Below are 72089 nucleotides of genomic sequence, written 5' to 3'. Positions count from 1 at the left end.
TTTAAAAATGAAAATTTTGGTTTAATTTTTAGAGTGTTACAATTTGGTATCAGAGCCTTGGTTTGAGGGATTCGGATGTACTCTCGGGTATGTCTAGACTCAAATTGAGGATTTGAGAAATTTTTTCTAAAAGAAATGATTTTTCTAAAACGATTAAGATTTTTTAAGATAAAACGAGACGGAGTAGTGTGTACAATCAGCATGCCCGAACAGTGATTTCCTAAAATACCATTACTTTTTTATATTAGATATTAGAGTTGCATGCTAGAGGATAGGCTAAGTACTTCAAAAATTAGGGCTAAAGTTTCCTGATTCATGATGCATTACCCTAGGGCATGCTATTGATTGATCTTATCTGCTATATGCTCTGTGTGTGTACTGAGTTGGGAGAAACATAGCAGGAATCTTTTAGAGAGAGTTTTGAGTAATCTAGGAGAGATAACTAGATGAGCATTGAGGAATCTATCGAGATAGTAGTTGATATACATGAGGGATATAGTATTGTGAATTACGATCCTAGGAGGAGGAATTTGGACCACTACAGGTTGGTGTGGAAGGTAGTATTGGTCCTGTACTACTGAATGCACCGAATTTGTATGTGACCCAAGTAAGAATCTTAGGATGCTATGGAGCGTGTAGGGGTGGGTAAATGAGTGTGGGTTTGTATTGAGCTAGTCTCTGATGATTTTATGTTTGTGTTTCAGAGACACTATGGTGATTACCCACAACAACCCCAGGGGCAGTGGTACCAATGACGAGGAGATCTGCAAGATCATTCACGAGGGGGTGGCCGCAACTATCAGAGAATCCATACAAGAGATGTTTGGGTCTATTAAGACCATGTTGATTGAGACATTCGATGTGAGATACGCTGCTATTACGGAGGTTGCTGCTGCTGCAGCCACCACGACCATAGCTGCAGCCAGACAATAGGGAGGTGACTCGTTGTTTCGTGAGTTTAGCAACACGAAGCCACCATAATTTGATGGGACGCAGGATCCGATCACTGCCATGAGATGGATCTCCAACATTGAGGTGTGTTTCTATACATGTTTATATCCAGAGCATCTGAGAGTCCAGTTCGCTTTGCTTGGGTGCGAAGGACGGATGGAAGTTTGTATCGATTGATTTTACTGCTGTAGATCATGCTGTAATGACTTGGGAGAGGTTCACCAAGTTATTCAAAGATGAGTATGTTCTCCAAATGGAGACGGAACATTTGGCACAAGAGTTTCTGTCTCTCAAGCAGAGGACAAAGTCATGGACAAATATTACGAGGATGTTTCATGAGAGGGCGTTGTTCTGCCTTGAGCACGTATCCACTGAGAAGGCATGTGTGAGTTGGTATTTGAGCATCTTGAGGAGAGTTATTTGGGAGTTCCTGGCAAACTCGTCTTATCGGACATTAGCTGAGTTGCAGATCAATGCCAGGAGGAGAGAGATTGAGTTGGAGATTCAGACCAGAGAGGAGGGTGAGCAGTAGGGGAGAGATAGAGAGATAGGAGACCAGTACAGTCGCAGCCGGAGAAAAAGTGAGCTAGGCCCACTGATTCGAGAGCTGGAGGCCAGAAGGTCTACACTTGTAGTAAGTGTGGCAAGAGCCATGAGGGGTCTTGCCGAGCTGGGATTTTCTACAAATATGGCAAGGAGGGGTATATGGTGAGGGACTGCCCCAAGGGATTTTCGGTTTGCTTTCACAGGAACCAGATGGGCCATCAGAAGGCCTAGTGTCCCCAGCTCATTTAGGGATCAGCCCAGGCTGCTGCTCCTGCTGCTTTACGTGTTAATGATTATCGGCTGAGGAAGGCCGAGCCTCTAAGAGCTCATGGGAAGCATTTCAGTCGACTGCGGAGGAGTTCCGTGCAACGTATGATGTTGTTGCTAGTACGTATCTCCTTATTTATGTTATTTTGAAATTTTTTTTATGATTATATTGTGCTTTATATAGGTACTTTTCTTGTGAGTTATGTGCCTGCTTTGGTGTTATTTCACTTGGGTGCGAGTCGATCTTTTTTGTCTTTATCCTTTAGTTGTCACATTATTGTCAGACGCGAGGCTTTGAGTCGATCACTGAGGGTTTCTATAGCCGACTAGCATGCGGTTTTTTCGATTGATGTATTCCGGGGATGTGTATTGGAGAGGACAAGTTCTAACTTCGAAGTGTCGGTAGTGTGTGAGTTCCCGGACATGTTCCCTAAGGAATTGTCGGGTGTACCTCCCGAGAGGCAGGTGGAGTTCCGGATCAATTTGATTATGGTTACGACGCCTATTGCCAAGGTAGCTTATCACCTTGCGCCGCCTGAGATGCAGGAGTTATCCGCGTATCTCTAGGAGCTGCTGGGGAAGGGTTTTATTAGACCGAGTAGCTCACTGTGGAAAGCGTTGATCCTTTTTTTTTAAGAAAAAGGATGGTTCACACTGGATGTGTAATGACTATCGGGATTCGAACAAGCTGACAGTTAAGAACCGTTATCCGCTACCGAGGATCAACAATTTATTCTATTAGTTGCAGGGGGCATCTTGGTTTTCAAGATTAATTTGAGATCTGGGTATCATAAGATAATAGTTTGCGAGGAGGATATCCAGAAGACGACCTTTAGGACTCGTTGTAGGCACTAGGAGTTTGTGGTGATGCCTTTAGGACTCACCAATGAACCAGCATCGTTCATAGATCTCATGAACCGGGTGTGCAGGCCCATGTTGGACAGATCGGTGATCGTGTTCATCGATGACATTTATGTATACTAGAGTCCAGAGAGCAACATGAGGAGCATCTTTGGGAGTTTCTTGAAGTATTGGGGACGGAGACGCTTTATGCCAAATTGTCCAAGTGTGATTTCTGGTTATGAGAGGTCCAGTTCTTAGGACACCTCGTTAACCAAAATGGGATTTTTGTCGACCCAGCCGAGATCGAGGCAGTTATGCGATGGGAGGTGTCAAGTCACCATCCGAGATCAGGAGTTTTCCTCAACGCACCACCATCGAAACTCGAACTCACTTTCTCCTTTCTTGTGGTGTACTGACCACCGCCTCAAGCCGGCTACCGGCTTTACTCTCTGATAACCACACTTAACAACTGAGTACTACCCATGATGCATCACTGCTCCAAATTACAACAATTTCTCGACCCATATGAGCTAGAAATAACCACGAACCACCGGATTCCCGATCCGACTCTATTCATCCCATGCCGAAAAAATGACACATTCTTTAGTCTTAGAGCAACTCCCATGAGTCCTCTTCTCGCAATCGCATGCACAAGCTGCACCAGGTCTAGCACTGTCGGGTTAGGGAAAACCTGTCACACTGACGACACCATCAACATCCCCCATGGTGAACCATCATTACATACTCCATTCCTTGATCAAAATCAAACTGGGAATCCAAGACTCCATCCCTGCATCCCTTCTGAGCCTCTTGGGTCTACACCCTCAGAATTCCTTCCGTGACCTCAGCAGTCGTCCAATCCGGATGTGATTCCATTCCACTGCCACAAACACGCTGCTCAATGACCATACTTGGATTACGCCAATCACAACTGTGTACTGCTGCTTTCACTTCCATGAACTTACACTCCCTCTCGGAGCTACATTCTTCCTTTTCCTTACCAAGGAAAACCACTTGGCTGCCTTGACACTACCACAAGTTCCATGATGCTCGCCCAATGCTACACCACTCCTTCATAGCGTAACCGCTGTCCTTCCAACACACATGCTCTGACTCTTTTCGCAGGGACTCTCAAGCCCATGCACTATCTCCACTAATCAAGACCAATACCCGGGGCCAGACCTTCTAGTGCTAACATATCGGAACATACTCAATCCATTTCCTCGAACTGATCTAAAACACCTGCAGAGTCTTCAGCATGTCTAGACCGCCCTAACAGGCCTTCAGCCAATGTGGACCACTCTCAGAACCTTCAGCCAATCTGGACCGCTCTCAGTGCCTTTAGTCTGGCTGGACCATTCTCTGAGCCTTCGGCCTGACTGGTACGCCTACCGGCCTTCATTCTATCCGGACCGCTCAACTAACATTCATCATTCCAAGCTATCTCTCCGGGAAATCCTCCCATGCATACTGTTCTAGCCCTCTAGAGGTTCCGAATCTATCGCCATCATACATAATCGATCCCGACCTGATCCCAGGCCCTCCACAATCAAATGCCCTAGGTCTGTATCCCGCCCCGCATGCCTGCCACTTATTCATACCAGCCTATGCTCTGGGCTGACAGAACACCGCTGAATCCCAAACAGCTAAGCAACCTCACATGCTCATCGATCTTCCGGAGAATTTTCCAATTCTCCCCCAGTTATAGCACTGATTATCAACCTCCGGTCGCTATCACCGACCTCCCAAAACAACCCTGCACAAAACCAACACTTACACGCAGACTGATTCCCACTAACACTAACAACCTTCACAAAAATCACATTTCCACACTAATTAGCCCGCTCGAAAGAAACTCAATCTGCAATTAACCACTCCTCAGAAAGCAGATGCTACCCGACCTTCAGACCACATGCCAGATTTCCACTAAAAACTCATGAATGATAACCAACAAAATTCCCAACACTAACCCATAACCATACCATAACCCACAAAGAACAACGAATACCACGCCGGAAACCACACAATGAAACTAGCAGATAAAAAAATACTCCACAATACACATAAGATAACATGACATCAAGAAAGAAACATACCCGCAGCTGCATCCGGCACTGCTCTGACCTCCTCTGCTGCAAGCTGAAGGGCACGGCCCTGAGCCCTTGGGGGCTCCGCTCCACCCTGACCTCCACCCGCGATCTTCAAAGTGGCCGATGCTGGAGCCTGCACCGGTCCTGTAGCAAGCTGTGGACAGTTGACCCTCAAATATCCAACCTGATGACAATGATAACAAATCCTCAAATCCCGAACCGGCGCTGACTGTCGACAATCCATCGCATAGTGCCCCTCCTCTCCGCACTTGCGACATGCACCACCGAACCTACAAACTCGGGTGTGACTCCTCCCACACTTCCCACAAGTGTGGCTACTCAGATCTCCCATCCTAGAATCAACGGTCTTGGACCGTTTCGGCGCCGGCTGCGACTGCACCGGAGCCTGCCTCAGCTCACGCAACTGCAACTCAATCTCTAACTCGTGCCTCCTGGCGGCCTCCTGCAACTCCAACAAAGTCTCGCACCTCTACGTAGACACAAACTGCCTGATATCCCTCTTGAGCATGCTCGGATATCGAGACATCTGAGCCTGCTCCGAAGCGAACTCAGGGCAGAACATCGCCCTCTCTGTGAACATCCTGGTGATCTCAGTCACCGACTCTGTACCCTGCTTCAGCTCCAAGAACTCCTAAGCCAATCTCTCTCTCTCTCTCAACCCATGGAACATAACGAGTGTTGAACATCTCTCTAAACTGATCCCATGAAACTGCAGCCCTCTACGCATCCGAATATGACCCTATGGTCAATCTCCACCAATCCTTTGCCCTGAGCCTCAACAGGTTCAGAGCACACCTCACCCTCTGATCAGCAGGGCATGAACACGTGAAGAAACACCCCTCCACGTCCGACAACCATCTCATAGCAACAATCGGGTCCTGAACTCCGTCAAAGGTGGGAGGCTTCGTATTATCGAAGTCCCGATACTGAAAACCCCGACCAGCTCCTCCCCCTGCCGCTGCTACAGCCGTTGTAGCCGCCGCGGCAGCCGTCTCTGTGAGAGCTGCATAGCGCTCATCAAAATACTCAACCATGGCGGTCTTGATCGACCCAAACAGTTCCGGTAACTCAGCCCGGAACAATACGGCAACCTCATCATGCAGGATCTCACGAATCCTCGCATCCAGGTCGCACATGCTCATCTGACCAACAACCTCGGGCGGTACTGACTTGCCCAGAACTCCCTCTCCTGCTCCCGATCCTGACCCGGATCCACTCCCAGCATGCCTCAGAATCTCCATACTGAAAATCACCACAAAAATCTCAGACACTTCCCATTAACCCGAGAACCAACTCTCATCCCAAGCCTAGAGGTCATGGTTTCCCTGATACGCATATGGGTCCTGTGCTTTCAGTAGTACGGGCCCATACTACCTTCCACATCTACCCATATTTGTATGAAGTACTACCACCACGCCCTAGAGAAAACATACAAACAAGCGCTCAACCCTCACCACTAGAGGAACACTGGAAATCTCCCACAAGGAAACCCTAGGCTACAGGCATCACAAATCAGGCAGCATTATCATGAAATCCTGAAGATCCCTAGCCTAGCACTAGCATGCTGTTCTAACAATGCTCAAAACAATTATCATGTATGGTATTTTGGGGTTACTTACTGGCTCCGGCTGATCGTACCTCCGCATCCTCCTTTACTCGTTTTGAAAACCATTTTAAATTCTCTTTTGAAAACCCTCCTCGATTTGACACTGGAGTCACACGAGTGTTCCTCCAATTCACTCTAACCAAGGCTCTGATACCAACTTGTAATGACCGAAAAATTTCAACCAATTCAAACTTTTCAAAAACAACCCGATTTCATTAAATTATCACAAAAAGCTTTTCAATACAATTAAATTAAGTATTCCCAGAATCACGTCACATCATAAACACGATGAGTGGTACGATCATGCCTTCGCCTTGCCACGGTCACCTGAAGAACCTAAAAAACATAAAACCACAACTGTAAGCCTGAAAGCTTAGTGAGATATCCCCAAAATACCAACCACATATAACATACACGCATAATCATGCCATAATATATCCGATCACAGAACAGCCATGCACTTCGGGTCTACTGTGTGACTGGTCCGCTGCACTGGCCAACAGTCCACCTGGTCCACCCTCCGACTCTAGCCATATACATCGAGTCTGCAGTGTGATTGGTCCGCCCGCACCGGGCCTTCAATCCACCTGGTCCATTCTCTGAGTCTACAGTATGACTGGTCCGCCCGCACCGGGCCTTCAATCGGCCTGATCCACTCTCCGAGCCTCGGCACCTCTGGTCCGCCCTCTTGGGGCCAACAGCCTATCCGGACCGCTCGGTGGGCCTTCAGGACAACCGGTCTGCCCTGGGTATCTTGGCCTACAGCACAAAGCAGGACTTGCCTCAACCCAACTCCAGTCCAACCAACCATGTGCACATAAACATACAATCATATAAGCATTCATAGTCAACAAGCCGATCAAACAGATCACATAACATATCATCATCCTAACCAGGATACTGACCTAACCGGTCACTAGCATAGCATCACCCTACATGTCAGGGAACCGACCTTAACCAGGTCTCTAACATATACCATCCTAGCTACCAGGATGCAAACATATCAAAGCAATAACATAACAACAAATACCCGGATCTCAATCCGATAAAGGGCCGGCCTGGGTGCCTTATACCCTGTTGATATAGTGAGGATAACTTACCTCGAAACTGTCGGCTGAAAAAGATAAGATCCCACTGCTCCAAACTCCGACACGAACTCCTCCACTGAACAACACCAAAGCACTGAACTCAATAATTACCAATAATTACCAAAATACCCCTGGAAGACAACAAGTCAACCCTTGGTCAAAGTCAAAGTCAACCCTTGACTGACTCTACTCGCCGAGTCCCTATGCCCAGCATTTCCGTCAATCTGCGACCCAACTCCCCGAGTCACCCCGAGACTCGCCGAGTCCAACAACTCTGAGTCCACTCGCACACAACTCACCGAGTCATCCCTTGACTCACCGATTCTCGGCTCAACCAGAAAAGATTGGGACTCTTCGACAAGACTCGTCGAGTCCAAGAACAGACTCGTCGAGTCTAAGGCTATCTTGAACCTACTCGCCGAGTTGTTCTTCCAACTCGCCGAGTTCCAGGCCATCTTCATCCAACTCGCCAAGTTGTTCTTCCAACTCGCCGAGTTCCAGCTTATCTTCAAACAACTCACCGATTCTACCCATGTGACTCGCCGAGTACCACCGGGTTTGAATCCATACCGAGGCTTTCCAAGCCATGCAGATGATCCAAACCATAGATCTACCCTTCCTAAGGCCATCCATCACGAAAAGTGGCAAACATTACGTGAATCCAAGGAGATCTAGGCATTTTCACTCTAGGGTTTGGGTTTGGGTCAAGATAGCTCCTTCAATCACTCAAAAACAGGGACTTTTATGCATTCTAACCCTTCTCCATTGCAGATTTGAGGTAGCAACCTCAGATCTAACCTCTAAACTCCAATACACCAAAGGATATGATCTCTAACACCTCCAAGAATGATGAATCTAGATAACAGCAGCTCAAACAATGAAATAATACCTCAAAAGGAAGCTCCAAGAGAAGATTAATCTGGATCCTTGCAAAGCCCTTTGATCCAGGTCTCTTCTCCTTCAAGATTTCTTCAACAACCACTTCTCCAAGCTCCAACTGCACTCTAATCCCTCACAATCACGTCTTAGGGCTATTTGGACTTCAACGGAGGGTAAAGAGGCTGGGGAGAGGGTATAATGTTCTTTATATAGGGCTCATCCTCCGGATTTATGGTTTTCTCCACTTAGCGCCTACTCGCCGAGTCCATCCGCTGACTCGCTGAGTCGGCCACTTAACACGCGACCAAAGTCGCAACCCTACTTGCCGAGTCCACCCATGGACTCGCCGAGTTCCCTTTCCCAATTTACTCCTTTAGCCCTTCAACTTTACTCTTGATATTCCGGGATGTTACATGCATAATTGTTGCTACTCATCAGAAATGACACGAAACATTATTTTTTTTTCATTGTTTGTATAAATAAGGTTTTAGATTTTCGTTTAAAAATGAAATTGGTTCTATTAATTCTTTCTTGAATGGTACTTTCTATTTTAAAGCATTGCCTTGTAATGGTATATATGAAACTGTGGTGGCTGTAGACAACTTTGGAAATAATGCGTTGCATATCGATTCGTCCAATGGTTTGGACAAAGCATGCTTATGGCATTGTCGCCTTGGACATGTCAACAAGAAGCACATAACCCAACTCCAAAAGGATGGAGTCTTGGAGTCATTTGACCTTAAGTCCGATGTCTTGGAAAGATCACCAAGTCACCCTTCACTAGTACTTGTGAAAGGGGTGAGTGTTTATTAGATCTCATACATATGGATGTATGTGGGACCTTTAGATCCAACACAAGGGATGTGAACCGCTTGTATGTGACTTTTACCGATGATTATAGCAGATATGAGTATATCTACTTAATCAAGCACAAGTCAGAAACCTTTGAAAAGTTCAAGGAGTTTAAGCAAGAAGTGGAGAATCAGCTGGGCAGGAAGATAAAGATGCTTCGATCCGATCGAGGTGGTGAGTATCTTAGTATCGAGTTCCATGACTATCTTAAGGAATGTGGAATTGTTTAGAAATTGACGCCGCCTAGGACACCGCAGTTAAATGGTGTAGCTGAGAGGCACAATCAAACTTTGTTGGACATGGTTCGTTCCATAATGAGATAAGCTTTGTTACCAATCACATTATGGGGTGCCTTAGAGATTGCCACCCATATCCTTAATCTAGTCTCGACTAAGAAGGTTGCCAAAACACCTCACGAGATATGGACATGGAAGGTTCCCTCGTTGGCATATATCAAGGTTTGGGGTTGTGAAGCTTTCGTAATAGGAGAGACTCACGACAAACTCGAACCTCGTAGTGAGTGATGTATTTTCATCGGCTACCCGCAGAAGTCCTTTGGATATCTTTTCTATAGACCGAGTGACAATGTTGTCTTTGTTGTGAGGAGAGGAGTTTTTCGAGAGAGAGAAATCATATGCCAAGAGGACAGTGGGAGGAAAATTGATCTTAAAGAGCATCATGAATCAAGCGATGAATGAACCTCTAACACTAGAGCTCAACCTGAGGAGGAAACTCATGTTCAACCGATTGACGAGTCCTTACCTCTTATACATTCCATCAGAATTAGTGTTCCACCCGCATTATATGGTTTCCATATAACTACTGATGGTGATATGTTTATTAGTGATAATATGCTAATAAATATGGGTGAGCCTAACAACTACAAGGAAGCCATGGCAGGCCCGGAGTCTGGTAAATGGAAAGAGGCTATGGATAGCGAGATTCAGTCTATATATGACAATCAAGTTAGGAACTTGGTTGACAATGTGTCATGTTGTAAGACAGTCGGGTGCAAATGGTTCTTCAAGAAAAAGACCGACATGGATGGGAAAGTATACACATATGAGGCGCGATTGGTTGCGAAGGGCTTTACTAAGACTCCCAGAGTTAACTATGATGAGACCTTCTCACTGGTAGTAAAGATTAAATCTTTAAGGGTTATGCTAGCCATAGTTGCATTTCATGATTATGAAATATAGCTTATAGCTTTGGATGATTATTGAATGTACACTTAGAGAAAACCTAGATCCAAAGCTTTAGGGTTACATGTGCACCATAGGATTGATGTAATACTCAAATGAGATATGTAACGAAGCTCGACTCATCATGGAATGAACCATGTCCAACAAGGTTCGATTGCGCCTCTCAATCACACCATTCGGCTGCGGTGTCCTAGGCGGTGTCAACTGTGAAACAATTCCACATTCCATAAGATAGTCGTGGAACTCGATACTAAGATACTCAACACCTTGATCGGATCGGAGCATCTTTATCTTCCTGCCCAATTGATTCTCAAAAGAGTACCTATAATCACATGAAAACCCACTTCTTCCATAAACTCTTTGAACTTTTCAAAAGTTTCTGACTTATGCTTGATGAAGTAGATATACCCATATCTGTTATAATCATTGTTAAAAGTCACGTAGAAGCGATTTGCATCCCTTGTGGTGGATCTAAAGAGCCCACCCACATCGATGTGTATGAGATCCAATAATCTTCAGCTCTTTCACAAGTACCAGTGAAGGTGACTTAGTCTTCCTTCCAAACAGACAAGATTCCCACTTGTCATCTGAATTTAGGTCAAAAGACTCCAACACTCCATCCTTTTGGAGTGGGGCTATGCACTTCTTGTTGACATGTCCAAGACGACAACACCACAAGCATGCCTTGTCCAAACCATTGGATGAATCAATATGCAGCACATTATTTCCTAAGTTGTCTACAACCATCATAGTTTCATATATACCATTTCACAACAATGCTTTAAAACAGAATTTACTATTATAGAAAGCATTAATGGAACCAATTTCAATATTAAACAAAAATATAAAACCTTGTTTATATAAACCATGAAAAGAAATAATGTTTCTTGTATATTTCTGATGAGTAGAAACAGTCGTTCAATTAAACCCTAACCCATTACTAAGCAATAATGAATAAACTCCAATTTCCCCATGATCAAGTTCATCTTCCCATGCTCTACATCCCTACTTCTTCTTAGACCCAGTAAAGCAGAACAAATGTGGAAACCATACCCTGTTTCAAGGACTAAGAACTAACATGTGATGATTTATTAGATTGAATAGTGTAAATACATGCGAAGGTGGGCTTTATCTTCCCATCCTTGATATCTTGCAAATACTGCGGGCAACTTTGTTTCCAATGCCCTTTATCGTGATAGTAAAAGCACTCTACATCTTTCGGGTTAGACGTAGTAACAGAAGAACCACCTTTGGTTCCACTTGAAGAAGAACCATCATGAGACTTTCCCTTGTGGGTCTTAGAAGGAGCTTTCCTCTTCTTCCCCTTCCCTCGTCCAATTGCTAAGACAGGGGCAACACCAGTAGAAGTTGATGCGACAACTTTGCCTTTCAAGCCGGTTTTAGCAGTTCTTAACAACCCTTGAAGTTTTTTCAAGGTCGCCTCATCCTTGTTCATATGGTAAGTCATCTTGAACTATTCATAACAAGGAGGTAAAGAGTGTAGGATAATATCAATGGCCAGCTCTTCAATGAAGTTGACATTCAACTTGAACAAACGATCCACATATCTTTGCATTCTTTGCAAGTGGGTTGTGAGTGACTCTCCATCCTTCATTTTGGTTGTTATTAACAAGGAAACTATCTCATAGCTCTCTTGACGTGCATTTTAATGTTACTTTTCCATCAAATCTTGGTGCATGTCATAAGGCCAATAGTGCTCATAGGAAATGACATCCCAACCATGGAAATTAGCTTGGCACTCTCGATGTCATTTACCACCTAATCAATGTGTTGATTAACCACACACTCTCCATTGATCTATGTTAAATCTTGAGCTACCCTTTGGCACAATTATTAGTCTAAGTTAGTGTGTCGGTTAACCACACACGATCGACTAACGACTTGGCAAGCTACAAAGTGCAATTTCATGAAATAGCATCATTTTCATATTTTACCTAAAGTAACTAAGATTGGGAATTTATGAAAACATTTAGTTACTTCATAATAATCATTATACTTATTAATGAGGAGTTATTTGTCCTATCCTACTCGTTTGGTTAACGACCCTCTACTAGTCAAGAGTGCGGTGGGTAAGAGTGGATACACAATGGCAGTCATTTTATAGGCCGCTTCCTTAAACTATATATATATATATATATATATATATATATATATATATATATATATATATATATATATATATATATATATATAAGTATTAATCTATTAATATTATAATAGTATAAGGGTCATATTTTAAAGCTTTAAAACATTAGTGTTTAGAATTTAATATTTCAAAATTAAAACTTTTTAATCAAATTTTAAATTTCAAAACTTGATGGAAAGTTATGAAACTTTTCAAAACTATCTAGATCAAATTTAAAATAATTAAAATAATCAAATAATTTTATCTTTATCAAAAATTTGACCTAATATAATTGTATTTGGTAAGATAATTCAAATCAAATTTTCCAAATAACTAATATATCTCATAATCTTGTAACTATCTTAAAATTTGACAATTATCCTTAAATTAGATGAGGATAGTCATTACCATAATATAAAAATCGAATTTTATCAGTTAAATAGTTTATGTTAATTATCCATATCTAATTTAGGGTTAAATTCAAAAACTTGTGCAGTCAGACGAGTCAACTCGTCGAGTCAGGCTACGGACTCATCGAGTTGCCTCAACTCATCGAGTCTCATAATGAACTTGTTGAGTTCATCTGCCAGATCCCAGATTTTAACTGCTTTCAACTTTGAGTAATTAACCTTGGCAACAAATATAACAGAAAACCACCCTTAGCTCTAGTACGACTGATGGGTTTTGAGCACTACAACATTCCTATGGTGTACATGCAACCCTAATGCTTTGGATCTAAGTTTTTATCAAATTATACATGCAATATTAATCAACCAAAGCATGAACCCTAACTAGCATACAATATTTTTGAAATTTTCAACTAATACAAAGTTAGATGGATACCTTTTCTTGTAGCTTGATTAATCTTGACCTTCAAGAGCTTAGTCCCTCAAACGTTGCACCTCAAATGGTTCACAAACACAATGTAGCAATGGGGGATTATGAGAGAGATGTGAAAGGCTCCTAAAATCGGATAGGGTATTCTCTTGAAAGCATAGGGTCGATGTCTAGTGCCTTGGGGTCCATTTTAGAGTTGAGTTTCTTAAGGTAATGTACTTGGAAACCCTAATTACCTTGCTTAGGCCTTAAGCAACTTATAGATCCTTCCAGAAGGCCCTCATATGGACGAAATCTATGTGGGATATACATAGAAATCATCCACCCCTTCCATAAGGAGCCAAAAGCCCAACTTGCAACTCTTAGATAATTGCAATACCAGTCCCCTTAATTTAATTAAGTCTTTTTGATCACCAAATTAATTCCAAATTAATTTCTGATGAATACTAACTAAATAATATGATTTCTCAATTAATATACTATTCTTATAACATATTAATAAATCATAATTAACCTCTTTCTCCATAATACATCATATTAATTTGTTATGGTGAAGGCAACCCAAAAGGACCATGCTACTATCCGGTCAAATACATACCAATTATAGTTATGGGATTAGAGACCTAAATCAATAATATACTGTTGATCAGAGAGTTGCGGTTACTTCGGAGAAGTTCATGGATATGTTCTGCACCCGTTGCATTCCATGGGTCGAGCGGGAGCGATTAGCTCGGAGTTCTTGGAGTTGAGACAAGATTCTGAGACGATGATGGAGATCACCCATTTGTTCACTGAGAGGGTGACGTTCTGCCTGGAGTTTACTTCCGAGCAGGATTAAATGACACGTTAGCTGAGCATGCTCAAGATTGACATCCATTAGTTTGTTGCTACCCAGTGATGTGATACTTTGATGGAGTTACAAGAGGCCGCTAGGCGGCGGGAGCTTGAGATTGAGTTATAACTGAGAGAGTAGAGGCAGGCCCAGATGCAGTCACAGCCGGCACCAAAGCATTCTAAGATCATTGATTCTAGGTCGAGAGGCCAACATGGCCGCACTTATGGCAAGTGCGGGAAGGGTCACTCTAGGGCTTGTAGATCTGGTAGTGCATGTTGTAAACGCGGAAAGGAGGGGCATTTTGTGAGAGATTGTCACCAACCAGCCCCGGTCAGGATATTGGATCTGCTACCACTACCATCAGGTTGGTCACGTGAAGACCAACTGTCCATAGCTCACTGCCAGGCCGACACAGGTTCCAACGCCTACTACACTGAGGATTACTGATGCGGGTCAGGGTAGAGTAGAGCCTCCGAAGGCTCAAGGACACGCCTTCCAACTTACAGCTGAGGAGGCCAGGATAACACCAGATGTGGTTGTTGGTATGTTTCTAACCTTTATCTTATTGATTATATATGTTTTATGCTTATGTTGTACCTATGATTAGGTATGTTCTTAGCGAACTCCTTAACTGCTTTGGTATTATTTGACTCGGGGATGAGTCGGTCTTTTGCCTCTTAGTCATTCAGTAGGAAGTTCGGTTTTCCAGTAGGAGAGCTAGAGTGTCCGTTGCGAGTCTCTATCACCAACGAACACGGGATTTATGCTTCTTTCGTGTATCGGGGTTGCGTATCGGAGATCTTCGGGGTATCTTTTATGATAGAATTGATTATGATCCACATGGGGGATGTATGTGTGATTGCGGGTATGGATTGGCTTAGTAGCTTCGGTGCCATGATCGACTGCGAGGGTCAGCTGGTGGTAGTTCGAACCCTAAGTAGGGGAGAACTGGTTATCTTCGACGAGGGTACAAGATTGGGATCAGGGTTTTGTTCGGCTGTCAGGGCTTGACAGTACATTTAGGACGAGTGTGTGAGTTAACTAGCGTATGTGATGGATACACGGCTCAAGGATCAGACTACAGTTTTAGAGGTTCTAGTAGTTAAGGAGTTCACTGACGTGTTTCTAGAGGAGTTACCCGGAGTGCCTCCAAAGAGGCAGGTCGAGTTTAGTATCGACCTAGCGCCAAGTGCGGCCCCTATCGCCAAGGCACCATACCGATTGACAACACCAGAGATGCAGAAGTTGTCATCACAACTGCAGGAAGAGTTGGGCAAGCAGTTCATTCTTTCTAGCAGTTCTCCATCGGGAGCGTCGATTCTCTTTGTTAGGAAGAAGGTTGGTTCACACCGAATGTGCATTGACTACCGGTAGTTGAAGAAGTTTATGGTGAAGAACCGTTATCGACTCCCGAGGATAGATGATATTTTCAATCAGTTGCTGGGAGCTTCTTGGTTCTCAAAGATAAACATGAGGTCCAGGTACCATCATCTCAGGGGTAGGGAGGAGGAAGTATAGAAGACCACGTTACAGACTCATTATGGGCGACATGAGTTCGTGTTGATGCCGTTTGGGCTCACCAACGTGTCGTCGGTGTTCATGGACCTGATGAATCCGGTCTACAGACCGATGCTTGATCGCTTGGTCATCATGTTCATAGACAATATATTGGTGTACTCCAAGACCCTGGAGCAGCATGAGGAGCATCTTCGAGAGCTATTGAGAATTTTTAGGCGAGAATGGCTTTATGCCAAGTTCTTGAAGTTAGAGTTTTAGTTAGGAGAGGTTCAGTTCCTTGGAAATCTTGTTAAACAAGAGGGGATGTTGGTCGATCCGACCAAAATCAACGCGGTTATTGTCAAACCCCAAAACTGAGAACGGCGGAAACATTCTGAGGCAGAGGACGTCATGTATATTATCACAACACAGTAATAGTAATTAAGCAAACAAACATCATCCATTGCATTAAATATAAAATATTAATACATGTGTGTTCTGTGTAATGTAATAGACACCAAAATGAATGATAAAAGACGAGTCTTGTCTGTGCTCCGTCTTCTCAAAGACCTATCACCGGTACCTGTCTACTGATGACCTGAAAATACAAGTTATTTTGAAAGCATAGATCAGCTTTTAAGCTGGTGAATTCATAAGTATTTTAATGTCTTTGATTTGTAAAACCGTAAGGAAAAGACTTGTAAATGTTTGATGATACAGTTTGTATAAGTGTCGGAAGTGTCGTACAAGGTGCTAGTTGTCAAGTAAGGACTTGAACACACACAATGATCCTAGTTCTCATATAATAAACATATATGTATCTAACTATTCATTTAATCAACTAATTAATCAAGTTAAGACACCCTAGGACATGGAAACACTTTGATTCAAGTGCTATATGTACCAAAGGATTACATCTAAGGGTTGTATTGCATGACATTGGAGTTTATGGCCCAAGGACCACTCCTTATGGAGTTTAAAGCCCATGACCATTTCCATATGAGTTTATGGCCGTAAAATCATGGTACTAAGTGCCATTTTGTGTTTTAAGGCCTTGTAAGTCATGATTGAGCCTCAAATGGTCAAGTCCAAGCCTTAGGAAAGCATTACGGGCACAATAACGTTACCTTGTAGAGTTTACGGCCTAAGGACCATATCCTTATGTGTTTACGGCCGTAAACTCTTATGGGAACATGTTTTGATTGTTTTTTAAGGTCTTAAACACTTCTAGGAAGAATCATGGCTAACATCCAAGGCTTAGGAAGGGACTAAGGTCCATTTAACCTCATTTAGAGGAGTTTACGGCCCAAGAACATCCCTTGGCCGTAAACTCCATTGATCATATGATTATTGGTAATTTTTAAGTGTAAACAAGTTCATATTAAGCACACAAGAAGCTAGGGCAAGTGTACTTACATGATAGAAGCTTGTTTAGGTGTTTAAGGTCCAAGAACACTAGTGTGTGTTCTTGGTGTTTTGAAGAACACTTGAAGATCTAGTTAAAAGCAATAATGAATGGGTGAAATGATGTATAACAACTATATGTTAGGTTATAACAATAAATCAAGTCGAGAAACACTTACGTTTTCGGAAGATCGGGTGAAGAACGGTATGCTATTTAATAGAGAATGGGGAGTAAACTAGAGGGTGGAAGTGGGAAATGAACCAATTGGGGATTAAACTCATTTCTAAGACATGAGTTCACAGCCAAGCTAGAGTTCATGGCCCAAACTCCCTTTGTTTGGCTGTGAACACCTAACTAAGGTGTTGGTTTTTCATTTGCTATCCCGGTATTCGAGAAATCATTCCCTTTTATCCGTTTGTTTCAAGAATAAACCCTAAAAGCACTCAAACAGACTTTTAAATTGGCTAATAGTAATTAGAAATGCAATTGACTTTTAATTGAAGTGATTGACCTTGGAGTTTGTTGGAATGAAAATTTTGGGTTGTCATAGTTATGCAGTGGGAGGTTTTGAAATCTCCCTCGGATATCAGGAGCTTCTTGGGATTGGCCGGGTACTACTAGAGATTCGTATAGGATTTCTCCAAGATTGCAGTACCCCTGACTCGTCTGACAAGGAAAGGGGTGGATTTCCGGTAGAGCCCTGAGCTGCAGATGGCATTTGAGACCCTCAGACAGCGACTTTACGAGGCTCCATACTTGACTTTCCCTGAGGGATTTGAGGATTTTATAGTGTTCTGTGATGCATCCATCATGGGACTGGGAGCGGTCTTCATTCAGAGAGGATGGGTGATAGCCTACGCTTCACGATAGTTGAAGCCGCACGAGACGGGAGTGTTGTCAGCATATTGGTCTCTAGAGGCTTTCAATCATTCACAAATCTGAACGATCGTCTGTATCGTTACCTGTATGATTTCCGGACCTGTGAGAGTGATGTCAGAAACTTGTCCTGCAGCTAACTGGGTGTCACCCACTTCAGCCCAGGACAGAGGGGATCTGCACTTTCGACCATAGAGGGCTTAAAATGGAGCAACCTTTATGCTTGTGTCATAACTATTATTGTAGGAAAATTCGACAAGGGGTAAATGAGTATCCCATGCCTTCCCAAAGTCAATCACACAGGCTCTCAGCATATCTTCCAAGGTTTGGATAGTCCTCTCACTTTGTCCATCGGTCTGTGGATGGTAGGCTGTACTCATGTCCAGCCTCGTTCCTAGGGAACTTTGTAGTGACTGCCAGAACCTCGAAATGAATCTACTATCTCTATCAAAGATAATGGATATAGGAATTCCATGCAGTCGTACGATTTCCCTAATGTATGTTCTCGTAAGCTTCTCCATCTTGTCGGTCTCTTTGATTGGTAGGAAATGCACAGATTTGGTCAATCTATCAACGATGACCCAAATAGTGTCAAGTCCACCCATTGTCTTGGGCAACTTGGTTATCAAGTCCATAGTAATCCACTCCCATTTCCGTTCAGGTATCTCCGGTTGTTGAAGTAAACCTGACAGTTTCTGGTAGTCGACCTTAACCTTTGTGCAAGTAAGGCATTTGCTCATGAAGGTAGCAATTTCTGCTTTCATGTTAAGCCACAAGTATAACCTTTTAAGATCCATATACATCTTATTTGAACCCGGGTGAACGGAATACCGAGTGTTGTGCGCCTCGGTCATGACCACGTCTTTGAAGCCACCGTGTTTTGGTGTCAAGATTCGGTCCATGAAATATAACGCTCCGCCACCCTTGCTTTCTAGGTTCTTATCCATTCCTCTCAAGGATTCGCTTGCCACATTTTCAAGTTTCAAAGCGTCGAGTTGAGCCTCTTTAATTTGTGTGGACAAGTGTGAATGGATAGTCATAGTCAAGGATTTGACTCTACGACCAGGGTATTCCTTCCGACTTAGGGCGTTAGCTACTACGTTGGCTTTGCCTGGATGATAACGAATTTTGCATTCGTAGTCATTAAGTAGCTCAACCCACCGTTGGTGTCTCATGTTGAGCTCCTTCTGGTCGAAGATGTGTTGGAGGCTTATGTGGTTTGTGAAGATAGTACATTTCATACCGTACAGATAATGTCTCCAGATCTTCAGAGCAAATACAACTGCTCCTAACTCAAGATCGTGTGTGGTGTAATTGACCTCGTGCGTCTTCAGCTGTCTCGAGGCATAAGCAATGACCTTTCCTCGTTGCATCAGAACATATTAGAGCCCTTGGTTGGATGCATTGCAATAGACAATGAAATCTTCTATTCCTTCTGGGAGGGATAGTATTGGTGTGGTGCATAAGGCTTGTTTCATTGTTTGGAACGCCTACTCTTGTTTCTCTTCCCAGTCAAAGGCCACGCCGTTCTGGGTCAATGTGGTAAGTGGTTTCGCTCTACTAGAGAAGTTCTGTATGAACCTGCGGTAGTAGCCAGCGAGACCTAGAAATTGACAAATTTTTGTAGGCGTCTTCGGTGCTGACCAGTTCTTAATAGCTTTAATTTTGGAAGGGTCCACGTGTATTCCCTTTTTGCTAACGATGTCGCCCAAGAATTCGACTCTTCGAATCCAAAACTCGCACTTGGAGAACTTTGCATAGAGCTTCTCCGATCGTAATGTTTCTAAAACTTTCCTTAGGTGTTGATTATGCTCCTCCTTACTTCAGGAGTAGATAAGTATGTCATTGAGGAAGACGATAACGAACTGATCCAAGTAAGGACGACACACCCTATTCATCAGGTCCATGAATACAGCTGGTGCTTTGGTTAATCCGAATGGCATCACTACAAACTCGTAGTGACCATAGCGAGTTCAGAAGGCTGTTTTGGGGACATCCTCTTCTAGCACTCGCAATTGGTGATACCCGGATCGTAGATCTAACTTCGAGAAGTAATTTTCTCCTTGAAGTTGATCAAACAAGTCCTCAATTTAGGGTAGAGGATAACGATTTTTAATGGTAAGTTTCTTGAGTTCCCTATAGTCGATGCACATACGAAACGATCCGTCTTTATTCTTGATGAACAAGACCAGTGCTCCCCATGGTTAGAAGATTGGCCTAATGAATCACTTCTTGAGAAGTTCATTAAGCTGACAGGAAAGTTCCTGCATCTCCGCTGGTTCCAGATGATAAGGAGATTTGGCTATTAGTGTAGCCCCTGGAACTAAGTCGATTTTGAACTCGACTTGGCGTTGCGGTGGTAATCTCGGTAGTTCTTCTGGAAAGATGTCGGGAAATTCGCGTACTTCTGGAATTTTCTGAATTTCCTTTACTTCTTGACTCATCTCTATGATGTGTGCAAGGAATGCATGATTTTCCTTTCGTAAACACTTTCGAGCTTGAATACTCGAAATGATGCGAAGGTTCGTACTAGATTTGTCGCCGTAGATAACCAAGGTTTCGTTGTTAGGGAGGTTAAGACGAACTGCTTTCTCAAAGCACATGATGTCGGCACGAAGACGACATAACCAATCCACACCGATTATGACATCGAAACTTTTAATTGAGACCGACATGAGGTCTATTTGGAAAAAATGGCCATCTAAAGTTAGAGTACAACCTACGTATATGCAGTTTTTACTTTCCATTTTCCTGTTAGCCATTTCTACAGTGAATGATTCCTCTAATGTACGTGGTTTTTGTTTAAGCAAGTGAACAAATTTATGGATTACGAAGCTTCTCTCTGCTCCGCTATTGAATAGAATGCATGCATATGAATTATCGAGGAGAAACGTACCGGTAACTATCGTAGGATCAGCTACGGCTTCCTTGTCACCCATAGCCAAAACTCGTTCCACTCCGCCGGTATTTGCTGCCTTCAGGCAGTTTCTTTTGAAATGACCCACCTCGCCACAACTGTAGCAAGTTTGGCCCAAACCAGCATTTGGAACTTGAGTGCTTGGCTTTGCGGGAGCCCTGCAAGCACAGGCAGTATCCCCTTTCCGTTGCAGTTGGAGCAATGCATTTCCCCGCAAGGTCCGGTGTGGTGGAAGTTGCATTCGTTGCACTTCGGAAGGTTACCCACATAAGGCTTTGCTGGGTAGGGGTTAGTAGGAACATCAGTAGGTACAACAGCAACATTTACTGTAACTAGCTGTTGTTTCTTTGAGGATTCTTGCGAAGACCCCCCTTTCCTTTTGTTCCATCCTTTCCTCCTGCTAGTGTTGCTCCCCTTTTGTTGATCAGGTGAAGCAGTTGTTGTGTCCTGGTGGTTCCTGTGGTCGATGATAGATTGTGCCAGTTCTTTGGCACTGTCAAAAGTAGCAGGCCTTGAAGCTAGCACACTTGCTTGTATCTAAGATGACAGACCCCAAATAAATCACTCTATCTTCTTACTCTTAGGAGCAACCATATCTGGGCAAAGAATTTCCAGATCACAGAATCTATTGGCATAGGCTAATACATCAGAATCAACCTTTTTAAGACCCCAAAGTTCCTTCTCGAGCTTTTGAACTTCCCCTCGAGGATAGTACTCTCTCATCAGCATGGCTTTCAGGTTCTCCCAGCTTATTGAGTTTCCCACCACCAGGGTCAGTGACTTAACATGGCCATTCCAACAAGTTAAGGCCCTGTCAGAAAAGCTGCAAGTAGCAAACTTGACTTTATAGGTCTCCGGGCAGGCGCAGATTTCAAAGACTGCTTCGGTCTTTTCTATCCACTGCCTCAAAACCATCACCCCTCCTGTTCCATTGAAGTTTCGGGGTTTGGCATTCTTAAAATCCTTGTAGGTGCACTCCCTGTGGTGCCCATGACTCACGCCATGGTTAGAAACAGGTGTTCCAATTCCTTATCCACTAGGGACAGGAGTATTGATTTGTGACATGGCAGCCACTACTGTCGCAGTGACAGCCACTTGGAACATAGCAGCGTCAAACTGAGGAGGTGGAGGCGGTGGTGCTGGTGCTGGTGCTTCCTTACCATTTTTACGCCTGGGATTTCTACGAGGCGGCATGTTTCAACTATAAGTTGAAAAGATAAAAACAATGTTAAGATTTCAATAGTATAGAAAATGAATGTGTCTCATGTACTAAATCACCATAGTTCAACAATAGGTGATAGTATGAGTTTTCTGAATAGACTAGATAACATGCCAAAATTACTGCTATTAATGATGTAATCAAGTTCAGGAAAATGACCTATCTGAAGGTCTTACATCATACCATAAGGGAAAATATTGGCAGTTTAGGAGTCTAATAAAGTACTTGAAAGACAGGAATATTTTACAGACAAATGCTTCATAGAGCACGGATAAGAAAGGCTATTCCTTAATCAAAAGAAAAGATGTGCTAGACATCTTCTAACGGCAACGGGAGTTCCTCAGGCGAACCCAAAGGTCTTCCATATGACGAACCACTTCTTGAAGGTGTCGTTCATGAACCCTCTGGCAAACTCGAAGTTCTATGACTTCAGCTTGGGAGGCAGCTAGTTGTTGCTGCAGAGTCTCATTGGTCCTCCTGGTTCTTTCCATTGCTTCTTTGAGATGGCCAATGCGGACCGTGTTGACACCAGAGTCGGCATCAATCTCCGCTACTCGGCCGATGGCTGCTCGACCTTGTTCAACATTCCGAGCAATCCTGCGGACCATGATAGGTAGGGCTCAGTCAGCCGAGCCACCCTTGCTTATGTTGTAAAAGCTTTGGTCCCCATTGTATGGTAAGGGTTGACCTTGTTCATCGCTCCAGCGATTCAAGTTTGCTTCCCACTAGGGTATGGGACGTTGAAACGTGGGTCAGGGTTGTTATTCAGGGCTTGACCTACTTGAGGTAGGTTCTTGACTTCGGGCTCGGAGTCAGATCCATCCGAGAAGCCTTCTGCGAGATAATCATCCAAAGGGATTGGATGCTCATCTTCGGGCTCTTCTTCAATCCATCCAGCATTGCCATGAGGTGGAAAGTACGGGTCGCCGTGATGGTGGAATCCAGCCATGTTATCTACGCGAGAAGTAGGGGTAAGAGAATTAGTTTAAGAGACGTACTAACTAAGATATTTATAGTAACATGAAATACTCCTATAGTATTTTCAGTTATGATTTGTTCTAAGGTTCTCATTGTAGTAGTGTTGGTAAGTTTTTAGACTTGTTGCCACATCACAACCATTCTCGGGCATATGCTAATCACTCCTCGGACCAGCATAGTTGATCTGGCTATGCCACTCCTAGGACTAACCATACATCGCCGAGCTTACTTGTGATATTCAACAATCATAATACTTTTGTATTTGTCATAATGACACTGATTTTAGTATAAATGCAGGTCTGTATACTTAGTTAAATATTTTATTATTTAAAAGTATAAAGTCTTTGTCAGGGTGTTTTAATCCCATTGTGTTTATAGTTAGTATATCTTTTATGGGTTGATATACTCAATTCACTATAAACAATTCTCTGATACCAATCTGTCACACCCCAAAACCAAGAATGGCGGAAACGTTTTGGGGTGGAGGACGTCATGTATAGTATCACAACAAAGTAATAGTAAATAAGCAAACAAACATCATCCATTGCATTAAATATAAAATTTTAATACATGTGAGTTATGTGTAATGTAATAGACACCAAAAATGAATGATAAAAGACGAGTCTTGTCTGTGCTCCGTCTTCTCAAAAACCTATCACCGGTACCTGTCTACTGAAGACCTGAGAATACAAGTTATTTTGAAAGCATAGATCAACATTTAAGCTGGTGAATTCATAAGTATTTTAATGTCTTTGATTTGTAAAACCGTAAGGAAAAGACTTGTAAATGTTTGATGATACAGTTCGTATAAGTGTGAAAACCCTAGGAAATCCTATATTTCCTACTAGTAAAAAATGTAGTCTTCTACCAAGACCCGACTGTTTTGTACGTTTGTTTCTTGTAAAAGTATGTAATTTTCCCATGTGTAACTACTATTATCAAAATATAGTCTAGTTCATCGTTTATGTGAATGCGTCACAAAGTAAAAGTAAAAGGGAAACATTATATAAACATGTAAGTATTATCCTTTGGTACTAGGATAAACATGGCAAAGTAACTTGCCGAATAGTATTAACCGTAGACATCCGTTGATGTGCATTTTCCCTTTGTACCTAATAGCTGGGTGTAGAATGGTTAGTCCCGTACTTATATAACAGTATCTACTCATATAATATGTAATAGTAACTCATCATATAGTGTGTAATCGTATCTCTTCCTATAGTATGTAATTGTATGTCTTCATATAGTGTGTAATACAATTGTATAGACTCATGAATGAACTGACTCATTCATGTTCCATTTGTACTGAGAATAGTAGGTAGTAATTCCTAAACTATATCTATTATAGTTTGCTAGTAATGTTGTTTGAAGTGTCCATGTAAGTTTATACACCTTTGCTATACAAGGTGTTGGAGCTCAAATCACAGCCATCCTATTCAAATACACACACACACACACACACACACACACATATATATATATATATATATATATACCTACTACATAAGTGTATAGATATGGTTTCTATGAATACATAAGTGAAAAAGATGTTTTGTAATCCATTTAAAGGGTTTGAAACAAGAAAATAATCATGACTTGATGTCAGTTTGTAAAGCGATTCAAAAGTAGTTTGTTTGATAAAACGGTTTGAACGTATAGTAAATCCATCTATTTTGTAGTTATTAATCACATGTGATTGATATAATAACTATGATATTCAACTTGTATTCCCCCCCCCCCATAAAACTATTTAAAAGCATGCAAGAGCATTTAAAAGGTTGTTTAAGAGGTATGAACTCACCTGTAGTGAGTAGTTTGTTCGGATGTGTCGGAAGTGTCAGACAAGGTGCTAGTTGTCAAGTAAGGACTTGAACACACACAATGATCCTAGTTATCATATAATAAAAATATATGTATCTAATTAGTCATTTAATCAACTAATTAATCAAGTTAAGACACCCTAGGACATGGAAACACTTTGATTCAAGTGTTATAGGTACCAAAGGGTTGCATCTAAGGGTTGTATGGCATGGCATTGGAGTTTATGGCCCAAGGAACACTCCTTATAGAGTTTAAGGCCCATGACCATTTCCCCATGAATTTATGGCCGTAAAATCATGGCACTAAGTGCCATTTTATGTTTTGAGGCCTTATAAATCATGATTGAGCATCAAATGATCAAGTCCAAGCCTTAGGAAAGCATTAGGGCACAATAACAACACTACCTGGTAGAGTTTACGGCCTAAGGACCATATCCTTATGTGTTTACGGCCATAAAATCTTATTGGAACATGTTTTCATTGTTGTTTAAGGTCTTAAACACTTCTAGGAAGAATCATGACTAACATCCAAGGCTTAGGAAGGGACTAAGGTCCATTTAACCTCATTTAGAGGAGTTTACGGCCCAAGAACATCCCTTGGCTGTAAACTCCATTGATCATGTGATTCTTGGTGATTTTCAAGTGTAAAAAAGTTCATATTACGCACACAAGAAGCTAGGGCAAGTGTACTTACAAGATAGAAGCTTGTTTGGGTGTTTAAGGTCCAAGAACACTACTGTGTGTTCTTGGTGTTCTTGGTGTTTTGAAGAACACTTGAAGATCTAGTTAAAAGAAATAATGAATGGGTGAAATGATGTATAACAACTAGATGTTAGGTTATAACAACAAATCAAGTCGAGAAACACTTACGTTTTCGGAAGATCGGGTGAAGAACGGTATGCTAGTTAACAGAGAATGGGGAGTAAACTAGAGGGTGGAAGTGGGAAATGAACCAATTGGGGATTAAAATCATTTCTAAGACATGAGTTCACGTCCAAGCTAGAGTTCACGGCCCAAAATCCCTTTGTTTGGCCATGAACACCTAACTAAGGTGTTTGTTTTTCATTTGCTATCCCGGTATTCGAGAAATCATTCCCTTTTACCCGTTCGTTTCAAGAATAAACCCTAAAAGCACTCAAACAGACTTTTAAATTGGCTAATAGTAATTAGAAATGTAATTGACTTTTAATTGAAGTGATTAACCTTGGAGTTTGTCCGAATGAAATTTCGGGTTGTCATAGTTATGCAGTGGGAGGTTTCGAAATCTCCCTCGGATATCAGGAGTTTCTTGGGATTGGCAGGGTACTACTAGAGATTCATATAGGATTTCTCCAAGATTGCAGTACCCCTCACTCGTCTTACAAGGAAAGGGGTGGATTTCCGGTAGGGCCCTGAGCAGCAGATGGCATTTGAGACCCTCAGACAACGACTTTACGAGGCTCCATACTTGACTTTCCCGAAAGGATTTGAGGATTTTGTAATGTTCTGTGATGCATCCATCACAGGACTGGGAGCGGTCTTCATTCATAGAGGACGGGTGATAGCCTACGCGTCGTGATAGTTGAAGTCGCATGAGACGTGATACCCTTCTCATGATTTAAAATTGGGAGTCGTAGTATTCACTCCCAAGATTTTGAGACATACCTCTATGGCGTTCGTTGTACCATATACATGGACCACAAGAGTGTGAGGCACATCATGGATCAGTCGACCCTCAACATGAGACAGCGCAGGTGGCTTGATGTGGTCAAGGATTTTGATTGCGAGATCCTTTAACATTCGGGTAAAGTGAACGTGGTTGCGGACGTTCTGATCCGTAGGTCAGCTTGATATTCATCTCCGGCGACATGTATAAGGATATCAGTGGATTCTCTGCTTGTGAGCTTGATTAGGGAAGCTCAGGCTGAGGGTATCCGACAGGAGAACTAGAAGCTTGATAGGATTAAGGGTCTCACCCGGTTTGTGCAGGATAGTCGGGGATTATTGACTCATTGATGTCGGGTCTGGGTTCCAATGTCTGGTAGGGTTAGACAGATTGTTCTGGAGGAGGCTCATAAATCTCGCTTCTCTATTCACCCGGGGCCACCAAGATGTATCAGGATTTGCGATTGAGTTACTAGTGACCATGAATGAAGAGGGGGATTATGTGGTATGTTGAAAGGTGTTTAACATGTCGGATTGTCAAGGTCGAGCATCAGAAGCCGCATGGTCAGTTGCAACCTCTGGAGATTCCCATGTGGAAATGGGAGTAGATCATGATGAGTTTTACCACCAAGATGTCGAGGATGACGAAGGTCTATGATGCTATATGGGTCATTGTGGATGGATTGACCAAGAGTACCCACTTCTTAGCGATACAGGAGAGTTCATCGGCCAAGAAGCTAGCCGGCTTGTATATTGCGAGATCGTTGCTCGCCATGGAGTGCCGGTCTTTATTGTCTCAGACCACGATGTTCGATTCACCTCTCATTTCTAGCAGAAGTTCCATGAGGAACTGGGCATGCGGCAGCACTTCAGTACAGCCTATCATCCGTAGATAGACGGACAGAGTGAATGGACCATACAGACTCTCTAAGAGCCTGCATTATTGACTTCGGTGGGAGTTGGGACTCCTACCTACCCCTTTCAGAGTTCTCCTACAACAACAACTTTCATTCCAGTATTGGTGCCCCACCATATGAGCTGATGTATGGGCACAGATGTCGATCCATAGTCTGTTTGGGTGATATCGGTCACAATATGATGGGACAAACAGAAGTAGTTTTGCAGACTACCGAGAGGATTCACAGATCATACAACGATTGTAGATCGTTCAAAGTCGGCAGAAGAGTTACGCCGACAGGAACCGATCTGATCTGGAGCTCCAGGTGGGTAACCTGGTATTAATGAATTACGTAGAGAGGACAGTGGTCATTCTTGAGAGGAAAGTGAATGTTCTACGGAACAAGGAAGTGCCTTTGGTAAAGGTACAGTGCTAACACCGGAGGGGATCTGAGTGGACTTAGGAGCCGGAGGCAGAGATACGGGAGCATTACCTGAGTTATTTATAGTAGCAGACTTCGAGGACGAAGTCTAGTTCAAGTGGGGGAGAATTGAAACAACCCGACTCCCAGGTATAAAAATTAAATCTTAAATTCACATTCTTAGACCTACTCGACGAGTTGGATGCCCCAACTCGTCGTGTAGAAGCAGATCAGGCCACATGATTAAGGAGGTCTACTTGACTAGTTGGAGGACCCCAACTCGACGAGTAGGAGCTGGGGAATGAAACCCTAATTTTCAGGGCTATGTTAGTCACCTGTTAGGTTAATATCCTGGTATATAGGATGATGCTATGATTAGTGATATTTTAGATCATTTGGACTATTATATATGCTAGTGTATGATATTTATGTACACATGATTGTTTCAATGCGGGTTGGGATGAGGCGGTCATGCTTTGAGCTCTAGGCCAACATACCCAGGGCAGACCAGATAGGCTGTCATAACATCCCGACTCCCAGGTATAATATTTAATTAATTTACATTCATAATGTTAGAGCTACTCGAAAACTTGGCTGCCCCAACTCGCCAAGTAGAGGAGTTAACGGCCGCGTGATTTTTAGAGTCTACTCGACGAGTTGGAGGACCCAACTCGACGAGTAGGTGTTGAGTGAGAAAACCCTAATTTTCAAGGTTTGTGTCCTATTTAAGGGACCTTAAGCCTTCATTTTCGCCTCCCTTATCATCTTAACACTCTAAGAGAAACTCTAATTAATCTATACACTTGTGTGAGAGAAAGAGAGACTAATATTGCATATTTTAGTGCATTTTTCGAGGAAGATGAGGAGAAAAGACTTGGGAGGCGAGGGGGCTCTTGGATCCGGTGTTCATTCATTCCTAGCTTCTGTTTGAAGGTAAAAACCTTCCACCTTGCTCATTATTTGATTAGATCTATTTTCTAGGGAGTTTAGGGCCTTTTTCCATCCTTCTTTGAGTTCTAGAGTCGTTTGAGCTTGCCATGGAGTTGAGACTTTAGATCTGGACAAATATGAGGTCCTTTGAGGCCAAACATCCAAGCTTTATCAATCTAGTGGCAAGCTTTTATGCATTAAACCCCATATAGAGATTTTTTTCACATTTCGAGCCCTAGATGCCATACATGGACGTAAAGCTTGCAGCTTTACGTGGTATTTCATCCTTGGGAGGCTAGATCTAGAGTTTGGGACATTATTTATGCTTAGAATCGTCTGGATGAGAATTAGTCTAGAGGGACTTGACGAGTGCATGAGCCAACTCGATGAGTCAGCTAGGGTTCTCCCCAGTAGAATAGAGGCGCTACAACTCGGCGAGTTGATGAGACAACTCGACGAGTTGAGTTGAAGTTTCCCAATACTTCATAGAAAACGAAGGAACTTGACGAAACGCATAGCTGCGCTCGACGAGTTTAGTCAACATGGCTTCTTGACTTAAGCGTTGACTTACGTTGAGTTTTAGGGTTTGGTAAACTGTGTACCTTGGAGACCACGGAGGGGTAAAACGGTATACATACCCTTTTTCAGATTTAGTGGAGGAGTTAGCTTAACATCTCGGAATGGTTATTGCAAATTGCTTATTAGAGATAATTATACTATGTAGGCAGATTCTAGACTGTTTGTGGGGTACTAGATCTGTGTGACCGAAGGTTCTTAGAGATAATTAACATCTCGAGGTGAGTCTTCTCACTGTACTTACCTCAGCTGTAGTACTGTGTGACCGAAGTTTCTTATTTGCATTATCGACCATTGGGTCCTATGTGCTTATATTTAATTATGTGATATTATGCATTTTTTTCTTTGTGATATATGCTATATTATTCTGTGATTTATTGAGTTAGGACTCGAGGATCCAAATCAAGTTGTGAGACCGGAGGTTCTTCACTGAGATATAGGACTAGAGGGGCCAACCCGAGCTGTGAGACTGGAGGGTCTTCACTGAGACACATGACCAGAGGGTCCATACTGAGTCGTGAGACCATAGGGTCCTCACCGAGATGCAAGACTGGAGGTTCCATGCCGAACTATAGCCATAAGAGGCTTTATTTGTGTATGTGGTAGTTTAGGGAACTCACTAAGCTCCGTGCTTACCGTGTTGTGTGATATGTGTTTTAGGTACTTCTTAGGATCGTGGGAAGGAACCGAATAGATTATACATACCTGTTCAAAGATTATGTTTGACGATTCTGGGATACTATTTCGTTGATTTATGTTTTGAAATTTGATACATTTGTGGTTTTTGAGAAATGTGACAATGAGTTTTATGTGATTTAAAAATGAAAATTTTGGTTCAATTTTTAGAGTGTTACAATTTGGTATCAGAGCCTTGGTTTGAGGGATTCGGATGTACTCTCGGGTATGTCTAGACTCAAATTGAAGATTTGAGAAATTTTTTCTAAAAGAAATGATTTTTCTAAAACGATTAAGATTTTTTAAGATAAAACGAGACGGAGTAGTGTGTACAATCAGCAAGCCCGAACAGTGATTTCCTAAAATACCATTACTTTTTTATAGTAGATATTAGAGTTGCATGCTAGAGGATAGTCTAAGTACTTCCAAAATTAGGGCTAAAGTTTCCTGATTCGTGATGCATTACCCTAGGGCATGCTATTGATTGATCTTATCTGCTATATGCTCTGTGTGTGTACTGAGTTGGGAGAAACATAGCAGGAATCTTTTAGAGAGAGTTTTGAGTAATCTAGGAGAGATAACTAGATGAGCATTGAGGAATCTATCGAGAGAGTAGTTGATATACATGAGGGATATATTATTGTGAATTACGATCCTAGGAGGAGGAATTTGGACCACTACAGGTTGGTGTGGAAGGTAGTATTGGTCCTGTACTACTGAATGCACCGAATTTGTATGTGACCCAAGTAAGAATCTTAGGATGCTATGGAGTGTGTAGGGGTGGGTAAATGAGTGTGGGTTTGTATTGAGCTAGTCTCTGATGATTTTATGTTTGTGTTTCAGAGACACTATGGTGATTACCCACAACAACCCCAGGGGCAGTGGTACCAATGACGAGGAGATCTGCAAGATCATTCACGAGGGGGTGGCCGCAACTATCAGAGAATCCATACAAGAGATGTTTGGGTCTATTAAGACCATGTTGATTGAGACATTCGATGCGAGATACGCTGCTATTACGGAGGTTGCTGCTGCTGCAGCCACCACGACCATAGCTGCAGCCAGACAATAGGGAGGTGACTCGTTGTTTCGTGAGTTTAGCAACACGAAGCCACCAGAATTTGATGGGACGCAGGATCCGATCACTGCCATGAGATGGATCTCCAACATTGAGGTGTGTTTCTATACATGTTTATATCCAGAGCATCTGAGAGTCCAGTTCGCTTTGCTTGGGTGCGAAGGACGGATGGAAGTTTGTATCGATTGATTTTACTATTGTAGATCATGCTGTAATGACTTGGGAGAGGTTCACCAAGTTATTCAAAGATGAGTATGTTCTCCAGATGGAGACGGAACGTTTGGCACAAGAGTTTCTGTCTCTCAAGAAGAGGACAAAGTCATGGACAAATATTACGAGGATGTTTCATGAGAGGGCGTTGTTCTGCCTTGAGCACGTGTCCACTGAGAAGGCATGTGTGAGTTGGTATTTGAGCATCTTGAGGAGAGTTATTTGGGAGTTCCTGGCGAACTCGTCTTATCGGACATTAGCTGAGTTGCAGATCAATGCCAGGAGGAGAGAGATTAAGTCGGAGATTCAGACCAGAGATGAGGGAGAGCAGTAGGGGAGAGATAGAGAGATAGGAGACCAGTACAGTCGCAGCCAGAGAAAAAGTGAGCTAAGCCCACTGATTCGAGAGCTGGAGGCCAGAAGGTCTGCACTTGTAGTAAGTGTGGCAAGAGCCATGAGGGGTCTTGCCGAGCTGGGATTTTCTACAAATATGGCAAGGAGGGGTATATGGCGAGGGACTGCCCCAAGGGATTTTCGGTTTGCTTTCACAGGAACCAGATGGGCCATCAGAAGGCCTAGTGTCCCCAGCTCATTTAGGGATCAGCCCAGGCTGCTGCTCCTGCTGCTTTACGTGTTAATGATTATCGGCCGAGGAAGGCCGAGCCTCTAAGAGCTCATGGGAAGCATTTCAGTCGACTGCGGAGGAGTTCCGTGCAACGTATGATGTTGTTGCTAGTACGTATCTCCTTATTTATGTTATTTTGAAATTTTTTTTTATGATTATATTGTGCTTTATATAGGTACTTTTCTTGTGAGTTATGTGCCTGCTTTGGTGTTATTTCACTTGGGTGCGAATCGATCTTTTTTGTCTTTATCCTTTAGTTGTCACATTATTGTCAGACGCGAGGCTTTGAGTCGATCACTGAGGGTTTCTATAGCCGACTAGCATGCGGTTTTTTCGATTGATGTATTCCGGGGATGTGTATTGGAGAGGACGAGTTCTAACTTCGAAGTGTCGGTAGTGTGTGAGTTCCCGGACATGTTCCCTAAGGAATTGTCGGGTGTACCTCCCGAGAGGCAGGTGGAGTTCCGGATCAATTTGATTATGGTTACGACGCCTATTGCCAAGGTAGCTTATCACCTTGCGCCGCCTGAGATGCAGGAGTTATCCGCGTATCTCTAGGAGCTGCTGGGGAAGGGTTTTATTAGACCGAGTAGCTCACTGTGGAAAGCGTTGATCCTTTTTTTTTAAGAAAAAGGATGGTTCACACTGGATGTGTAATGACTACCGGGATTCGAACAAGCTGACAGTCAAGAACCGTTATCCGCTACCGAGGATCAACAATTTATTCTATTAGTTGCAGGGGGCGTCTTGGTTTTCAAGATTAATTTGAGATCTGGGTATCATAAGATAATAGTTTGCGAGGAGGATATCCAGAAGACGACCTTTAGGACTCGTTGTAGGCACTAGGAGTTTGTGGTGATGCCTTTAGGACTCACCAATGAACCAGCATCGTTCATAGATCTCATGAACCGGGTGTGCAGGCCCATGTTGGACAGATCGGTGATCGTGTTCATCGATGACATTTATGTATACTAGAGTCCAGAGAGCAACATGAGGAGCATCTTTGGGAGTTTCTTGGAGTATTGGGGACGGAGACGCTTTATGCCAAATTGTCCAAGTGTGATTTCTGGTTATGAGAGGTCCAGTTCTTAGGACACCTCGTTAACCAAAATGGGATTTTTGTTGACCCAGCCGAGATCGAGGCAGTTATGCGATGGGAGGTGTCGAGGTCACCATCCGAGATCAGGAGTTTTCTTAGCCTGGAAGGCTACTACCGGAGATTAATCAGGGATTTCTCCAAGATTGTCGTTCCTCTTACCATATTGACTAGGAAGGGTGTTACTTTTGCTTGAGGGCCCGAGCAGCAAGCCTCATTCGAGACTCTTCGCTAGAGACTGTGAGAAGCTCCAGTGTTAGCCCTTCCCAACGGAGTGGAGGAGTTCGTAGTTTACTATGATGCATCTACATCAGGGATGTGTACCATGTTGATATAACTGGGACACGTGATATCATATGCATTGAGGCAGTTGAAGCCTCATGAGACGAGGTATCCCACCTACGATTTGGAGTTAGGGCGGTGGTGTTCGCCCTCAAGATTTGGCATCACTACCATTATGGTGTCCGGTGTACCATATACACAGACCATAAGAGCCTGAAGTACCTTATCGATTAGCCCAACCTAAATATGAGACAGAGGAGGTGGTTGGATGTAGTGAAAGACTATGACTATAAGATTTTGTATCACCCTGGTAAGGCTAAATGTCACACCCCAAAACCGGAACGGCGGAAACGTTCTGGGGTGGATGACGTCATGTCAAGTATCACAACACATGCATATAGTAATCAAAGTACAACAAAACATTGCATTAATAGTAAAAATTTTACATGGTTACATTACATAGTATCAAAGTAATACAAGCAAAATATATAAAGTGCAGCAAGGTACTTAAGCCATCTTCATCAGCAGCTCCGGGGATGTACCTGTCTAATTGCTGACCTGAGATTACAAGTTATTTGAAAAGCGAGTATCAGCATTTTTTACAAATGCTGGTGAGTTCATAAGTATTTAATGTCATTTAGTCAAATAACTTTGGTAAGTAGTGGTTTAAGTGTTTTCTAAGCATCAGTGTTCTTTCCAGAAAATCCTATATTTTCTTTAAATAAAGCAGCCTTCTACCAAGACTGTTCAGTGTATTGTGGTAAGAGGTATTCTCCCTTAATTGCTATTATTATCAAAATACTGAATTTGATTATTAAAGAAAGCAAGAGACATCAGGGAATAACATATGCCTCAGCAGTGAGGACTGCTGGCTAAGGCAAAGAATCATAGACTCCAGGAGGGTATCGAACTAACGACACGCCTGGTTCAGTCTAGCAAAGGGAGACACAGACCCCAGAAGGTACTAGGTGAAAGGTACAGCTAGTAAGGTCTAAGACAGTGAATATAGACCGCAGACAATACCAAAAGAAAAGTACATCTCGCCAGGTCAAAACAAGGACTACAGACCCCAGACAGTATCAATTGGAAGATACAGCTAGCAAGGTCAAAACGGAGACTATAGACCCCAGACAGTATCAAATGAAAGATACAGCTAGCAAGGTCGAAACAGAGACTATAGACCCCATACAGTATCAAATTAAGATACAGCTAGCAAGGTCAAAACATAGACTATAGACCCCAGACAGTATCAATTGAAAGATACAACTAGCAAGGTCGAAACAGAGACTCTGAAAAGTGACATCAGCATACAGTGTAAATTGCTGACGAAATACCGTTACCCTAAAGCCATGAATTATAAGGCAACCCAGGATACTCGTAACCATACTGACTAGAGTTCCAGACGCCCTACAAGCATCTATTTAATGTGACATTTGTCACCCCTTGGCTTGGTGGGCCGTGGACTGTAGCTAGCAGTCAGGGTGCGGGGTTGTCAATCCCGTATAGGCCTATACACATAATGTCCGCTCTCCCTACAGGAGACTCTGGTTACCAACTAGACGACGGAGAAGGCCGCGTCCCGAAGATGCATCCCAAATAGTGGGTTTCTAATGAAAGTGCTGGACTAGAGGTAGAGACTTCCCAATAGTGGGTTTCTGACGAAAGTATAAAATAGGGGTTGAGACTCTTAACTGAATTGACTGGAATAACCCGTATGTCTAAGCTCGTAAACATAGTATATAACTAATGAATCAAACGACCTTCGGATGGATATCCGATCCCACCAGACCACATCTCAACGAAGAAAAGGAAATAGGGTGGACAAACCTTCCTAAGTCCTTCAACCATTATTTATATGTGTCTACACAAGCACATACATACATCTAACTATGCATGAGTGGGTATCAAGTGAAAGTGATTCTCGTGAAGTAGGAGTGTCTAATAAGTGAATTAAGAGCGGTCGCAAGTGAAGTATAAATGTTGAATAAGTATAAGCGCATCGCGAAGTGGAGATGACAACAGGTGAAGTAAGAGCGTATCAAGTATAAGTGAAGTAAAGTCGATCTCAAGTATAAGCGAAGTAGGCTCGTATCGCCAAGTAAGAGGGTGAATAAGTATAAGATTCATCAGGTATAAGTGACTTCAAGTATAAGTGAAAGCATTACGGAGTAGGAGTATAAAATAAGTATAAGCGAAGCAGCAGTAATTAACAATTAAAAGTATTCATGAAAACCTTTGACAACCTTATTACTCAGGAAAATCGCATTTGTATTCTTTGATAAATTAAGTGTGAAAACCTTTAGAAATCTTTGGGAATATTTTATAAATCATTTTGAAAATGAATCTTTGATAAGCAATATAAGTAAGAACTTGAACAATTTAAAAACCCCTTTTTTTTTAAAGCCATTTACAGTGTCCTACTCGGTAAAACAGTGTACAGTGGTAAAATCTTGTGCATGCGGGTTATCAATCACATGTGATTGATATGATAACTGGCATGTTTAACTTGTAATCCCCCCCTATAAAACATTTAAAAGCATTTAAAAGGTTCATTCAGGGGTATGAACTCACCTGGTGTAAGTAGGTCCGACGGTAGTGCCGTTTAGGCTTTCGGGGTCACGCAAGGACTTGAACACACACAAGGACCTATTTTAACATATGATAACATATGTTCACATACAATTAGCATATAATATACTAATTAAACAATTATACACACTCAAAGGAGTGGAAAACACTTTTGGTTGAGTGTTTGGGGTCCCGGGTAGCGTTTAAGGGTGCTAAGGGTCTCCTATCAGCTGTGGGACTTTGCTATACTCAAGTATCAAGGGTGTAAAGGGGTTTAAAGCATCAATATGGACCAAACAAGGAGTTTACGGCCCAACCTAAGGGAGTTTGCGGCCGTAAACTCCCAAGGTCATAATCCTTGGTGTTTGATGCTTCTAGCTTGTTCCTTGATTTATTCTAAGCACTTTTCTCAAAAGGCATGAGTGGAATTGAGGCCTCTAAGGGTATTTTATAGGAGTTTACGGCCTAAGAACTCTCCCAAGGGAGTTTACGGCCGTAAACTCTCACCCTTAGTGATTTGTGAAGTTTCAAGCCTCTAATGCCTTTCTAGGATTTTCTTATGAAGTTTGATGCTATTTAGGGTGGTTAAAACCAACATTTGAGGGGGTTTTAGGGGAGTTTACGGCCTAGATAATGCTTGGGCCGTAAACTCCAAGAAATGTCTCATTTTTCTTGTGTTTAAGCCCTTAATTCCATTCTAGCATTTTATAGAAATAGCCTATGGTCATTTGGGGGGCAAAAACTACAATTTTGGGCATGATTTAGGGTGTTTACGGCCTTGACCAAGTATGGTCCGTAAACTCCTTTCTTTAATTCATTTTGGAGTGTTTCAAGGGTCCTAAACTCAAAGGAATAAGTCCCTAAATTATGTAATAAGCCCTAGGATGAGTTTGGTGCACATTTGGGACCATGACTTGTGGAGTTTACGGCCTAAGCATGTGCTTGGGCCGTAAACTCTTCTTTGAGTCCTAAATCCATGCATTTTAGTGTTTAAACACCCCTAGGCTATATCCCCTAATAGTTTCTAAGCTTATGGTCAAGTTTAAAGGCATATTTAGCACCTTTTTAGGGGTTTACGGCCCTAGAATGTTCTTGGGCCGTAAACTCCTTATCCTATGCCTTCTTGGATGGTTTTTGGGCTTTAAACATAAATCAATAGGCTTAGAATAAGCTAGGGTAAGCGGACTTACAATTTGGAAGCGTTTGGTTGCGAATTCGGGGCGAAAACGGGTCTAGAGAGAGAGTATAGAGAGAGAGTGTAAAAAGTCTCCAATGGACTCCACTCACCCATATATAGGTTTCACAGTCGGGGCTCAGTGGAACTTTACCCGATACTGCCGTTAAACGGTGCTTTTGGTCGCACCCGATTTAGTGGTCGTAATAATAAAACTTGACATTCTCCAAATGAACGAAAATGTGTGTCCTGTGTTTTTATTTCCTTTTATCACGACTTAACGGCATGTTAAAGGTAATCAAATGAAAATGTTTATTAAATTGATGCCCTCTAATTAACGGAACTTTTATACAGTGGAATATTCCGTTAACGGTAACGGGGAAATGTAACGGGACAACTTGGGTTGTCACATCATCCCCCCGTTAGAGGGAATTTCGCCCCGAAATTCAGGTCTAGGCAGGGAAGTAGGTATGAATTGCCGAGTAGAGGTAAGGGAGTACTTCCTATACGGTTGCCCTCGCATTCCCAAGTGATTCCTAGTCTGTGTTTGTCTTTCTCACAGACCTTCACATACGGGATGCGCATTTCGTCTAATGTAGCTAGCGGGTTCCGACTGGTGTATCTATGAAGTCAGGGTTCTCGATGGATTCTATCAAGGTGAGTGAGGCACGAAGAGTGTTGTCAGGAAATCACATATCGATTCTAAGAAGTGGATCGATCGGGTGTGAATCTGGTGGCATCTCCGAAGGTAGTGGCAGCCTGGAAAGGGTTTGACCAAGTCTCCATGAGTATTCTCGGATGGTCCTACGCTCTCGGAAGGGTAGAGCCTTTCAGTACTTAGAACATAGTGTACTTCTATGGCAAGATCATCACTGGCGTGATTGTCATTCCGAAGTTCCTAACGTTCTCTCTCGTACTGGTAGTGTAGTCCTTCGGGTTGGTTCTTAGGAATCTCAAGTGGTCTCCAGTTTCATGTTTTCTTCTATTGGCTGATAGAGACTTCCTAGATCGTCAAGTAGGTTGCGCGACTAAGGTCATTGGTTTGCTATAGAGTGTCTATCCCAAGCTTGTGCAAATGGACCTGCACTAACGACGCTTGAGATACGGAAACCCTGAGGGTCGGGGAGATAGGGTTTCACCAGACGAGTGTTGGACTATCTCGGGAGGTGGTTCTACTATCTCTGCCCGAGTTAGTATTCGTGGAACACCTATTAGTCCAGGGAATCTCTAAGATTGTGGTTTATTCCAGTGTGGAGAGTGCGTGCTCCTGCATAATCCTTCGACTAACACCAAAGCTGGTGTCGAGTCCATAATCTTTTTGGGATCCGGGTCATGAGATTTAACGCAACTACCTTCGCACTTGACCAAGTATTCTTGGCTGCGAAGGTTACCCTGTGGTTCTCGGTATCCTAGTGTTCACTTCGGAGAATGAAGTCTATCATCTACAGGGCGACGACGATTTCCTCCTTGCGAGAGGGTGGAGGATGATAGGCACCACTGGTCTATAACTGGGTGGACAAGGTGCAGGAGTAGTGCAAGCACCTACCGCAACTACTCTCCCAAAGGTTCTAAGTTTTTCTCAGTCTAAGTCAAATCTAGTGGGTACAGGGTCTCTTCACTCGGAACTTTACTAGCTCAATCAGCAGTAGTTCTCTTGATTTCTGCTCCTATGTTATCGAATGGGGTGAAAGGGTTTTGCAAAGAGGTTCGTGGTAGAGCTCATGCTTGGCCTAACCGCCAATACTTGATGGAAGCCAACAATATACCTGGTTGTAGTGGTCAGCCTCATGAGTTCTATTCTCTTGGTTCACGAACCTGATGTACGAGGTGAGACGGGTCTCCCAGGGGACTCTACGGAGTATGCCTCAGATGGTTGTCGTTTTCTGAGGTATCTGCAGTGCCTTTCACTTCGGTGTTCATTTGACTACGAGGGGTCGGTCGACGGCGTGGGGTACCCTCACTTGAGTACTTCGGAAGGTTTGAGATAAGAGGGACAATTGACGAATTGCATTAGATGTGATTATTTGTGTTAGGTTCGGGTTCGGAGGAACCTTTATTTGCCGATATGGCCATGGAGAAAGCTCACAGCACGAAGAATGTACACATGGTTGCACGAAGTCAAACCATGATCATTAGAGTCGTCGAAGTTGGCACACTCCGACATGATATAAAGTGAAGATCGATAGAGTCATGTGCCGAACAGGCACACAAGTTCTAGGCGTCTCGGGTTTCGTCCTATATATTGCTACCGTGGATACTTGGACCGATAGAGTCGACGCGGAACTATAGAGAGTTCTAAGTGTTTCCGAATAGAGTATCTTTTCTTGAATGGATTCTCACGAGGCATTTCTACAATCGCCTCACATATACTAGTCATGTATATTTAAGTTGGGGAGGACTGTTGACTGAGCGACCCCGCCCTAACTCCACAACCAAACGAGGAACATGAAATGAGGCGGCATTCGCTCACTCTAGGTCTGTCCATCTCAAATATACATGGCCGTAACGTATATGTTTAGCCATCATAGTTTTACCTAATGAATTTTAATTTTTATAACAGTGCTGCGACTTTCGCCTTACTGGAAAGAATTTATACTTGAATTAGTCTTTTATTGTTCTTAGCTTAGTTATCCGGGGTCGAGAGACGTACCAAAATTCTAACGAGTTTCCTTGTTGCTTCTTCCTAAGCAGTAGTGTCAGGCTCCTTCTGTGTCTTTGTCTTTCTCTTCAGTTGGGCAGTCCCACTTAAAGTGTCCCATTTTACCGCATAGGTGGCAAACTACACGGGTCGCCACATTGGTGGTTGGTGTAATGAACTCAACCAGGGTTCTGCAGACACGAGCAGTATGCCCCAGCATGTGGCACCTAGCACAATAGAGTTCCCGGCAGGTACCATGATGATGGTAGCTGCACTTGCTGCAGTGGGGAAGGTCTCCTAGGTATGGTCTTCTTGAGGTCGGGAGGGAAGGATTTACAGGGGTATCGACTGTCTCAGCTCGTTGCCCTTCGGAAGGTCCTGGAGCCGAGGTACTTCCCTCCTCTATCTTGAGTTTTCTCTTTAGTGGGTTCAGTGGAGGTTCTTGGGTGGCTGAGTGTGGAAGAGTGGGTTGCTGCCGTCCATTGCCAGGATTGGAAATCCCGACAGGGCCCTTGCTAACATTGGCGTTGTTAGCATTCAGGTGAGCCATGACAGCTGCTACGGCTGCTGAGACTGCAGCTTGGAAAGTAGCTTCATCGAATAAGAGGGCAGGTTTCTTGCTTGCGGATTGGTTACGCTTCTTCGGTGGCATGGCTTTTCCTACACGGAAGGGAATACAAGGTAATGAGAGACGATGGTTAACCCTGGACATTTCTGTCCTGAACGTATTAGGCATAAATATTTCCCGTGCCTCGGGTACTGGTTGTTTGAACGTTGACCTACATCCCTATGATGTAGTCCTGGTAATCGAAGTAGGAGTATGAGTATCGGAAAAAGGCCATAAGATGCGAGTCGTTCCTACTAAGTTACCTGTATACAGGGGAAAGGTTTCACTCTCCGGCCTGGAGAGAATTGAGAATGGTTCGGAACGAAATCATGGAAAGAGAGGCTCACAAGGGTAGATAGCTAAAATTCTCTCAATGGAGATGCAGGGATCCGCCCTAATCGTGTATCTGGCAACGGGAAACGACGATTTACCTAACACATAGCGTGAGTAGTGTAACCACTAACTCACTAAACTGCATTATTTTAAGGGTGAATTATCGTGACGAATACGAGGAAGAGACAATTCTCGGGTTCCATGTACTAGCTCCCCCGGTCTGCCTCGTATCTTTGACTGGAACCGGCGTTGGCTTCCTTCGGGTAGTTTCCTAGGGTTCTCTTCTTGTATGGACATATCGAATTTCTACTCCGCCTTCCTTCTGATTCCAACTATGGGTGTCATCACTTCATGATGGATGACTGGGAATCTCCGAAGTTTAGGCGAATCCCTCACCACTGTCCCTAAGAGAATATGGGCACTTGGTGCATTCAATAGTCTCGACCCAGTTCATTTATTTCTGAACAGGAAATTTTCTCAATGAATCTCCTCGGGGTCGGAATCAACTCTTCTGTCAAGCACTGAAGTGGGTAAGGTTTTCTACAGGGTTCGCGCGAGAATGGAAATGTCTAAAGAATCCTAAGGGATTATTAACATTTCACTGCATGATCCATATCAAGTCCTGCTACGATTACACAGGGTATACAAATCATATATAGCTTAGATCTGATAGGCCTTCGAATATGTGATACTACTCCAGAATCACATCCCAACGAGGAAAAGGAAATAGAGCGAAACCACACATTCTCAGCCTATGGGGTCCTTATTATATATAACCTTGGGAGTACACCCTCTGTAGTTGTAGGTATATCAACAAGGATCTTTTAGTTATTCACGCAAGGTTGTTTATAGATTCTAAAATACCCCCATGGTATTTTAATCCTTGTTTGAGTTCTTATCTTCTGAATATGACTTCTGGTATTAGTGTGGATCTTTTAGCGTTCCAAAATACTCCTATAGTATTTTAACTTTATGTTTGGCTCTAGCATTCCTAGTTGGTAACTTTCAGACCTGCTGCACACCACTATCACTCCCGAGCACACGTTCACCGCATCTCGGATAAATGTAGTTGATCAGGTTACATTTATCCCAGCTTACGATTACATAACTGCCCAGGTTTGACTGTAGTGCTCAACATCCGAAGACTTTTATTATTGTTCTTCTTGTGATACTTTTGTTCGAGTGTTTAGATTCTGGATGTTATTATACTTTGGTAAAATATGGTTATATTCTAAAGTATATTTCTTGGTCAGAGTGTTTTATCCCATTATATTTATAGGCTGTATATCTTTTATGAATTGATATACTTAGCTCACTATAAACAATGCTCTGATACCAATCTGTCACACCCCAAAACCGGAACGGCGGAAACGTTCTGGGGTGCATGACATCATGTCAAGTATCACAACACATGCATATAGTAATCAAAGTACAACAAAACATTGCATTAATAGTAAAAATTTTACATGGTTACATTACATAGTATCAAAGTAATACAAGCAAAATATATAAAGTGCAGCAAGGTACTTAAGTCATCTTCATCAGCAGCTCCGGGGATGTACCTGTCTAATTGCTGACCTGAGATTACAAGTTATTTGAAAAGCGAGTATCAGCATTTTTTACAAATGCTGGTGAGTTCATAAGTATTTAATGTCATTTAGTCAAATAACTTTGGTAAGTAGTGGTTTAAGTGTTTTCTAAGCATCAGTGTTCTTTCCAGAAAATCCTATATTTTCTTTAAATAAAGCAGCCTTCTACCAAGACTGTTCAGTGTATTGTGGTAAGAGGTATTCTCCCTTAATTGCTATTATTATCAAAATACTGAATTTGATTATTAAAGAAAGCAAGAGACATCAGGGAATAACATATGCCTCAGCAGTGAGGACTGCTGGCTAAGGCAAAGAATCATAGACTCCAGGAGGGTATCGAACTAACGACATGCCTGGTTCAGTCTAGCAAAGGGAGACACAGACCCCAGAAGGTACTAGGTGAAAGGTACAGCTAGTAAGGTCTAAGACAGTGAATATAGACCGCAGACGATACCAAAAGAAAAGTACATCTCGCCAGGTCAAAACAAGGACTACAGACCCCAGACAGTATCAATTGGAAGATACAGCTAGCAAGGTCAAAACGGAGACTATAGACCCCAGACAGTATCAAATGAAAGATACAGCTAGCAAGGTCGAAACAGAGACTATAGACCCCAGACAGTATCAAATGAAAGATACAGCTAGCAAGGTCGAAACATAGACTATAGACCCCAGACAGTATCAATTGAAAGATACAGCTAGCAAGGTCGAAACAGAGACTCTGAAAAGTGACATCAGCATACAGTGTAAATTGCTGACGAAATACCGTTACCTTAAATCCATGAATTATAAGGCAACCCAGGATACTCGTAACCATACTGACTAGAGTTCCAGACGCCATACAAGCATCTATTTAATGTGACATTTGTCACCCCTTGGCTTGGTGGGCCGTGGACTGTAGCTAGCAGTCAGGGTGCGGGGTTGTCAATCCCGTATAGGCCTATACACATAATGTCCGCTCTCCCTACAAGAGACTCTGGTTACCAACTAGACGACGGAGAAGGCCGCGTCCCGAAGATGCATCCCAAATAGTGGGTTTCTAATGAAAGTGCTGGACTAGAGGTAGAGACTTCCCAATAGTGGGTTTCTGACGAAAGTATAAAATAGGGGTTGAGACTCTTAACTGAATTGACTGGAATAACCCGTATGTCTAAGCTCGTAAACATAGTATATAACTAATGAATCAAACGACCTTCGGATGGATATCCGATCCCACCAGACCACATCTCAACGAAGAAAAGGAAATAGGGTGGACAAACCTTCCTAAGTCCTTCAACCATTATTTATATGTGTCTACACAAGCACATACATACATCTAACTATGCATGAGTGGGTATCAAGTGAAAGTGATTCTCGTGAAGTAGGAGTGTCTAATAAGTGAATTAAGAGCGGTCGCAAGTGAAGTATAAATGTTGAATAAGTATAAGCGCATCGCGAAGTGGAGATGACAACAGGTGAAGTAAGAGCGTATCAAGTATAAGTGAAGTAAAGTCGATCTCAAGTATAAGCGAAGTAGGCTCGTATCGCCAAGTAAGAGGGTGAATAAGTATAAGCGTCATCAGGTATAAGTGACTTCAAGTATAAGTAAAAGCATTACGGAGTAGGAGTATAAAATAAGTATAAGCGAAGCAGCAGTAATTAACAATTAAAAGTATTCATGAAAACCTTTGAAAACCTTATTACTCAGGAAAATCGCATTTGTATTCTTTGATAAAATAAGTGTGAAAACCTTTAGAAATCTTTGGGAATCTTTTATAAATCATTTTGAAAATGAATCTTTAATAAGCAATATAAGTAAGAACTTGAACAATTTAAAAACCCCTTTTTTTTAAAGCCATTTACAATGTCCTACTCGGTAAAACAGTGTACAGTGGTAAAATCTTGTGCATGCGGGTTATCAATCACATGTGATTGATATGATAACTGGCATGTTTAACTTGTAATCCCCCCCTATAAAACATTTAAAAGCATTTAAAAGGTTCATTCAGGGGTATGAACTCACCTGGTGTAAGTAGGTCCGACGGTAGTGCCGTTTAGGCGTTCGGGGTCACGCAAGGACTTGAACACACACAAGGACCTATTTTAACATATGATAACATATTTTCACATACAATTAGCATATAATATACTAATTAAACAATTATACACACTCAAAGGAGTGGAAAACACTTTTGGTTGAGTGTTTGGGGTCCCGGGTAGCGTTTAAGGGTGCTAAGGGTCTCCTATCAGCTGTGGGACTTTGCTATACTCAAGTATCAAGGGTGTAAAGGGGTTTAAAGCATCAATATGGACCAAACAAGGAGTTTACGGCCCAACCTAAGGGAGTTTACGGCCGTAAACTCCCAAGGTCATAATCCTTGGTGTTTGATGCTTCTAGCTTGTTCCTTGATTTATTCTAAGCACTTTTCTCAAAAGGCATGAGTGGAATTGAGGCCTCTAAGGGTATTTTATAGGAGTTTACGGCCTAAGAACTCTCCCAAGGGAGTTTACGGCCGTAAACTCTCACCCTTAGTGATTTGTGAAGTTTCAAGCCTCTAATGCCTTTCTAGGATTTTCTTATGAAGTTTGATGCTATTTTGGGTGGTTAAAACCAACATTTGAGGGGGTTTTAGGGGAGTTTACGGCCTAGATAATTCTTGGGCCGTAAACTCCAAGAAATGTCTCATTTTTCTTGTGTTTAAGCCCTTAATTCCATTCTAGCATTTTATAGAAATAGCCTATGGTCATTTGGGGGGCAAAAACTACAATTTTGGGCATGATTTAGGGTGTTTACGGCCTTGACCAAGTATGGGCCGTAAACTCCTTTCTTTAATTCATTTTGTAGTGTTTCAAGGGTCCTAAACTCAAAGGAATAAGTCCCTAAATTATGTAATAAGCCCTAGGATGAGTTTGGTGCACATTTGGGACCATGACTTGTGGAGTTTACGGCCTAAGCATGTGCTTGGGCCGTAAACTCTTCTTTGAGTCCTAAATCCATGCATTTTAGTGTTTAAACACCCCTAGGCTATATCCCCTAATAGTTTCTAAGCTTATGGTCAAGTTTAAAGGCATATTTAGCACCTTTTTAGGGGTTTACGGCCCTAGAATGTTCCTGGGCCGTAAACTCCTTATCCTATGCCTTCTTGGATGGTTTTTGGGCTTTAAACATAAATCAATACGCTTAGAATAAGCTAGGGTAAGCGGACTTACAATTTGGAAGCGTTTGGTTGCGAATTCGGGGCGAAAACGGGTCTAGAGAGAGAGTATAGAGAGAGTGTGTAAAAAGTCTCCAATGGACTCCACTCACCCATATATAGGTTTCACAGTCGGGGCTCAGTGGAACTTTACCCGATACTGCCGTTAAACGGGGCTTTTGGTCGCACCCGATTTAGTGGTCGTAATAATAAAACTTGACATTCTCCAAATGAACGAAAATGTGTGTCCTGTGTTTTTATTTCCTTTTATCACGACTTAACGGCATGTTAAAGGTAATCAAATGAAAATGTTTATTAAATTGATGCCCTCTAATTAACGGAACTTTTATACAGTGGAATATTCCGTTAACGGTAACGGGGAAATGTAACGGGACAACTTGGGTTGTCACACTAATGTAGTAGTCGATGCCTTGAGTCACAAAGCCGTGAGTGCTCTGATCTGAGAAGTGTGCATGAGGATGAATGTGATGACTCCAGTCTTAAATACCATCCAATAGGCCCAGGTGGTGGCCATGAGATCAGAGAACCGTAAGAGAGAGAGAGAGAGAGAGAGAGGGTGATCGGGTAGATTTCTTAATTTAGGACGAATAGTCGGGAGATTATAACCTTCCGTGGGCAGATATGGGTGCCATATATAGGTGGATCTCGACGTATTTTGATGGAGGAGGCCAATAGGTCGATATTTTCAATCCATCCAGGAGCCACCAAGATGTATTTGAACTTAAAAAGGGATTATTGGTGGCCTTTCCTGAAGAGAGATGTGGCATGGGTAGTCGAGAGATGCTTGACCTGTCATCAGGTCAATGCGGAGCACCAGTGTCCACATGGCTCGTTGCAACCTTTAGAGATTCCCCCATGGAAGTGGGAACATAATTCCATGGATTTTATCACCAAATTACCGAGGACCACGCGAGGTGTCGATGCGATACGGATGATTCTAGATCGGTTGATGAAGATTGCTTACTTTCTGGCTATCAGTAAGAGCTTTTATGTGGAGAAATTGGCCGAGATCTACGTTCGAGAGGTGGTGGCACAACATGGGGTGCTAAAACCGACAGTGTCAGATCGAGATGTGCGTTTTACTTCTAGGTTCTGGAAGAAATTTCATGAGACGATTAGTACCGTTTATCACCCACAGAAACAAGGGCAGAGCAAGTAGATGGTTCAGACGCTCGAAGACATGCTACGTGCATGTGCTATCTACCTCAGTGGAAGTTCGGACACTTACCTGCCCTTTGCTGACTTTTCATACAACAACAGACATCATTCTAGTATCGGTATGCCTCCCTTTGAGCTCTTATATGGGAGGAGGTGTCAGACTCCCATCTGTTGGGGAGAGGTAGGGCAGAGAGTGATGGGGGCGCTGAGATAGTGCTCAAGGCGACAGGGCAGATCCAGTAGGTCAGATAGAGGTTACTGATGACCCAGAGTCTCTATAAGAGTTACGTACACCGGCAACGTTCAGAGTTAGAGTTTCAGGTCAGAGATTTTGTCCTCCTGAACGTATCCCCATGGAAAGGGTTGACCCGATTCAGGAAGTGGGGCAAGCTGGGCCCTAGATATATTGGTACTTTCAGGCTGATTGCTCGAGTGGGTAAGGTAGCTTATCGGTTAGAGCTGCCTGCAGAGTTGATCCAGATTCATGCCACCTTCCATGTGTCACAACTAAGGAAGTGTGTAGCTGATGAGACGGCAGTGGTTCCTCTAGAGGACATTTAGATTGATGAATGCCTGAATTACATTAGGAAGCCGGTAGAGATCTTGGATAGGAAGGTGAAGGTCCTGAGGAATAAAGAGGTTCCCCTAGTTTAAGTCCAGTGGCAACATCGAAAGGGATTCGAGTGGACTTGGGAGCCAGAGTCCAAGATGCAGGAGTAGTACCTAGAGTTGTTTTCAGAGGATGACTTCGAGGGAGAAGTCTGATTCTAGTGTAGGAGAACTGTAGCATCCCGACTCTAGTGGCAGAGCCAGGGTCAAAGTAAAGGGGTATCCCGAGAAAAAATCATGTAATATACAATAAGAAAAAAAAACTCCAATTTCATTAGACATAAAGCTCAAATTCTATCACGAAGTTACGTTTTAAAGTTCACATATCCGCTCTTTCATTTTACGAAAGCGAGTAATTATATTTTCAGTCTTAACATTCTCTAGTGCTTCCTTTTCTACATTACAAATCAAAGCACCATTCATAAAATCTTCACCTATTCTATTACGCAAATCGGTCTTCAAAAACTTCATTGCAGAAAAACACCGTTCAACGGTTGCAGTTCCAACAGGCAAAAACCAAAGTTAGTTTTAATATTCTATAAAGCAACGGAAAAGGGAGGTGCTTCCCAGTTTCCACCAACAAACGAGAGATGTATGCAATTCCCTTCATATTGAAAAATTTCTCATCATGGAGCAAAGAGTGATAATAGATATCAAGTTGGCCATTAAGTTGTGCCCTTTCTGAATCGTTAAAATCGTTTTTGTATATCTCGCTTAACTTTAACAACTTTGCTTTATCAAAACTAGAAAATGAGTCACAAGGACTCAAAGCCGCCATGTTCTCTATCAAATCCGTGCCAACTTCACTAAATCTATCCCCAAATTCTTGAATTTGCATATCCAAAACCGTGTTAAAAATCACAACTTCAAAATGATGTTGATTAGTCTTATTCGCTTTTCACAAAAATCACACACCTTGTTCCAAATTTGTGGAAACCCATCTTTTCTAAAAATTAGCAATGTTTTCTTTGTCCCTTTTACTAACGAAGGTGCTTCCAAAATATATTGATCTTTTTTTTGAAGATACTTTGACAAAGTATCGGTGAGGCATAGAATTTCCAACATCAAGTGTAGAAGAAATAAGAAATCAAGTGTTTTGAAGTACGACAAAATACCCTTTGCTTGATTACGGTTAGATAAAGAAGACCCTTCATCTTTGACATATTTAAGGACTGCAACAACTTCTGCAAACAAATTCAACAAACTTACAATAGTTCTAAAATGTGAACCATCTACTATCTCCAGCTCGAATAAGAGAAATCTCTTGATTCAACCCTCTACCTGTTTCAGTTTCACCAATACCAATTTTAGTTGCTACTCTTTCTTTTTTCTTCTCTCGTATCATATCTTTTCTCTTACAAGACCCACAAATGACAGTAACCACCAAACCTAGTTGTTCAAAGAATTTATCAACATAATCATGTTTCTTTGCAACCGCCACAACCACTAATTGAAGTTGGTGTGCAAAACAATGTATATAATGTGCATAACTATTTTCATTTAAAATCAAAGATTTCAAACCGTTGAATGCACCACTCATATTACTTACTCCATCATAACCTTGCCCCCTCACCTATATATTTGAAAAAAAATAGAAAATATATATAACACATAAAAATAAAACTAATATCATGTTAAAGGAATAAATATTTTATGATTTCTCACCTGATCGATAGTCAAGTTGTTGTTGGAAAAAACGGTATCAATGGCGGCTTTAAGAGACAAAGAGGATGTATCTAACACGTGAACAACACCGATAAATTTGTCCTTTACAATCCCAAGTCTATCAACATATCTCAAAACTATAGCCATTTGTTCTTTTTTGGAAACATCACTAGACTCATCAACTAATATACCAAACACATCTTTACCAATTTCATCACAAATAGACTTGATTATCTCCTTTGAAAAGCAATTGACAATATCTTTTTGAATCGTCGGAGAAGTCAACTTTTAATTTTTTGGAGCATTTTCTAAAGTAACTTTAAAAATCTTCTCATTATCTTCTCTAATCAAAGATAAGACTTCAATAAAAAGTCCTTTATTATTAGACTTTTCCATCTCATCATGTCCACGAAATGGTAATGCATTTTTCAATAAAAATCTACAACTACGGATTGTAGCACGTAACCGAATTTCATAATTACTTTGCTCAAGTTCCATTTTTTTATGCAAAACTTCACTAATAGATTGATTTTTTCTCAATAACAAATGTAACTTTTCTTCAGCCTTATGGTGAGAACTATGAATCTCACCCATATGTTTCTGGAATGATTTTTTTAGTCCAATTATCAAAACCTTCAGTTATAAAAGCATCTTTTCCACCTTGACCCCCTACCATGTCTCTAAACAAATAGCAACAAAAACAATATGCCTTCTTTTTTTAATGTTATACTCTAACCATGGAAATTCCCTAAACCATTCCACAACAAAATGTCTTTGCTTCTCACCAAAAAAGGTAAATTCAAAATTATGCCCCTTTCGTTGTCAAGGTCCTTTAATCAAATATGCCATCCTTATTTCATCCCTTTGATTAGGATTATAAGATGTAATCTTTGGTCTCTCCCCCTGGGTCCGAAGGAAGATCATTCAAATCAAAAAATTGTGGCACTTTTGGTTTTTGAGTATGCTCATTAGATTGTGGTTCTTGTGGTTTTGGAATAGGTTCATTAGATTGTGGTTCTTGTGGTTTTGGCCTATGTTGATTAGGCTGTGGAACTTGTGTATTTTCATTAACCCTATTTTTTTGTTGAAGTTCCTTCACCATTATTGTCTCCAACATCTAATTGTCTTTTGAAAAACTTGTTAATAGCAACCTACAATGAAAATATATCAACAATCAACTCTAATGCTATAACTTGATTTCAAGTTTCAACAACAAATAATCACTAATTAGTGACCTTATGTCTCTAATTAAACAATCCTAATTGGTAATTTCTATTTTTTCAACACAATGCCAAAAAATTGAATTTCAATTAACCAAAAAATAATCAGAAAATTTCTACTTACTTGCTTCATTGTGCACCACTTTGATCAATAATCACCCACCACCGGCCACCGGAGGATTTTGTCGGAAAACACCCACCACCAGCCACCCATTAGCGGCAGAAGAAAGAGGGCAACAACATGTGTTGCAAACGGGCAGGGACAAGGAGGGAATTGGGAAACAAATTCTAAAATCACGATATGGGGATTGATCGTTCATTAGTTTTTTGGTATTACACACTTGGGCTTTATGTTTGAGCAATTGGGTTGCTTATTAAATTGAATTAAACATTGACAAAAGCATAAAAAAAATTAGGGTAGCTCAAAAATATTTTAACTTTTTCCTACAGTATAAATAAAAATTTCTAGAAAAAATTTGTACTATTAAATTTTTTTTGGGGCCTCCTGTGATACCCACGGTCCTTAATTGGATCCGCCTATGCCCGACTCCCAGGTATAATATTTAATTAATTTATATTGATAATGTTAGATCAACTCGACCAGCTCGCCGAGTAGAGGAGTTAATGGCCGCATGATTTTAGAGTCTACTCGACGAGTTGGAGGACCCCAACTCGACGGGTAGGTGTTGAGTGAGAAAACCCTAATTTTCAGGGTTTGTGTCATATTTAAAGGACCTTAAGCCTTCATTTCCGCCTCCCTTATCATCTTAACACTCTGAGAGAAACCCTAATCGAGCTATACAGTTGTGTGACAGAAATAGAGGCTAATATTGCATATTTTAGTGCATATTTGGAGGAAGATTGATGAGAAAAAGGCTTGGGACGAGAGGGGGCTCCTGGATCCGGTGTTCATGCATTCCTAGCTTCTGTTTGAAGGTAAAAAGCTACCACCTCGCTCATTATTTGGATAGATCTGTTTTCTAGGGTGTTTAGGGACTTTTTCCATCCTTCTTTGAGTTTTAGAGTCGTTTGAGCTTGCCATGGAGTAGAGACTTCAGATCTAGACAAATATGAGGTCCTTTGACCCCAAAGATCCACGCTTTATCAAGCTAGTGACAAGCTTTTATGCATTAAACCCCATATAGAGCTTATTTTGGCATTTCGAGCCCTAGATGCCATGCATGGATGTAAAGTTTGTAGCTTTACGTGGTATTTCAGCCTTGGGAAGATAGATCTAGAGTTTGGGACATTATTTCTACTTAGAATTGTCTGAATGGGAATTGGTCTAGAGGCACTCGACGAGTGCATGAGCCAACTCGACGAGTCAGCTAGGGTTTTCCCCGATAGAATGGAAGCGCTACAAGTCGATGGGTTGATGAGACAACTAGACAAGTTGAGTTGGATTTTCCCGATACTTCAGAGAACACGTAGGAACTCGAGGAGCCGCATAGTTGCACACGACGAGTTTAGTCAACATGGACTGTTGACTTGAGCATTGACTTTTAGGGTTTGGTCAACTGTGGGTCTTGGAGACCTTGAAAGGGTAAAATGGTATTTTCAACCCTTTGGGATTTAGTGGAGGAGTTAGCTTAACATCTCGGAGTGTTTATCACAAATTGCTTATTAGAGATAATTATATTATGTAGGTGGAGTCTAAATTATTCGTGGGGTACTAGATCTACTTGCTTACTTACGAGGGGAGTCTTCTCACTATACTTACTTGAGCGGTAGTATTGTCTGACCTGAGTTTTATATGTCTAACCGGTTAGGGCGAACTAGTCAGGTCGAAGGCCCGACGAGCGGTCCGTATAGGCTGAAGGACCTGAGAGGCGGTCCAGACGTGCCGATGGCTCGGAGAGCAGTCCAGCTAGACTGATGGCCCAATGAGGCGGTCCAGTCAGGCTGATAACTCATTATGCATACTGTTTATTTGTTTGCTATGATATAGCTATGTTTTTATGGCGTTGGTATTTTGAGGGAACCCACTAAGCTTCGGGATTATAGTTGTTAATTATGTTTCAGGTACTTCTAATGATCACGGGAAGGTGAAGGTGTGATTGTGCACCTCCTTATATTTTTATGATTTGATTATGAGATACTTTGATATGAAACCATTTTGAAAAGAAATTTGTAATAATTATTGGTTTTTGAAAGATTTAAAAAGTTTTAAATTGGCATGAATTTTATGGATGTTACAAGAGAAGGTGTGAGAGGGACAAGAATGTGGGCATGTAGGGCACAAATGTTTGGGCATGTAGGGCACCAATGTCTTTTGCTTTAATTCTGATATACCTTCGCATCTAAATATTTATAATCTTCTAAAATATTAAGAGCCTTTTTTCATATGCTACCAACGCCTTATATTTGAAAAATTAAGAGCCTCCTTCTTAATTTTTAATTAAGAGGCTACTAAACAACTCTTAATTCATCTTGCTTGATTTAAATTTATAGAATGCAAAATTTTCTTACATCTATTGTTATGAACACATTCTAGTCAAGGAAGAATCGATCCAGAAAAAGGTTGTCACAAACCAAACTATCTTCGTTACCATTCAACTCTACACTTTCATAATTTGTTATAGATGTGGCGTATTCGCAGTTGGGTATGGAACTCGCGATGGAAAAGATTATTAATGGTGAAGAACTCTTGGTGTGCATAACATGGGAGAACAATTTCTTAACGTTAGAACAAAACATTAAAGAAGAAAATATATACGGTACTAGGTGTGAAACCCGTGTATTATACGAGATGATTAAAAAATATATACCAAAGTTTAAAATAAATAGACATATTCAATTAATGAATAAATAGAATCACTATTCAAAATATCATCCATAATATCAATGATTGTTTTGTAATATTCATTAAATTTATTATCATATTCAATTAATTTTAATATATCTTATATATTTTTCAAGATTCTTTGCATTTATTATGACATTAAATATATTTAATACTTTACATATATAAATTTAGTATTATGTGGCATATTAATGGATTTAATTCAAAAAAACTACAAAATGACATGTGAATTTAAATTTAATCAAAAAATTTACAAAATTACATGTGGCAAATTTAATGAGAAGATGACATTTGGCAAAATGATCTTCATTTATTAAGATAGACTAGGTGTGAAACCCATGTATTACACGGGTTAAAAAAAGATTTAATATAAAAAATTGTAAGCATGCATATTTTTTACAATACCAGAAATATTGAAATTTGTATCATGATCTTGTGAAATCTTTTTCTTTGATATTATATAATTTTGGATTTGTTAACATATGCATATTATCAGGGAATTAAAAAAGGAAGGAAATTAATGTTTGTATAACAATTATTCTAAGAGTTTAATATAATTAAATACCTTATAAATATAAACTATATATTCAATTATAGAATTTTTTATTTAAGAAAAATGAAAAAAAAAAAAAAAGCAGAAAAGTGGAAATTAAAAAATCCATAATATCTAACAAAATTACAAGTGGCAAATACATGAAGACCATGACATATGGCAGAAATCATTTTCATTTATTAGGTTAGATTACAACAAAGTCGTCATTTCCACTATTAGAAAATATATACCAAATATTTCCTACAAACAAATTTTGTTGGAAATATTCATCTAAATTCCTACAAACTTGCAACAAAAAGGTGTTCCAACAATTTATCTACGGAAGTGTATACCCTAGCAATTCCGTCGGAAAAGTGTTGGTATTTCCTACGAAACACCGCCAAAACTTTAATTAATATTTAAAATTATAATACGGTTGTAATTTCCTAGGAAACATTATAACGGGAATTGAAAACCTTTGACAATTTTTGTTTTACCTTTTCCCTTCTTACATTTCATTCCCTCCAAAATATTAAGTTGATTGTTTTTTACATTTTGATATATATTATATAAAACAATTGATAAACAATTAATACCAAAAACTAAAAAATAGATTTTGGTTTAAACAACAAAATAAAACGGAAATTATGAAGTTATTTACATTAGAAATAATAAGAAAATAAAAATACATCATTAAATCTACAAAACAAATGAAAACAATAAATGTTAAGAAATTAAGAAATCAAATCAAATATGTAGTAAAACGGGTATTCCACAATGTTAATTAGGTGTGTTGGCTTTCGTTGGTTAGTTGCCGAAATTTTCTTTGCAATTCCCACAAAATCCACAATACTTAATCTCTTCTCATTTTAACCAAGCCGTTTTTACACTTAGATGAAGAAAAAAAACGGCCATTCTCCGAAGCCATGGTCGACGTAAAGTACGTTGCTATTATGGAATATGTTTTTTTTTTTTTTTTTATGTTTCTATAATGGATAAAGAATGTTGATACATGTTTTTTGTTTTTTTTGTTTGCTAATTATACCTTTGTTTTTAGGATAAGGAGTTATGAACCCAACTTGAAAATGTGGAGAGGGAAAGAATTTTGATACAACAAAAACAATAAATAATTGAACAACAATTGGCTCAATTGATGAGACAACTTACTAATCCTCCAAAAGATGTTTGTTAGTTTTGTTGTTAGAAACTTTTTATTAAGCATGTAAGACCACCCGGTGTACATAGCACGAAGTCGTCCGTGGTCTAGTTGGCCACGAACCACGGCCGTGCACACCACCCCAGTGGTTCGTGGTCGTGGCCTTCCGTGGCCCGGACAACGAATGCAAACGAACCAATAGTCTCCGATGCGCAAAGAATTCGACCGTTTCTTGTGTAGCCGTTTAACAACGGCTAGATTTATAAAAATAAATAAATAAATAAATAAATAATTTATTTACCTATAAATACCATACTTTTACTCCTTATTTTTTACACCATTCTTTTCTTTCTCTATACACAAACTACACACTACATCTTCACAACCAAAAATCATGGATCCCAACCAAAATACCCCTCCAAACTACCGAAATCGCAAACCCGATAACGCTTTTGCGTTAGACACAACACCTCGACAATTCCCGACGATGGAGTCACCTCAAGGCGGTTTTATCAATCTACTTCAAAGTGGTTCCCCTATCCAACAAACACCACTTTTCCAACAACAATATCAACCTTTTCCGGCTTTCCAACAACAACAAATGCAACAACAATACCAACAATTTCAATAATTCCAACAACTACAACAACTCCAACAACAATCGTCACAACAACAACAACCACCAAGCTCACAACCACCACTTTCGCCGGATTTTGTTCCGGAAACGCAACCTTCACCACCACCTCAACCAAAAAAGAAAAAAAGAAAAAAACCGGCCCGACCCACTACCAACCAAGAAAGGGTCCCATGGACAAAAGAAGAAGAAAAGTTAGCGGAGGCATGGGTGGCGGCTTCCAAAGATCCAATTGTAGGAGATAGCCAGACGTACGGAAGTTTTTGGGAAAAAGTCCGAGCCATTTTTTACGAGTTAATGGAAAGTCAAGCTCGAAATGCCGATCAAATTACGTCGAGATGGCGAGATATTCGATTAAAATGCACCGATTTTGGAGGAATCTACAACAATCTCCTAAACATACGCAAAAGCGGCTCGAACGATTTTGATGTTTTCAAGGCGGCCATGGACCAATATAAAAAAACAACGCCTACACGCAAAGCTTTTCCGTATATGAAGTCGTGGCTAAAATTGAAAGACTCCCCAAAATGGAAAGAGCAAATGGAAGGAAGTTCCCAATCTTCCGGTTCAAAGCGTTCGAGAAACCCCGATGGAACTTCTCAACAATCGGACGGCCGAACACACATCGACATCAACGACGATCCGATAGATCTTGAAACCGACCAACCTCTTCCTCGGCCCGTTGGAAGAAATAAAGCAAAAAAAGCGGCGTCAACATCTTCGAATTCTAGTGTTATGGATATGTTCGGCGATAAATTTGATCGATATGTGCAGCTTCAAGAAACGAAGGCCGAGGTGATGACTCGGATGGAACAAAAAATGATCGAAGCACAAACATCATTTCAAGAGGCACAAGAGACACTCCAAACAAAAACCGATATGGAAATCTTGAAAATGAAAGCGGACGACCTTGAGGGCGAAGACTTGGAACTTTTTCTAGGAATGAAAGAGTCGGTTCGAGCCCGACGTAGGCGTAGGGGGTAGTTTATTTTATGTATGGTTGGAATTTTTAGTTTTTTTAATGTTTTTTTTTAATTTTTTTTAAATTAACTAATGTAATTTTTATTTTGATTGTTATTTTATTTTATTTTTTAATTTCAATTAATTTAGTTTTTATTTAATGTAATTTGGTATTTTAATTTAATGGAAAAATAGTATTAAAAAAATGTTTTTAATGTATTTTTGAATTAAATTTAAATAAAAAAATGAGGTGGAGTGGTGTGTTTAGTGGTAAGTACCACATGTATGTGGTAGTGGAATGTGGTGCTGATGTGGCACCACCACATATGTGGTATGTGGTGGGTATAACGAATGGCCTAAGAGAAGTACAAAAACCTAATTATTTTGGTGAAGTATTAGATGATAACTATCGTTTGGACGAAGTATTGAATATTTAGATAATAGCTATCATTTTATGGATATTTAGATGGTACCTATCATTTTGTTGAAATGTTCATATCATTTTGGATTTGTATTAAATTGTTTTTATGTGTTTACTATTATTTTGGATTTGTATTAAATTGTTTTTATGTGTTTACTATTTTTGCATGTTGGTACCCTTTTTCCAACAAACATGGTTCGTCGGGAACTTTGTTCATAATGTTGTTTCCTACTAGATTCCAACAAAATTGCTTGTACATAACCATCCAATTTTCTAGTTGTGTTCTATAAAGGCCTGAACCCCGAAAATATATATATGGTATTACCACAAACACGTTTTATTTATGCTTCGGCACAACAACAATATTCCCAAATAACAAAAACAATTCAAACTAGTTGATTTATTATTGTAGCCAAATCAACCGAGTTGAAGTTGGATAACTTATTAAGTTAATACGGTTTATGAGCAACAACTAGAATCGTTGACTCGCAACCACCAGTAAAGAGGACTTCTTGTGGAGTGTAATGCCATATGTCTCACTCATGTCAATATCCTCATTTTTTACTCTATTTGGCAATGCAAAATCGAACTTATGAACCATATTTGCTAAAGAAAGCTCCATGATAGCTGTACCAAATTGAATACCCAGGCACCCTCTTCAACCAGCACCAAATGGAAGCCAATCATAATGAAGGCTTTTATAGTCAGTTGAATTGTCCTGCAAGAACCTCTCTGGCATAAATTTTTTTGAGTCTTTCCACACGGCAGGATCTCTTCCTATGGCCCTAGCATTGACTAGCACCTATGTGCCTACTGGAATATCGTAACCCATTAGTTTCATGTCTTCAGTTGTTTCTCGAGGAAGAAATGGGACTGTAGCATGCAATCGCAAGGACTCTTTTATGACAGCTTTTAGGTATTGCATCATTTCCAAATCCTCCTCCAGAATCGTGGATCTGCCTTGTGCAATTATTGTTGCTTCTTGCTGTAACTTTTTCATTACCAATGGGTGCTTTATAAGCTCACTAACTGCCCACTCTAAACTTGTGAAAGTCGTATCCGTTCCAGCAGAAAACATGTCCTACAAGACACTTAAACATTAGTTGTTTTATGTGATTATACTTAGCATGTATATGAGAATCAGCTAAAATTTTCAAGATTATGATATGGATATGCAGACTCCAAAATGCATGAAAGAATAAGTTTTAATTGCATGTCTTCTCTAACCGGACAGAATATTAGTGATATATAAAACTTAATTATGAAAAGGTGCATGCCATATCGCTTAAAAGTTCATCAAAAATCAGTTGGTTGTTATAACCCGCTTTCTTTTATGTAATTTCCTCTGTAGCTTCTGGGCAGCTTCTTAATAAAATCGGTTTTTCGAGTAAAAATTTAGAACTTAAGGTAGATATGTGTATGTATATGAGAAAAGCATTACTTAATAATTCATGCAAGAGAGATGGTAGAAAATGTAACGGCAACTGTATCGCAACATATTATTTCTATTATATCCTTGACTACGTACACCCTTATATATAGAAAGCATGAATAATGTAGTAATTATCACCCTTATGAAGTATACTGGCAATTAAATCATTAGCAACTTTAATCATATATAGCTCGTTAATCTGGAGATGTAGAGGGAGAAATCATACCAATATGACCCCTTTAAGAGTATCGTCGCCAAGGGTAAAGCCAGTTGTTTCGTTTCTTTGGACATCCAGTAAGATGTCAACTAAATCTTGGTCTTTATCGCTCTTAGCGTCTTCCCCTTTTTTCTTACTTCTATGTTCTTTAAGAACACAGTCAAGAAAATCATCAAACTCTGTAGCAATTTTCTTTGCATTGCCCTCTAAATTTTTGAGTCGATCCACCCATGACAACCATGGAATATAATCCCCAACACAAAAAACACCTAGCATATTCATGAACCTTATCAATAAACTTGTGAACTTTGACCCATGATGATCATATGTTCTTCCAAAAGCCACCCTACAAGTTATTTTATTTGCAAGTGAAACTATCAATCCACCCAAATCAATTGTTGAACCACAGCTTTCTGCAAGCATGCTAATTGTAACACCTATCTCTTCTTCTCTCACTCTTCTGAAAGACTTGACTTGCTTATTACTTAAAAGATGGCATATGACTATGCTCTTCAACTGCCGCCAGTATTCCCCATAAGGAGAAAAGGCTATGTCCTTACAGCCATATAATAGTATATTAGTCATCATTAGTCGGGGTCGACCAGAGACAGATAAATCATGGAATTTCATAATCTCCATGGCTGCTTTAGCTGACGATACTACAAGAACAGGTACGTTGCCGAGGTGAATGAGCATGAGTGGACCATGTTTCAGCGACAAGGATTGGAGAGAGCGATGGGGGCTTGAGCCCAACTGATGGAAGTTTCCGATGATCGGAAGCTTCCATGGAGACGGTGGTAAGCTTTTCTTGGTCTTGGAACGAAATGAAAACCATCTACAACGAATAAAAATCATCAAAATGATGAATGGGAAAAAAGAAAGGAAAAACGTTTGTAAGAATAGCAATTTAATCATGATGGAAGTAGCTAGCAATCCAAGGATTAATTTTGCCCTTATGCATAGCGAAGGTATGTATATATAGTGTTTTTTTTTTCATCGAAATGGGGCGGCAAAGTTTTTAGTTTGTTTATGCATTAAAAAATGTTCATGTGATATGTTTTCCTCTGCTTAATTTTTCCTTTTATAACATGTGCTTAATTCATTTTTCCATATAAATTATATAATTAATTATAGGACATGGCCTAACCATGCAAGAATTTCTTTTGCTTTCTTAATTCGTCTACAATAAACGTTGCATAATATGTTGGATTTTTTTAACACAACAAGATTTAAGAGGTTCTTTATTTTCACTATTTTATAAACAAAACACACGACGTTGGTTCTTTATATATACTAAGCCTTGTAAATTTTAATTTAATATAGCCTACTCATTAGCCTAACTTGACGAGTGAATTACATAAATTGTTTATATATATATATATATATATATATATATATATATATATATATATGTTACCGCACGATGCGGCGGTGTCATATAGTTTCTTTCGGTGGATAGTTTTCATGCGCTGCTTAGTTTCCGTCGGCGACTGGTTTTCTTTTCGCAGACTTCTTCAGGATGAATATAAAAGTTAGTAATTTAATAAAAATAAAATACGTTGTAGTTTTGGTTGAATAAAAATACGTTTCTTTTGTATTGCAAATAAAAAATGTGTTAGCTATATGAGTTAAATATAAATATGCAATGTTGTTTTATGTTAAAAGCAAATTTACGCTTATTGTTGTTTCATTATAAATAAGTATAATAATACGTTGCTATTTGCAATCTCGGAGAATTTATTGGCTTTGAATAGTTATTTTTATGGTTATTGACACAAAATCACTTATGTTTGTAAAAAATAAAAAAAAATTAAAAAAAAATCTATTATTCCTTAAGTTCACTTCTATGTTCATTAATGTCCAAATATTTGATAAGATTGTCATACAAAACATTTAACAAGTCAAGCCTGTTACAATAGTCAAGCATGTTAGCTTGTTGCAATAGGCAAGCCTCTTACAATTACATTATCATGTCTTATTATTAAGAAAACCTTAAATTTACGATTTGGTCTTCTGGTTTTACACTAAGTATTTTTTTTTTCATATTAGTATAGAAATACATATATATATATATATATATATATATATATATATATATATATATATATATATATATATATATATATAAATACGTATTTCTATATTAATACGTATAATATGAAAAAAAAATACTTAGTGTAAAACGAGAAGACCAATCGTAAATTTAAGGTATATATATATATATATATATATATATATATATATATATATATATATATATATATATATATATATATATATATATATATATATATACTTCTAAAGATGTGAAATAATGTATTTTCATTTCTAAAATATATTAAAATACGTATACGTACTTCTAAAGACTTAAAAATGAGTATTTACACATCTAAAATTCGCAAGAAAATACAATTTTAACTTTTTTATAAAATGATGAAAATACCTATTTATAAGTCTAAATAGGGTCTTCTATAATCGTATTTTTTTTGTAAGAAAGTTTTTTTATATTTTTTATTGTGATTGTGACATGGTAATATAATAGTAACCGAAATGACATGTTCAATGTTATATATGAAAAAAACTTCATAAATATTAAGGTTTTAACGAACATAAAAACGACCCATGTTAAAAGGTGTTGATATTCACACCCAAAACCATTTTATCAAAACCATTTTACCTTTTGACTTAGCCCCATTTTGATATGACCGGAGACTTAACCCATATTGATATGATTGGGCTCACAAATTATTCTTAAATATATTTAACTTATACTTTGATTTTAATTCTTTTGACAGCATTATATATATATATATATATATATATATATATATATATATATATATATATATATATATATATATATATATATATATATATATATATATATATATATATATATATATATGGTTGAAAACGAACCATTCGGCGAAACATTCGACAAATTTTTTTTTACGTTCGTTTATTTAATAAATGAACGACAATGAACACAAATTCGCATTCGTTTAATTAAACTAATAAACATGAACAATGATCTCGTTCGTTTATTATGTTCTTGAACGTTCGTTTATGATGTTTGTTTATGTTCGTTCATTTAAGTTTATCTATGTTCATATATGTTCAATTGTATTTTATTGCTTTACTATATTATATGTTCTTTTATATTCATATATGTTGAATTGTGTTTGTTTATCTTTATTCAGTTATATTCGTTTAATATGTTCACGAACATAACCTAACGGACATGAACAGGGTAATTTGTTAAACGAACGAACATGAACAAGAAATCTCGTTCGTTTATCCATTCACGTTCGTTTGTATTTTCAACTAAATTAAATGAACGAATATGAACGAACTCTTGTTCGTCTTCATTTTATTCAAATATGTACCAGAAGTGTATATATTTTATAAAGTTAAAAGGGAATTTATACAATACATAGATTACAAGCAAAGGAAAGAGCTAAAATTAAGGGATATACAAGTAAACAATATACACGATTGAGAAGCCACTACGCGGGTATCTCTAAGATATCTCTAATCCCTTAACTTCCTCCCTAAAGAATCAATGGCACCCTTAGAGCCCAAAACACCCTAGGAGCTCTGTAGATTTCGTTTCCAAAAGGACTATGCTACTATCAATTCAAGTTTATACCAATTATAGTTATGGGCTTAGACACCTAATCCAACAATCTAGTGGTTTTACACTGCTTTAGGAGCTATGAGTTGCCACTCTTGGTGTTTCTGAGGTTCAAATTCCACAAAGTTGGCACATTTAGGGTTTAGAATCACCCATGCATGAGATTATGTCAATTTAGTGAAAGTAGAGTGTTATGTCTTGAAGTTGGGTCCTTTTGTGGCATGAAAAGTCACCAAGTTAGTGACTTTATGGTTCTAGATGCTTATTAGGAATTAGATTTGTGGTTTAGACTTCTAGTCTTAAGCATTAAGTGCTTAAAAGTGAGTTTTGGCTAAGTGGGTGAGTACGTTGGGCGTACAAGTCTGTACGTGTCGCGTATAATCCATTTAGTGTGTACGCTTACCGTACAGCTGGGTACGCCCCGCGTACTCAATTAGTTGGGCTTAGTGTTTTGGGCTTAGAGTTTGGGTCATTCAAATGGGTTTGATAGTTGGGGTCTTTTTGGGCCATCTGAGTGAGTGTAAGATCTTTTTGGGCCATCAAGAGATGCAACGATGTGAATGAAGTTTCTGGGTAATGATTTGAGGAATTTCTTCACTAATTTTGATTCCTCAATCTTTTCTCCTAATGTCGACAATGTAGACGCGATTCCAGACAGCTTTCCGGCAAAGCTGTCGATTGTTTCTTACTTGGACATCTTCAGGCGATCGAATTCCGACATCAAGGTTTGTAATCTCGCTTCTTTGACTCTATCTGCGCCCACATTACGTGCTCTAATCGCATCCCACAATTTCATGGCCGAATCCTGATCTCCAATCTGCATTATGAGGTTTTCTGGTAGGGCTTGGTACAATAGACCCATGGCGAGATAATCCTTCTCTTCGTTGACTTCGGTTCTTAGATCAATCACAGTCCATGCTTTGTGGATACGCAAGACAACTTTCATATGCATTGCCCACACGGTGTAATTGGTGGATGTAAGCATCGGACATGAGACTGAGGTTGTACCAACCTCCTTTACCCTCACCGGAGCTTCTCCTTCTTCCCCTATATCTGTCTTGTTGACCTGACTCGTCAATAGGTAAGAATTGATCTCACAGTTTCTTTCTTCCGAGCTCTGATACCAATTAAAGATTGGAATATGTAAACACGATTGTTTTAATCAAAAATAATTCTTTGATTATATGAGAAACTCTCTCAAAACTCACGATATTACAATGTTTTTCAATGATCCTAGCTCGACCTAAAACAATGTATATATATACTCCTAACTACCGACTTGTAATTAGATTACAATTAGGAAACTAGAAACCTACTTGTTTATGATTTCCTAAAAACTAGGTTGCTATTACTTAGTCTTCAAGTCCTACTCGACTTAGGATTCCAACAGTGCACTAGTAGATGAAAAATGTAATTTTTAATTTCTATAGTTGTGTTTAGTGAAAAAAGTTAATAATTGTGATTTTTTTAATAAATGTGTAATACGAAACTAATCAAAAAATAAAAAGACAACAATTATAATAGTTTATAACAAATATATTTTCTTTTATTATGAGATAGTTTAATTTAGATATTATAATATAAAAGAATAAAAAATAAAATGTGTTAAATAATGAATAAAAACAGATATTAGAGAATTATAAACATTAATATAATAACCAACTATTTAAATAGAAATGAAAATAGTTATAAGAAATTTGACTCGCATAGCCTAAAAGCGCAGACCCTATAACTCTTCCATTCATTAAATTCATTAAATATGATTACCTTATTACATTTTTTATATTTTTTTATTTGACTTTTTTATTAGTGGTTTTGACTAAGTGATTAGTGGTTTTAAATAGGTGTATTTAGAATCCCCCTTATGTAGCTGCAAAAGCATTCTTACAAGAACAAATTTCTTTAATCGCAACTTCATACCAATAAACTACCAAAATCAAAATCAAACACGAAAATATGCGATCATTTTGCTTGATTGATTTTTCGATCAAAACTAACCAATATAAACATACACCTAATTTAACTCACTTGGACCAGTTAAACACGCAAAATAGACCATTGATACACCACATAACCGACACACATTTGAGCTTACACTTGAAGATTAATACCTTCATTTTTTAATAGACATATAAACATAAAGATTTGTCCAGATCTAAGCATGCAAACACTAAACACAAAAGATTTATACATGAAAATTAAAATAAGATCTAAAGCCTTCAGTAAACAAATACAAGATCTGTGAAGACACATAAAATCATTCATGTCTACTTCAAAATACTCCAAAACAATCCAAAATCAAAAAGAAATATCATTCATGGTCTTGTTCGTTTCTCTCTATGTGTCTCGCTTTGTTTTTCAGATCTGAAGCCGTGAAACAAATGTTGAAGAGTTGTGGTGAAGAAGGAACCGGAGCCAACACATAAAAACAGAGATTTCAGTTAAGAGTTTTTAGATGGTGGTGGCAGTGGCAGTGGCAGATGGAGTGTGTAGCGGCTGCTTTTAGTTCTTTAACTGGAGAATAAGAGAAGATGGTGAAGAAGGAAGATTGTGTTGACGATGATATACAAAGGTGACAACGTCAGCTCTTGCTTGTGGGTTGTTTGAAGGGAATGGTCGGAGAGTCGAATTGACTTTGATCCGTGTTTGTGTATAAAGTGTGTTAGTTTAAGCATAAAGAGTGGTATATTATGCCTTTAGAGTTGTTTTTTTTAACACTTGTTTCTGATTGGAGGGATATTATTCACAAGGGTTGTCATTTTTCAATCTATACCGTACAAATAAGATCTAATGGTCTATTATTAAGCTCCTTGTTTTTAAGATGAAAGTCTTAAAATCGTATGGAACCCATATATATTATAAGATAGTAAAGATAATAAGTATCAAATAAGAATACCTAAAAATATTTGGTGATTATTTTATTCCTATAATCATGGGATTGTAAAACCTAGTTTTCATATGTATAGATATCACGTTCAAGGAAAATATCACTGTTACATTTAACGATCTATATTCAAAAAGAAATCTCGATTGAAGAATTATTCATGATTGAAAAAGTATGACTGAAGCAATTATCCAACAGTAACGAATTTACAAGAAGCCATAACAACCGAAGCAGAATTGCCGAGTGAAATTCTTCCCGATCAAGACAATATTCATGTTTGTTAATTGTGGTAATGAATGTGAGGAATGAGAAAATCATTCAAATGGTAGCAGTGAATACCGGGAATTTGATAGTGAAGATAAATTGAAATTTGATAGGTTTTTTATAATGTGATTAGATAGGTTTATTCTGATGTTGTCTTCCATAAATGATATGTTATCCAATTTTCCATTGGAGTAAAATATAGTTGATAATTTTTTTCTGTAATCATTTTTTTGAATCGTTAATTACAAATGAAAGTGGAATGTAATATATTCTATTCTGCAACTGCTCTAATTTATAGTTTTCTACTTTTTATGAAACATGGGATTAGATCTTTTTAATTTAATCATTGATGTGTAGGTAACTGTAAGTTAGTCATTGTTGAATAAAAAATACATAATCTGTTAACTTTTATGGTGTGGAGACAATAGAGTTATTATTGTTTAGACTTATAAAAGAAAGCCTTGTTTAAATATCAAGCTAGCAGCGGGAGTATTGTTTATTCAGAAACAATTACATAGTTGTAATCACTAATCATTACTTTGTACAAATTTTTGGTTAACGGTAATGTTGTTGATTCCTTCGGTGGGAAAACAAAGTTGTTGCAACCTATTGTCTGGAAGGAATTTATGGCACACGATTATTCAACTTTCGAATCATTAGATGATGACATTGAAATGTATTCGTTATATGAAAAAAAGTTCACGTTCATGTATCCATTTGTTGTATGATTATTCAATCTTAATAGCATTTATAAAGTGTGAGTATTGTTTATTCAGAAATGATTACACTGTTGTAATCATGAGTGTGCAATTGTATTATTATTTACATATCCTTCTATCCAAAAATGATTAAACACTTGTAACTATTAGTTTGAAACGTAAGATGATGGTGTTTTGGTACCTTCTATCCAAAAATGATTAAACACTTGTAACTATTAGTTTGAAACGTAAGATGATGGTGTTTTGGTATCTGTTAAATGAGTTTTTTGGTATGGAGTTTGTAGTTCATAAATGAATTAAAATATGATGGAAAAAAGAACTTGAAAGTGTATATGGAGATAGATGTGATTGTGAATAATGATATTTACATACATAGAATTATAAATGAATAAGGGTTTGAAAGTGTATAATGATACATAAATTTGTTAATAAAAAATGAGTGGAATATACCTGGATATAAAAATCCTTTTTATCATTTTTTCTCTCAAAATTAACAAATGAGTTCTTTTTCTCATGTATCACATAAATCATATTCAATGAAAAAAAGTACAAATTATACACGAATGAATGATTTTACTCTAATTGAATTTATACATTTATACAGAAAAAAATCCATATATGAATGTACATTTTCAATCATAAATGTATACCTCGATATAAAAATCTTTTTTATCATTTTTTCTCTCAAAATTAACAAATGAGTTCTTTTTCTTCTGTATCACATGAATCATATTCAATGAAAAAAAGTACAAATCATACATGAATGAATGATTATATTCTAATTGAATTTATACATTTATATTGAAACAAATCCATACATGAATGTACATTTTCAATCATAAATGTATAAAATATTATTTTCTATAAAACAATTATAATCATAGATAAATAAAGCACAATATAAAAATAAAAAAATTCAATACATTGTAAATGAATAATAACAATGTGTAAAAAAATATCATATAGAATAAAGTATATTGTTTAAATAAGTATTTTATACATGTAATCATAAATGAATAACACAAAACAGAAAAGAAATTGCAATGCTTAAATTATCTATGTTCCATAAGCATAAAATAATATAGAATTGAAACATCAAGCTCTCGTTTCTTCAAAATATACCTCAAATCGCTTTTTGTTTCCTTTTTCCTTCTCCATGGACCTAACAGAACAATCATTAGAATAATTTATCGGTTTTAATCTCTTATCAAGAATCATCGTATCTGAAGTATGAAAATGTTTAAATGGATTTGATCTTACTTGTACTAGTGGTAGAAATTGGTGAGAATGACAACTAGATCTTTGATGACATACTTGTATGGTAAATGAGTGATATATGTATCCTTATTGGTGCAATGTCAATTGGCTCTTAAAGTATGCAACTCTGTTGGTTCCAATGATGTCTATAGCATACGAACCACAAATTCCTTCTTCGGATAATCTCTTATATCCTAATGTTGAATCATTCTTTACTTTTATCCTCTATAGCATCCTTAAACCTGCAACAAACTAATCAAATATAAAATAGATTAATCTTGTTAATGCTTTTATCTTCTATAGTGCATCAAAAACCTAGAGCAAGTGTTATAATCATTATTGATTAAAACTGTATAAACTCAAAATGAGAAATTTTCCTTCTTTTATTCATTAATAACTAAAACTCAAAAATAAAAAAAAATCCCAAAAACCATCGGCAATTAGAAAAATGCCAATTGTAATTTAGGTGGATTTATTCCACCTTATCACCATCCACAACAAGAAGATGCTAATTGACCAATTTGTTGTTCTTATGCATGTTTGTTTTTCTTGATGGACAAGAGTGTAGGTAAAATAAACATAGGAGCTCCTTGATGTACGTGTTCTCATCCCTTAGCCTTCAAGAGACAAACGTCTTCAATCACTAATGAAAACAATTCAATCAAAAATAAATATAACATATGATTTCACTTCAATAGACCTTTAATCCTAAATGAATAAGAATACGTTTGATGAAAAACATTAAACATAATATAGGTTTCCTTCACAACAAACTTCTAATATAGTGCATTCACAATAAAAATTCCAATGACTATTGTGTATATCCTTAATTACATCCAGAAAAATTCAAAGTAGTTACATAGATCCCAACCCATATTCATGCTCTATTCATCGACTTGTGTGACATATGGAAAGAAACACAAAGTTGAATATTGTTCATCACCATTTTTTTCATACCAACTTCATAGAGAAATCTGAATACCTCCTTATTCTATTGTTCAAGTCCTATGAATTGATTTATTTAAGAATCAACCCTACATTGATTGAATGTCATTCTCAGATGAACCACAAGAGTCGCTGTGAAGGAAAGAGTTGTAGACTTAAGGAATCGTCATTAGATAAACCTGATGTCATTGCCAGATTAACCAGAAATGCCAATAATATATGTTCTTTAGAAGGTCTAAATAAATCTGATGTCATTGTCAGATGAACCAGAAATGTCGATAATCTATGTTCTTTCGAAGGTCCAGATAGGGTTGTCATGGGAAAGAGAATAGTAGGAAAACTCGATTTATTTAGAAGGCATATAAGACTTGAGGGATCGAAAGAGGTAGAAGATACAGGGATGGAAGCAAGCATAGCAAATGGTGGAAAAGAAAGGAAGACGGTGGAGGGGCTGATTTGGTGACCGACGGTGATTAAATTGATGGCAGAGATTTTGATGACCCCTAATTTAATTAGAGAGGGGGGAGATATTAACGGGGTCCTCCAAACATAGGCTGATTTTTTGGAAGTGAAATGAATTGTAATTCCCCTAATGCCCTTACGATCATTTTAGAATTTTTAATTTCAGCACATATCTTTCATAATTTATATAAATGACACCTTTTTAGTAACCATAGATGTTACTATTTGAAAGGTCAAGATATGTTCTCGCATCCTCAACCTTTTAGGTGTTCTCATTTGATCCTACTCCTATATATATATATATATATATATATATATATATATATATATATATATATATATATATATATATATATATAGACACACACACACACACACAGAGAGACGGTTCACTTGAGATTAAAAAAAATTAGAGACCTTGAGATTCAACCTGAGCCATACATTTCTCATTTCCCGATCTAACGCTCTAGTGTACAAATAGCAGTAGTTTATATGTAATCATAAATGATTATACATATATTTTTGTTCTCGACTAAGTAATCATATATGATTATGACAGTATGTGGCAGAAAAAGTGGTGGTGACAGAGATGACAATGGTTGGGTCGGCTGGTGTCAAAGCTAGTGGTAGTGGTGGTGGCGGTGGCGGTTGTGGTGGTGGGGATGGTGACGGAGGAGAAAGGAATGAGCGACACTATATAATCATTTATGATTATACTGTAACATCCCGACTCTCATCTATAATTTTAAAATCTTTATATTCATTTTGTTGAGGGAACTCGACGAGTTGGAGGCCCCAACTCGTCGTGTCGAACCTAGTCAACACCTGTGGTTTATGAATCCTACTCGATGAGTAGAGGTTGTGCATGGAAACCCTGATTTTTAGGGTTTGTACCCTATTTAAAGGACCTTAAGTCTTTCCCTCCATCCCCTTACCATCTTTTGATGGCCAGAAGAAACCCTAATCGATCTAAGCCCTGTACTTGATTGTGTGAGAGGCTAAAGTGTGTTTTTGGTGCAATTATTGAAGAAGCTTGGGGATTTAGAATCTTGGAACGAGAAGAAGCTTGTAGATCTAGTATCTACATCGTTTTGGCTTGCATTTGAAGGTAAAAATCCCTTTCCTTGTCCTTCCATTGGTTAAATCTCTTCTTATGTGAGAATATGGGCATTTTGGTGCAAAAATGGAGTCACCTTCGGATTTGAGCTTGTCACAAGGTCATCGTTTCAGATCTGGACTCCTCTAGGCCCTTATGGACATAAAGCCTCAAGATTTATGAAGGTTTGGCCCTCCTTCATGTCCAAAACCTTCTTCTAATGCTAGTTATCAATGTTTTAGCTTCATGGAGCCTTGCATGCACGTAAAGTTAGCAAAATTTAGGTGATAACAACACCCTAGGAGCCTAGATCTACAGTTTAGAGCTTTGGTTTCACGTGAAAGCATCTGAATGAGAAATAGAATTAAGTTAAGCCTTAGTCTTTATCTGTTGAATAGGTGACCTGTAGAGCCGGTACTCGGAGTAGTGATTGTTCAATTATTCATTAGATTATGAGGTGAGTTTTCCTCACTGTACTTGCGGGTCGACAATACCAAGGCCAACCCATTGCTTTGATAACCTGTTATATTGATCGATGATATATTGAGTATGTGGTAGATCTGTATGATTATATGATAGACGATGGTAGGTATTACACTAGTAGATCTGTAGGACTACTTGTGATTTATGGATGTATGAGTACCTGTATGTTGAGTATGTTTGTTATTTGTTGTATGTCGACTTGTTATGTTAGGGTAGAGACTACAACTTTGTGATGACAGTCAACAGACCGGGGCAATCTAACCGTAAGGTTGTGGGCCGGGGCATTCCAACTGAAAGGTTGTGGTCTAGGAGTAATCCAACCAGGAGGTTGTATACCCATTATGTATTGGGCATTGCAACCGTACAGGTAGTGGGCCAAGGCATTCCAACCGAAAGGTTGTGCGCCAGGGGTAATCCAATAGGGAAGTTGTGGACTTTATATTTGTTTGATTATATGTTTTTGTGGTGGTACCTTGGAGGAACTCACTAAGCTTTGTCTTTGTAACACTAGCCAAAATAGGTCAATAATAATCACATGTGATTATGCCAATCATGTAATGTGATTATGTTAACCTAGTAATATGGTAAGAATGTTATGTAGTTCATGATAAACTCTAATACAAATATGAACTTTCTTTATGATACAACTCAAAGTATACGTCCATACGATTCCAAAAATATAGAGAACATCTGAATCTGACTTCGCATAAAGAAGTTATGATAACCGAACACTATAAATCTCTATAATAAGAGGATTCTAAAATAGACTTAGAATTATCTATTTAAGTCTAAAAGAGAGTTGTAGTACTCGTAAATACCTACGCGTGCATATAAAGAACGTCAAAAACAGAATTCCTATGCAAAAGTTATGGCCTTCTGAAGATTCAGCTTTCAGAAACCCTAAGCTATCTAAATTCACGACGTGAGCTTTATGACACTCACGACGTGAGGAGTCATTTTGCCACATTTCGGAATCTAGAAGGTGTGACGAGGCTGCGAGGGGATAGGATCCAAACTCACAACATGAACAAGATGTTTCTCACGACTTGAGGAGTCACATGACCACCTTTCGAAGCTAGGGACGCAAATGGCAAGTCTACGGGGTGACCATGCAAGACTCACGACGTGAGCCTTATGACACTCACGACGTGAGAGTCCTAAATTCTTACTATAAATAGCAAGTCCGACTTCAGCTATTCCTTACACCATTTCCTTATCTCCTCTCTCCCTTGCTGAAGCCATCTTGCATCCCGAGCCCCGACGATCTCGCACGCTGACCGTTTTGCTTAGATATCATAAAATCACGCTACTAGGGTGAGTTTCACGGCCCCACTTTCTAATATTTTGGGGGGAAATGTATGCTAGTCATTGTATATATGTTATTATTATGTCTATATGATAGTATATTAGTATCAACATAGATATTTATAATAACCAGGATATAGTGATTTTGTATCTGAAAATATATAACTATCGTAAAGTTGTTAGCACGTTATTGTTATAGTAGTATACTAATGTAGATCTTGAGTTATACTTAGGATTCTACATATATGTTGTGTGCGATATAATACTGAAGTAATATTCGAAAGTTCTAAATATTAAGTTATATAGTATGTTATTATTAATACTTTTATGTCAAGATAAAACTGGATATGTTATATGTTGTTATTGTTAGTTTTATGTCAAGATAAAACTTGGTATTGTTATTGATAGTTTTATGTCAAGATAAAACTAGAAACGTTATATGTTGTTATTATTGGTTTTAGGTCAAGATATAACCTGGTTTTTACTTCAAGATATAACTGTTATACTGCCTAAATATTATGAAGTTAGGAGTAATGTTTAAAAGCAAAGTCTAGTAACTTAAGGTTTTAGACATGAAGATGCTTTTGTTGTTAGAGCTATAGGAAGCCGTCAAAGTCTACATGAGTAATTGTATTCGTCAACTAATATTGGGGATCTTAGCGGAAATCCTCTGAAATATAATCGTTAATCCCGTGTGAGCGAGGAAGTCGTGTATAATTAGTATACGGGCTAACCACCCCACTTGTGACTGTTAGCTACAGTCAACCAAAAACAAGTGATGAACTATCCTTTTATATGTTATTATTCCGGCGTCGATGAA

General features: G+C 39.4%; 1 protein-coding gene and 1 pseudogene across 1 annotated transcript; both read right to left on the bottom strand.

Moving 5' to 3' along the window:
• Nucleotides 1-47667: 47667 nt before the first annotated feature.
• Nucleotides 47668-49343, bottom strand: LOC111901893 (uncharacterized). Its single transcript, XM_023897749.1, has 5 exons — nucleotides 49164-49343; nucleotides 48846-49082; nucleotides 48462-48753; nucleotides 48296-48364; nucleotides 47668-48044 (listed from the first exon to the last, which is right to left on the bottom strand). Exons 1-5 carry the CDS (start codon nucleotides 49341-49343, stop codon nucleotides 47668-47670), a joined length of 1155 nt encoding a protein of 384 aa, XP_023753517.1.
• A 7700-nt stretch (nucleotides 49344-57043) lies between these two features.
• On the bottom strand, nucleotides 57044-59135 carry LOC111901880 (cytochrome P450 Tp4149-like; annotated as a pseudogene).
• Between the last annotated feature and the right edge of the window lie 12954 nt (nucleotides 59136-72089).

The sequence above is a fragment of the Lactuca sativa genome, chromosome 4 (genome assembly GCF_002870075.4).
Source record: "Lactuca sativa cultivar Salinas chromosome 4, Lsat_Salinas_v11, whole genome shotgun sequence".
NCBI classification, from domain to species: domain Eukaryota; kingdom Viridiplantae; phylum Streptophyta; class Magnoliopsida; order Asterales; family Asteraceae; genus Lactuca; species Lactuca sativa.
This window is presented reverse-complemented; position numbering and strand designations above follow the sequence as displayed.

What these genes read in the sequence shown, in the direction of transcription:
- LOC111901893 (XM_023897749.1), bottom strand. Translation starts at nt 49,343, where the DNA reads ATGGAACTTGAGCAAAGTAATTATGAAATTCGGTTACGTGCTACAATC. An exon ending in ATAATGAGAAGATTTTTAAA is followed by an intron (nt 49,083 to 49,163) that starts GTTACTTTAGAA and finishes TGCTTTTCAAAG; the next exon opens with GAGATAATCAAGTCTATTTG. An exon ending in TAACCGTAATCAAGCAAAGG is followed by an intron (nt 48,045 to 48,295) that starts GTATTTTGTCGT and finishes ATCATTTTGAAG; the next exon opens with TTGTGATTTTTAACACGGTT.